The sequence below is a fragment of the Ascidia mentula genome, chromosome 5, assembly GCF_947561715.1.
Source record: "Ascidia mentula chromosome 5, kaAscMent1.1, whole genome shotgun sequence".
Taxonomy (NCBI): domain Eukaryota; kingdom Metazoa; phylum Chordata; class Ascidiacea; order Phlebobranchia; family Ascidiidae; genus Ascidia; species Ascidia mentula.
The window spans coordinates 15,916,518-15,969,093 of NC_138570.1; the positions used below are offsets into that span (position 1 = coordinate 15,916,518).

General features: G+C 39.2%; 6 protein-coding genes, 2 non-coding genes and 2 pseudogenes across 9 annotated transcripts; 3 read left to right on the plus strand and 7 right to left on the minus strand.

Annotated features, from left to right (window-relative positions):
• Positions 1–1,753: 1,753 nt before the first annotated feature.
• Positions 1,754–5,477, minus strand: LOC145902447 (uncharacterized). The gene is made up of 2 exons (XM_082990418.1): positions 5,384–5,477; positions 1,754–5,274 (listed from the first exon to the last, which is right to left on the minus strand). The coding sequence occupies exons 1-2, from the start codon at positions 5,475–5,477 to the stop codon at positions 1,754–1,756; spliced, it is 3,615 nt and encodes a 1,204-aa protein (XP_082846544.1).
• Positions 5,478–7,520: 2,043 nt separating this feature from the next.
• Trnat-ggu (transfer RNA threonine (anticodon GGU)) lies at positions 7,521–7,594 on the minus strand. The gene has a single exon. It is a non-coding gene; the product is annotated as a tRNA-Thr (tRNA).
• A 331-nt stretch (positions 7,595–7,925) lies between these two features.
• Trnaa-ggc (transfer RNA alanine (anticodon GGC)) lies at positions 7,926–7,999 on the plus strand. Its single transcript has one exon. It is a non-coding gene; the product is annotated as a tRNA-Ala (tRNA).
• A 684-nt stretch (positions 8,000–8,683) lies between these two features.
• LOC145903825 (uncharacterized) lies at positions 8,684–12,770 on the minus strand (annotated as a pseudogene).
• A 1,206-nt stretch (positions 12,771–13,976) lies between these two features.
• Positions 13,977–14,324, minus strand: LOC145903040 (hydroxylysine kinase-like). Its single transcript, XM_082991129.1, has one exon. It carries the CDS (start codon positions 14,322–14,324, stop codon positions 13,977–13,979), a length of 348 nt encoding a protein of 115 aa, XP_082847255.1.
• A 901-nt stretch (positions 14,325–15,225) lies between these two features.
• On the minus strand, positions 15,226–24,750 carry LOC145903826 (matrilin-4-like). Of its 2 annotated transcripts, none has more exons than XM_082991989.1 (7): positions 24,545–24,750; positions 23,893–24,155; positions 23,479–23,599; positions 16,627–16,768; positions 16,075–16,212; positions 15,777–15,894; positions 15,226–15,594 (listed from the first exon to the last, which is right to left on the minus strand). In XM_082991989.1, exons 1-7 carry the CDS (start codon positions 24,726–24,728, stop codon positions 15,442–15,444), a joined length of 1,119 nt encoding a protein of 372 aa, XP_082848115.1. In that variant the 5' UTR covers positions 24,729–24,750; the 3' UTR covers positions 15,226–15,441. The 2 variants fall into 2 exon arrangements, with proteins under 2 accessions (XP_082848115.1, XP_082848114.1); XM_082991988.1 differs by lacking the exons at positions 15,226–15,594; positions 15,777–15,894; positions 16,075–16,212; positions 16,627–16,768 and adding exons at positions 21,713–21,996; positions 22,179–22,296; positions 22,497–22,634; positions 23,040–23,181.
• Positions 24,751–31,069: 6,319 nt separating this feature from the next.
• LOC145903041 (uncharacterized) lies at positions 31,070–36,858 on the plus strand. Its single transcript, XM_082991131.1, has 13 exons — positions 31,070–31,208; positions 31,530–31,765; positions 31,910–32,086; positions 34,395–34,575; positions 34,631–34,763; positions 34,928–35,030; positions 35,087–35,126; positions 35,244–35,386; positions 35,585–35,887; positions 35,964–36,146; positions 36,261–36,438; positions 36,493–36,679; positions 36,738–36,858. Exons 1-13 carry the CDS (start codon positions 31,070–31,072, stop codon positions 36,856–36,858), a joined length of 2,124 nt encoding a protein of 707 aa, XP_082847257.1.
• On the plus strand, positions 32,107–34,173 carry LOC145901590 (cathepsin L-like proteinase). Its single transcript, XM_082989324.1, has 9 exons — positions 32,107–32,139; positions 32,498–32,672; positions 32,728–32,860; positions 32,995–33,097; positions 33,172–33,211; positions 33,301–33,443; positions 33,587–33,778; positions 33,865–34,041; positions 34,117–34,173. The coding sequence occupies exons 1-9, from the start codon at positions 32,107–32,109 to the stop codon at positions 34,171–34,173; spliced, it is 1,053 nt and encodes a 350-aa protein (XP_082845450.1).
• Positions 36,859–39,388: 2,530 nt separating the features above from the next.
• LOC145903042 (uncharacterized) lies at positions 39,389–40,253 on the minus strand (annotated as a pseudogene).
• Positions 40,254–40,810: 557 nt separating this feature from the next.
• On the minus strand, positions 40,811–47,464 carry LOC145903043 (uncharacterized). The gene is made up of 15 exons (XM_082991132.1): positions 47,404–47,464; positions 46,671–46,800; positions 45,528–45,869; positions 45,200–45,391; positions 44,789–44,905; positions 44,656–44,724; positions 44,248–44,488; positions 43,792–43,907; positions 43,377–43,518; positions 43,011–43,145; positions 42,708–42,869; positions 42,347–42,649; positions 41,620–41,969; positions 41,173–41,366; positions 40,811–41,118 (listed from the first exon to the last, which is right to left on the minus strand). Exons 1-15 carry the CDS (start codon positions 47,462–47,464, stop codon positions 40,811–40,813), a joined length of 2,862 nt encoding a protein of 953 aa, XP_082847258.1.
• Positions 47,465–52,576: the final 5,112 nt, after the last annotated feature.

Here is a 52,576-nt window from a genome sequence, read left to right on the forward strand (position 1 = left end):
TTAATTAATAATATTGTCGATCTAGAAAATGCTAAAAAAAATTATTGCTCCCACGAATCTGCAATTATGGTGTTTTTGCACCAGTTTTACCGCTAGAGGGTGAAACGTACAAAGTAAACAAGGCGTAATTGAAGCCTCGAATATTCTTCGATACCGATTTCTCGCCAGTAAAAAAAAAATTTTTTTCATTTACTCTTTTCAATTTGACGTTTATCGTTCTTTCTTCAATAAAAACAAGTCTCCAAAATGAAAGATGAGTTGATCGATTTTGTGTAATTAGGAATCCATCCCTACTTCGGAAGCGCGAATTGTGCGCGCTGCTGGAGATGCAACTTCAAACGATGCAGATTAGGAAAGGTGTTAAATCCGGTAATTATCAGTTTATACGTAAATAGTGGTTGTAGTTTATGGCGAATGCAATTTGCGAAAACTGTTAACGAATAAACTTGTGAGGAAAGTTTTTGTAAATTGCCTGAGATCAAAGTCAACTCGATTTTCTTTCGATGAGATAAAAAAGCATCCATAGTGAAAAAAAATCTCACCACTTGTGAGAAATAATTCTAGAACTTAATGAGGGCGTTTTATAAACATGTAAACCTCACCGGGAACTTGATTTTTTAAATCTTGCTCCGACTTGTCAGGAAAAAGTGGCTGATTGAGCTTGGCTGCAATGCGTGGGTTACCAAGCCTGCAAACCTCATGTATGAAAATGGTGTAGGGATTTTGGCTTGTCGTAATTCGAATATTTATTGATATCTTGTTTTAAACTTGGTCTTTCAACTCTTTTACATTTACACCCGTCATTCTGGCGCCATCGCTAGTTATCTTACTTGCGTTACGTCTTTTAACTTACGTTCAACAAATAAACAGATCATAATTTTCGGTCTCTCAGATCTCAGATTTGGACTGAGACCGAACTTCGCTCCAAGAACAGACCATCGGTGTCGGGACCTGCTGCCAACATGGTGTCGGAAGCTTGATGTCGGGTCTTCGCCCATGCGACCCTTCAATGGGTTGAGAATAGTGTTACATGAAATAAATGTTTATTGCATGCTGCAAGGGTTATTTTAACCTGGCTGTACTTCATCTACACTTCAACAACGTGACAGGTGAAAATATGCAGGGTAAACTTTGTGGCGCAAAAAAACCTTTATGATTTAGACAAAAATACTAATGCGCAAAACTGCACATAAGCTTTATATCCATATAAAACCGGTTGTACTTTTTCCCTAAATGTATCAAGCTACCGGTCCGTGACTGGCGATGGTGAGGTTGAAAGTTTGCACTCGTTAATGCGGTATAGAATGTAATTTTACGTGTATTTACAATTTAACGACACACTTTGGTACGGACAAGAAATAGCGAAAACGCTGGAACATGTAATACACGGAGACTATACCAACACCACACAATTTAAATGTCCCAATACCCGGGTTCATGCTTTCTTCCATTAAAATATGTTGGGCTAAAAAAAAAACAATTGAACAAAAATGGATTTGCTGTCAAACATTTAGTGGACGTGTCAGTCTAATAGTGGACGTGTCAGTCTAATAGTGGACGTATCAGTCTAATAGTGGACGTGTCAGTCTAATAGTGGACGTGTCAGTCTAATAGTGGCCGTGTCAGTCTAATAGTGGACGTGTCAGTCTAATAGTCGACGTATCAGTCTAATAGTGGACGTGTCAGTCTAATAGCGGACGTGTCGGTCTATAATAGTGGACGTGCCAGTCTGGTGTTAACCGTGTTCCAATCATCATTCAACAATCTCAATCACTCTGCCACCATCCTGCACAGCACGGGGGTTGTATCTGACGAGTGACGAACGCTTCCTTGATGAAAATGATGATGAAATTTTGAATACCAGTCGTTCCTTCACACTCGACAATCGCTCTTCAAACGCTTTGGAGTAGAGCAAGGGGTTGAGGGCGCTGTTGATTGGAAGCAACAGACAAGCACTCAACACATAAGCGTCTCCTGGCATCTTCACTCCTCCTACACTTAAAAATCCCATCAAACAAATTGGAATCCAGCAACAAAAGTCGGTCAATATCAACCTGCTGATTCTTTTCTGCATCTTGGAGCTGACATCAGTGCTTCTAGATCCTTTCATGCGGTTGCTTCGCTTGTAAATAAGAAAATAAGCAACCACCATGTAGATGAACATGAGGAAGTTGATTGTGATGAGGAATGTCGAATATTCCCAAGCAAACTCATTGATTGTTGCAAACAAACGTGGCATACAGACGCTCGTTTCACCATAATATCCAAACTCTCCCTTGATAGAGTTACGTGGAAAGGCGTTTTTAATTGTACGTTTAACATCGTACCAAGACTCTGGCTCTGATGTTGAAATTCTTTGTGCAAGTAACGACATGTTTTCTCTTGACACGAATTCGGTTTCATAAAAGTTATTTGGGAACCAAACATCAATGGCAAAGTACTCAGAAGTTGCGTTGAGTAAAGGAACGGTTGCCAACACAATAGCCAACATCCAACAAGACAATTCAGCAATCACAGTTTTAGTAACACTAACATTTCGCATGAGGAACGGTTTAAAGGCCGATATCAGGCGAAAAGTGGTCATAGCAGTCATAGTGAAAGCTGATGCTTCTGATGATACAACTGCAAGTGCTCCAAGTCCTGAACACAAGCTACTTGATCTCCATTCTTTATCAAATAAACAATAAGATCCAGAAAATCTAGTCGCTTGTATTATGATTGCCAGTAGATAAACTCCCATGAGAAGGTCAGACACGCAGAGGTTGAGAATGAAAACGCTTGTATTAATAAACAAATTCTGATCTTTATTAACTTTAATCAAGTCACGTGTGGTTGTAACAAATATAAACGAATTCCCTCCCAGTGCTAAGATGCCTGTCACCCAGAAGATACCTCGATAAACTGGGTTTGCGATCATTTCGTTGACGTCTGCAAATGCGTTTCCAGCCAAAGTAACACATTCGTCACTTCCGTCTAAGCAGTCATTAATTCCGTTCTGTACAACTTTCATTTCAACAGACAAAGGTTCTTCATTGGTGCAATAAAACCTGGTATTTTCACAACGACATATGCTTTCATCAGATACGTCATCGCAGTCGATTATTCCGTCACAAACATGATTCCTATCTATGGAAATCTTTCCTTTACTTTTGCAGTAGTAGCGGGTATTGTTACAAAGTTCCAGAAATTCATCTGATTTGTCGTCACAATCAAATATTCCATCACAGGCTCTTTGTTTATCTATGTTAATTTCTCCGTTGCCGAAACAAACAAACCTGTTCGGACAAAATATTTCTCCAGTAACTCCGATATCGTCGTTGGCAAATCCATCACACCACATGGAAGAGAGTCGTATTGCTGTGTCTCGTGCCACCTGGTTAGCAAGTAGAACCATCATTTTAATGCACAAGGTTTCGTTTCCAATATGTTTGGGTGAGAAAATTCCGATATGTGGTAAGCACTCTCCTTGAGCTACTGCTCTCCCAGTTGAACAGTATTTTGTGTTAGTTTGGTTGACACATTGTACACTTGTGCTACACAGCACCTTATCTTGGTTCACACATGTAGAACTCTTCTTACAATGCATTTGGTTCTGGGGACAATCTCCTCGTATGTCGCGACACAATGTTTGATTTTCACACAAACATTCATCTGACATATCAAAGCAATCCACTACACCGTCACAAACTTGCTTGCTTGAAACTATCAGCTTTCTGTCCAAACACTGGAAACATCTAAACTGTCCATTGAGGAAACAAATATCAGAACTGTCAGAACATTGAGCCACTGAATCGTAGACGTTGGTTTGAGGTAAAACACAAACACCTTTTCTTGTTGATCCAGAACATTTAAACCCAAACCCATGTTGAATTTCGTCACTTTCGTCCTTGCAGCCATCAATAGCTTGCCCGTCACAAAAATATTCTCTTGCAATAAGTTGTTGATTTTCACAGAAAAACACTTTTTCGCAGGATTTTGCACATGTTGAAGTTGTACAAACCACTTTATCAACTTCACAATTATTAACATCGGTAGCACACGTTTTACTAACTACTTCATTGCACGTAAATGGATCAGTTGTATGTATGAGATTTCTGGCATTTTCTGGACACATCAGAGCAACCACATGACAAGATTGACATACGATGTTTGAAAATGAACAAACTTCATCAATTCCACCAACACAATCAACGAAGTTATCATTTATCCAGCTAAAAGGTATACATCTACCGTCTGGTGAGCACTGTGTGTTATTTGGATTACATGGACATCTGGAGTAAGTACCAGAACAGTTGCAATATTTCGTCTCATCACTTCCATCAATACAGTCAGGTTTTCCGTCACACAACAAAGATCGATCAATGCAATTTAAATCCTTTCCAATGCATTGTTTCAATCCAACACAATCACATTCAAACTTGTCTACCGGACATGTGCAGTTAACCTCATCACTACCGTATGAGCATTGATTAAGTCCATCACATTGCAGTGATTTACTGATGCAACCAAATAACGGACACTCAAACTTATCCGCACATGATTGGCAGTTAACCTCATCACTCCAATCTCCGCAGTTGTTTAATCCATCACATTTCTTAGATTTACTGATGCAGCCCTGTGTAAACATACATTTTCCACTTTTGTAGCATGAACATTCAAACTTATCCGCTGGACATGTGCAGTTAACCTCATCACTCCAATCTCCACAGTTGTTATATCCATCGCATTGCTGAGAATGACTGACACAACCCTGTGTAAACATACATTTTCTACTTTCGTAACATGAACACTCAAACTGATCCGCTGGACATGTGCAGTTAAACTCATCACTCCAATCTCCACAATGATTCCATCCATCACATAGCCAAGATTTACTGATGCAACCATTTCTCGATGATAGGCAGTTCTGGGTTTTGTAACATGGACATTCAAACTTAGTCGCTGGACATGAAGTGCAATCAACTTCATCACTGCCGTCGAGACAGTTACGTTCTCCGTCGCAGTGAAATTTTTCCGATATACATCCCATATATGCGGGACATGTGGTTTTTGAACAATCGCACTGAAATCTGCCATCGGGACACGAGCCGCTTAACTCATCACTCCAATCTCCACAGTTGTTGATTCCATTATTCACCATCCAAATTTCAATACATCCTGGTTGATTCGATCCACATTTACCGATCTTGTGGCAAGCACATTCGAACATGGACGAGGGGCAAGTGCAGTTGGGATCAAGATACGGAGCTTCACAAACCGGTAGATTTTCTTCTCCTATTGCAAGTTACATGGATTGTGTTTCATGGTACGCAACATATCCAGATATATATTTCATAGGAAATGAACGAACTGTTTATTACCAACTAAGTGTAGTTCCACTTACTTGTAATGGGAAGAGGAGCCAGACTTGTGTCCTCACCCGGACATTCACCTTCCGCCCATCCGATCAACGCAAATATCACAAATAACTTGATCATAATGTACGATTTCTATAATGTCTGTGAATTATTGTGAAAAGACACAATACAAAATAAACAAATTACCATCAAACCTAAAGAAATAATTGTCTTTCAAAGATCGTGCACCGTAATGATTCTATATAGATGACGATACAGCGTCTGATGTAAGATGTCAGTGCACCTATTGGTTTTCACCATGAAACGAGAAAATGTTTATCTCAGTAAGTATTTAAACGCTTCAATTTCTTTATTCACATTTTTTTATGTCTATCCACGGAACCGCCCCAAACAAACTGCGCTGCGTCCTCATCCTTAACAAAACACCTCTCTATGTAAAGCACACGGATGGACGTGTCACACAGGGATGCAAAACCGCTTTTTCGAATCAAGGGATGTTTCAATCAAGTCTATTGAAATTAAAAACTGCATGTATTTTTATATCAAATTATCGGTCTCCACTCATTTGGCTGTCTCGTCAAATAATCTTGATCAGAAACAAGGTTTAAAAAGACCCATCCAGTGACATTTGTGGGACACTGGGCGAATTTTTTTGGAAGGATTTGATTGAAACATCCTACCAAAGCGAAGATTTCGTTTTTACATTTAATGCATATTTGCTGATGGAGAATGTGTCTCAGAAACTTTGTTAAAGTATTCGAAAATGATAAGTTTAAAAAACTGTTTCTATGAATTAAATGTAACCTCACGTCGTTGATTGTTAGGAGTTATTTGAATAATTCTAAATCAAAGCGTTGGTTTAACAGAAAACACAAAAGAGCTAAAGGCGTTGCGGGATTCCAATGGTCTGAACGAAGAAGGTCGAACAAATAGAAAGTAGTGATGTTTTTAGGCAAAGATCCGATGAGAAGCATGTTCAGTGAATCTCTTTCTGAAAATATTCTATGTTTCCTTATCGCAAAGCGGATGCAACGTCTGATCTGTGCTTGTGGCTTACACTTTATAACAAGGTCATTTGGTAAATCACTTTTTCGATGATACGAATCAAACTTAAACACTTCATTTTTTGAAGCAAACATTACACAAGCAGACATCACTGCGGAAATACAAAGATTGGGAAGAATAATGACCGGATTCTGTGCTTTTGAACGCGTCACATGGACGGGATATACGCGGTTCATTGTTTGGCAACTCTGCGTTTCCAATACTGTCATCAACCTTGCGCATTTAAACATCCAACTGTTTACCGGCAGTTCGTCATAAGCATACGTGCATTAGTTCCGTTAAAAATACGGTTTAATTTTCATTTAATTTTCTCAGTCCGAAATGTTTATTGTGGAAAATTAAGTTGTTTGTCTATGGAGCAGCGTTACCAGGTCGAGGATAACGGCCGCAGTCGGTGTGGCTAAGCATACAGAACCTACGCCAGTCTATAGGGAGCCCATGGTTGGAAATGGTGATTTTTATGAATGGGGGGATTTCATCCTTAAACACTATTTTTGCAAAAAATAAGGGGTTTTTATCGTAATTTTGGGGTAATTTTGAGTTTGGATGCAGCTGTCATCAAACGTGACCTCTTAAGGAAAAGGTCAATTCACCGGCAATTTTTCTCGCAAGGACCCTATGCGGCAGGTACTTACAATCAATAATAAACCATGCGAGTCTTAATTATAGACTTTTGAATAGTTGCCGAGGTTTGTTGTTTTAATCCCTATTTTCACTTCCTTGAGATTTCAGCAGTTGACTAATAATTGGAATCAGGCCTAAAACAGATATGTCGTTCCTATGTTGCTGTTACTGCCAGGCATATTGTCTTTTAATTGATCATATCTTCAGGCACAATTAAAAGTATAGTTTTATTCACCCGCGTTCCACCTGCTATTCAACTGGGCTTCCTCAGGACATGTCTTTATCACCAAGGAACTGGTTTTCTTCAAGTGGCAAAGCTTGTTTCACATCAGATATCTTGTTTCACTTCATAGAATAGAATCGAAACAAGCGTGCAATACATCATGAGGTTTTCAGGCTTGGCAGCCCAGGCAATGCAGCCCAGCTGGATCAGCCACTTTTTCCTGACAAGTCGAAGCAAGATTTGAAAAATCAAGCTCCCGGTGAGGTTTGAACTCACGACCCTGGGCTAACCAGGCCCAACGCTCTACCAACTGAGCTACAGGAGCTCAGTGGTTTCACGGGGTATATTGTGGCCAAGGTACACTGGTGCGCAAGCGCACAACTTGCCAGGCAACCTTCACATATACTGATCCAGTTGGGCTGCATTGCCTGGGCTGCCAAGCCTGAAAACCTCATGATCGCGATACGTTAGCTGTGATCGCCAAGCAAGGACCTGCGCAGTGGGGCGATCCTGCCTATCATGCCATTGCATGAAATATTACTGCGTCATCTGATACGGTGATAGAGATCCCCTACGTATATGTGAAGGTTGCCTGGCAAGTTGTGCGCTTGCGCACCAGTGTACCTTGGCCACAATATACCCCGTGAAACCACTGAGCTCCTGTAGCTCAGTTGGTAGAGCGTTGGGCCTGGCTAGCCCAGGGTCGTGAGTTCAAACCTCACCGGGAGCTTGATTTTTCAAATCTTGCTTCGACTTGTCAGGAAAAAGTGGCTGATCCAGCTGGGCTGCATTGCCTGGGCTGCCAAGCCTGAAAACCTCATGATCGCGATACGTTAGCTGTGATCGCCAAGCAAGGACCTGCGCAGTGGGGCGATCCTGCCTATCATGCCATTGCATGAAATATTACTGCGTCAAGCGTGCAATATTAACCAATATAGAACCAATGTATTCGGTAATTTGTTCGCAAGCGGTACAGAAGGCTGTGAAATTTGATATTAAAGTAATGATGGCTTTTGCAGAGGAAAGTAGTTCTTTGTCGAGTGAATATGGGAGATTGTCTCAAACCAAAACGAATATTATATACATAAAAGAATGCAAATCAATGAATAAGTAAAACCGCTGCAATGCCAAAATAAAAAGTATTATTTTTTGAATTGTAGTGAAAATCTGTTTCGTATACACATGATGAAAATCCAGCCGTTTTAAGTGGAGTGCAGAATACGGTAAAGATTACTTATAATAAGAATTTACTTTTATGGAACGTTGCAACAGAAATAATGAAGCACTTGAAACGACCACACGAAACAAAAAAACATATTGTACTCCGCGTATTTTGCGTATACATGTTTTGAAATGACATCACAAATTGATAAAACCAAGCATTTACAACATCTAGTGGACCTTGTTACAATTATCATTTAACAATTTCAATCACTCTGCCACCTTCCTGCCCAGCACGGGGGTTGTATCTAACACTTAAATCACACGAACGACGCCTTGATGTACGTAATGATGGTATTTTGGAAACGAGCCAAGCTTTCATCTTTGACAATCGCTTTTCCAATGCTTTTGAGTAGAGCAAGGGGTTGAGGGCGCTGTTGATTGGAAGCAACAGACAAGCACTCAACACATAAGCGTCTCCTGGCATCTTCACTCCTCCTACACTCAAAAATCCCATCACACAAATTGGAATCCAGCAACAAAAGTCGATCAAAATCAACCTGGTGATTCTCTTCTGCATCTTGGAGCTGACATCAGTGCTTCTGGATCCTTTCATGCGGTTGCTTCGCTTGTAAATAAGAAAATATGCAACCACCATGTAGATGAACATGAGGAAGTTGATTGTGATGAGGAATGTGTAATATTCCCAAGCAAACTCATTGGTTGTAGCAAACAAACGTGGCATACAGACCTCGTTTCACCATAATATCCAAACTCTCCCTTGATAGAGTTACGTGGAAAGGCGTTTTCAATTGTACGTACCAAGACTCTGGCTCTGATGTGGAAATTCTTTGTGCAAGTAACGACATGTTTTCTCTTGACACGAAATCTGTTTCATAAAAGTTATTTGGAAACCAAACATCAGTGGCAAAGTACTCAGAAGTTGCGTTGAGCAAAGGAAAGATTGCCAACAAAATAGCCAACATCCAACAAGACAACTCAACAATCACAGTTTTAGTAACACTGACATTTCGCATGAGGAAAGGTTTAAAGGCCGATATCAGGCGAAATGTGGTCATAGCTGTCATAGTGAAGGCTGATGCTTCTGATGATACAATTGCAAGTGCTCCAAGTCCTGAACACAAGCTACTCGATCTCCATTCTTTATCAAACAAACAATAAGATCTAGAAAATCTAGTCGCTTGTATTATGATTGCCAGTAGATAAACTCCCATGAGAAGGTCAGACACGCAGAGGTTGAGAATAAATACGCTTGTACTGATAAACAAATTTTGATCTTTATTAACTTTAAGTAAGTCACGTGTGGTTGTAACAAATACAAACGAATTCCCTCCCAGTGCTAAGATGCCTGTCACCCAGAAGATACCTCGATAAACTGGGTTTGCGATCATTTCGTTGACGTCTGCAAATGCGTTTCCAGCCAAAGTAACACATTCGTCACTTTCGTCTGAGCAGTCATTAATTCCGTTCTGTACAACTTTCATTTTAACAGACAAAGGTTCTTCATTGGTGCAATAAAACCTGGTATTTTTACAACGACATTTGCTTTCATCAGATACGTCATCGCAGTCGATTATTCCGTCACAAACATGATTCCTATCAATAGAAATCTTTCCTTTACTTCTGCAGTAGTAGCGGGTATTGTTGCAAAGTTCCATAAATTCGTCTGATTCCTCGTCGCAATCAATTATTCCATCACAGACTCTTTGTTTATCTATGTTAATTTCTCCATTACCAAAACAATTAAACCTGTTCGGACAAAAACGTTCTCCAGCAACTTTGATATCGTCATGGATGGATCCATCACACCACAACGATTTGTTGCCCTGCTTTTCCTGTGTGTAAATGTTGTCATCTGCTACACACTCACTTTGCACTGATGCTGTCCCAGTTGAACAGTATTTTGTGTTAGTTTGGTTGACACATTGTACACGTGTGTTACACAACACCTTATCTTGGTCCACACAAGTAGAACTGTCCTTACAATGCATTTGGTTCTGTGGACAATCTCCTTGTATATCGCGACACAATGTTTGATTTTCACACAAACATTCATCTGACAAATCAAAGCAATCCACTACACCGTCACAAACTTGCTTGCTTGAAACTATCAGCTTTCTGTCCAAACACTGGAAACATCTGAACTGTCCATTGAGGAAACAAATATCAGAACTGTCGGAACATTGAGCCACTGAATCGTAAACGTTGATTTGAGGTAAAACACAAACACCTTTTCTTGTTGATCCAGAACATTTAAACCCAAACCCATGTTGAACTTCGTCACTTTTGTCCTTGCAGCCATCAATAGCTTGCCCGTCACGAAAATATTCTATTGCAATAAGTTGTTGATTTTCACAGAAAAATAAGTTTTCGCAGGATTTGCTGCATGTTGAAGTTGTACAAACCAATTTGTCAACTTCACAATTATTAACATCGGTAGCGCACGTTTTACTAACAACTTCATTGCACGTATATGGATCAGTCGTATGTATGAGATTTCTGGCTTCCTTTTCACTTGGACAAGTTACAGTAACCACGTGACAAGATGGGCATGTGATGTTTGAAACTGAACAAACTTCGTCAGTTCCATCAACACAATCTACGAAATTATCATTTATCCAGCTGAAAGGTATACATCTACCGTCTGGTGAGCACTGTGTGTTATTTGGATTACATGGACATCTGGCGTAGGTACCAGAACAGTTGCAAGTATAATGTGTCTCATCACTTCCATCAATACAGTCAAGTTTTCCATCACATAACAAAGATCGATCAATGCAATTTAAATCATTTCCAATGCATTGTTTCAATCCAACACAATCACATTCAAACTTATCCGCTGGACATGTGCAGTTAACCTCATCACTCGAATCTCCGCAGTTATTCCTTCCATCGCATTGCTCAGATTGCTGGAAGCAATCACGATGGAACGTACAGTTTTGAGTTTTGTGACATGAACACTCCATATCTGTTGCTGAACAAGGACAGTTAACCTCATCACTCCCATCACCGCAGTTATCCCATCCATCGCATCGGGCAGATGTGCTGATGCAACCACTATCTGCTGTGCAGTTTTTGGTTTTGTAACATGAACACTCAAATGTATCCGCTGGACATGTGCAGTTGACCTCATCACTCCAATCTCCGCAGTTATCTCTTCCATCGCAGTGAAAAGCTGGAATTACGCACCCTTAGGGTAGTTTTTTGTTTTGTAACATGAACATTGAAACGTATTTTCTGGACATGTGCAGTTAACCTCATCACTCCAATCTCCGCAATTATTCCATCCATTGCACAGATAAGATTTGTTGATGCAACCATCATATCCGCTTATGCAGTTTTTGGATTTGTAACATGCGCATTCGAACTTATCCACTGGGCATGTACAGTTAACCTCATCACTCCCATCTCCACAATTGTTAACTCCATCACATTGCAAAAATTTGCTGACGCAACCATACTCATATGTGCAGTTTCTGTTTTTGTAACATGAGCAATCCATTGTATTCCTAGGACATGTGCAGTTAACCTCATCACCCCAATCTCCACAGTTGTTAAATCCATCGCAATGCCAAGATTTCGGGATGCACCCATCTCCGTACGCACAGTTTTTTGCTTGAAAACATGGACACTGAAACTTATCTGCTGTACATGATGTGCAATTAACCTCATCACACCAGTCTCCGCAATTGTTGATTCCGTCACACACCCATGATTTTCTGATGCAATTTCCATATGCGTTTTTGCATTTCTTCGTTTTTAAACATTGGCACTGAAACTCATCTGGAGAACACCTGCATTTAACCTCATCACTATAATCATCAGGACAAAGCAATTCTTCTTTACATTTAAAATAGTTTTCGAAGCATCCCCGACTTCCTGGACACGTTGTGTTGAAACAATCGCACAGGAATTTGTCATTATGACAAACATCACTTAACTCATCACTCCAATCTCCACAGTTGTTAAATCCGTCATTTACATACCACATCGCAATACATCCTGCTCGATTCTTTCCACATTTACCGATCTTGTGGCAAGCGCATTCGAACGTGGACGAGGGACAAGTGCAGTTGGGATCAAGATATGGAGCTTCACAAACCGGCAGGTCTTGCTTCCCTATTACAAGATATGAGATTTGAGTTCAGACAACTTGTAATGAATGCATATTACCACGAAGCTATACCAACGAATGGATTTAATTATTGTTCATTACCACAGATACTTGTGATGGGAAGAGGAGCCAGACTTGTGTCCTCACCCGGACATTCACTTTCCACCCATCCGATCAACACAAGTATCAAAAATATCTTCATCATAATTTATAATATTTATGACTGGACTGCAAATTAACATGAGCCATCACGAATGAATTCAGTGAGCAGCTATTTTATAAAACTTAAATAATTTTGTTTTTTAGCAATCGTAAATATGTAGCCCTTGTCATTTTAGCTGAGGTTTATCTTACGTTCACACTCTTTCATACCTCTTGCTCAAAAATAACTTGCACACGACGCTGGACACCAAGTATGATATCGCAAAATAGAGATTTTGAAAAAAAAGCTTCTCAACATACACTTTCAGGTTGTTTCTTTCCTCGTATTGTTGTTTGGTTCCTAAACGGAAAATGCCGGTTTCTTACATGCTTACGTTGCTTCTGTGGCAAACTTCCGCCCCAAGAAATTTTGAATTAACTTACTGAAACTTCGATGTTAAGTGACGTTTCCTTATCAATTCAACCCACTGAGACCTGAATGTAGATTCTGCACACAGCTTTCCGCTTAATACTTTGAAGGAGTTTCGTTGCGTCAAGTTTCGAAGCCTTTAATATAGACTGGCGAAAGAAACGTCAATCAAACTTTCTGGGGAGTTTTTTGCTATTGTAAAGAACGCTTTTCGTATAGAAACAGGTTTCAAGGCGGGCTTTTACGCAATGTGTTGCGGTTTCAACAATGAATTCTTGTTTTTGGTGTATGTGGATGTAAACCAGAACGGCAGACCACGGTAACCCGGCGATAGCTGTTGTTTTAGTAAATATGATCCCTGTTGTTTTAGTAAATATGATCTCTGTTGTTTTGGTGAATATGTGTGGGGTTCGCGAGTTCGTGTGACGTAAAAGCCACGTGGAACAATGAAATAGATGTTAAATATCCACAAGCATGAATAAGTCAGAAAAGGAATTGGTAGAAAAATTGTCAATGTATTTTCGAGTTGGGTTTAGTAATGTCTGCAACGTTTGCCTTACTTGACCTGATTTGCATTCATTTTTGATTCCCCAACACAGCGTTGTTGTGATTACTATGTATCTGCTTCATTTTCAGTAACATATACTGATAACTATTAAAATACATCATATATGTGCAAAAATATCGACCAATCATGAAAGGCAAGTGCTTGGTTAAATAAATATGAAGCCAACATCACGTATAGAAAAACTTGAGCAAATCACAACACACCCAAAAACGAGGGGACTGTGGATTGTTTTGTTTGCCACTGTTTCGAGGACTTCTAGTGCGCAGAACTCTCTATTTGCCCTGAAACCATTCCGTGGTTGTGTCCGATTTTCCATCAATCCACATCTTTTTCACCATTCGCGAACATTTGTTGACGTGCAAAGACTGATCCTCTTCCAGGTGATGCGGGTTCGAATCCCGCCTGAACCATTTCTCCACTGCGGAAACCGCCAGTCTGATACAAACACCACAATAAAGCGCGTTCTTTTCCGCATCCGACAGTGGCACGACAGTCTGGAAACATGACGTCATCAAGTAGGCGACAGTTATTGAAATCTCGAAGACGATCCAACCGAAGTGGGAATGTTGAAAATCAATAATTCCGAAGGCTCGTTTCGCTTCTTCACATGAAGTTATCATTTTACCGACGGCCGTTTCGCGGTTCTTGAGGATTATATTCGAGTCGCTGAAATCCCCCTGTATGAAACCTGAACACGGGTTTAAATGTCTATGATTATAACTACAAGGGCGATTGTTTGCGGTTTTTGACCCCATAATGTGTGTGTTGTTTGTTAAAAAGATGCCCAAACATTTCTTCGTTTCTGCAGATGATTTCGCACATACAATGACGTGTGTTTGTTTATCCTATATCTTGTTTTGGGTAGATTTCTGTTATAACTTTATGATAAGGACATTTATAATTACCTAACGTTATAGTGCATTTTCACACCAGTTTGTAATTTTTAAGGAAGCACTGTCGACACTTTTTGCCTGCGTATTTACGTCAACAGTGTACACGTGGCAGTGACGCAAGGACGTGTCGTGGCGCGGCGGCTTTCTTCATACCTAATAAAGGTGTTGGTTAAAGGAATATATACAGAACTAGTTGAAGCCCTGGGGAAAGAGGCATCTTTAAGCATTAAGGGAATGCATTGCAGATTTATCACTAATGTGCTGATTTTCGTTTTTGTTTGCAGTTTGCAATAACTACACAAGAGGTGGTAAATGCTTAGTAGTTCACCAAGAGTGCATTGCTGCATTGTAGCTCTGCTGGCCCTAATGTAAATTGTGACGTGTGACCAGAAAATACACAAACAAGTATATTGCGCTTAAAAAAGAATACGGAGTAATACACTAGAAAACACTGTAATCTTGACCAAGCTAATCTTGAAGTCAAGTTTGCGAAGGAATTACCTTTCTACGCGAATAAGGCTTTGTTCGTTGTTAGAGACTTCTTTGTTTGTAAATTTACGTTGTAAAGTTATTTGGGTGACATAAATTCTTGGGCCTATAAGGCACGTGATTGTTTGCGTTTATAATTGTTGTACACTATAAGAGGAGATAACAGGATTTCCTATCATGATTGTTCGCAGCGACTCTGATACATGAAAAGAAGTCTTTATAATAATATTTGTATTAGGTTTAATCGCTTACCATGCCAAACATATGTCATGTAATTCAAAGGTGAATGTACACACAATGGCATTTCGAAAATTGTACGTTGCTTCTGTTTTTTGCACGATTCTCTTGGGTTCTTCTACGCTTCACAACCTTGCTGTGATTGGTCGAACCAACTTCTCATACATTCGTTACCTGGAGGATTTTCCAGCTCACGAACGAAACTTTCCACGTCATAATCCCACCGATCAAGATAGAAGAAATGAAAACATCTTCCGCCTTGCGCCAGGACCTGCAAATATAATTACCACCAAAACCTGTCATGTCGGTACATGAACTAAGACTGGGTTTTTGAAAGAAAGTCGAAGCATTAGAAAATTTTATAGTGAGCATGAATTTACCAAAAAATAACATTGCCCCAGTGGTAGGAGAGAAAATCTATGCAACACCTTCAACCCAATCTATCGGTGCTACCTTGAGGTTGTTCTTGCAAGCTGCACCCAAACGGATCCCAATCACATAAACGTTGATATACCTGTTTGTCAGGTAGTCGGAGGTTGCCAGAAGGCGGCGAGAAGCACAGTTGGCGCATCTGAAACAAGTGAAATATGACGTTGGTCTGCAAGTATTTGTTCCTGTCGTTTATACAAGGAAGATGTTTATCATTGAGTTACCGCAATTAGGAATTTCAGACCCTGCTTGTAATTTGGCAATTCGTTGAAAATATTTTTAACCATACAGCGCAAAACCCAAGCAACATCTCAGTTTTTACCCGTCTGAAATAAGAACAATATCTTGTTCCACGTCAGAATCATCTATTCGACCTCCCCTGGCAGAAGTGAAAACTTCGTCGGCTGCGAAGTGGAGGGCGTTGTCAAGACAAGTTCTTCCTGATGTGCTTGCATTGTATCTGCGAGACAATGCCTAATTTCCATTTTTCGGGTCCGAAAAATAAACACCTTAAAAACCAACCTTTTCACACAAAAACTCACAATTAATGGGGCGTTGCCTCGCGGGCAACAAATTAAGTGTTTACTAGACTTTATTCCATCCTACAAATTACCTTGAACCGATTTTTTGTGAACACAGATGACAGATTAAACAATTTTTAGTACGTTTCGTGTAAACTTCCTCAGCACACAGCATTACAAGTGCAGGCGAGCCTTTCGTAGATGAAAAACATTGTGACACATTGTGGGCAAACTTAGTTACAATCAGAAAATAATACAAATACGTGATATATTATATCAGTCAAACCTATTTCTTTTAAAATCATCACCTAATTTTGCATTTACAAGTTTACAACTTCACCAAAAATTCAAACCTAATTTTTTTAATATCATTAGCGAGGTCTTCCACATCGCTAAAGAACCGATCCAAAGGTATATGAAAGTGATTCTCTGCGTCGAATGACATCACAGCTACGCGAGTCTTGTCCTGGTGCACCCGGATGTCACCACAAAGCACTTTGGGAAAATATATTGACGTTGTAATTGAGGAAGTGAAAAACGATCGATTGGGGTGCTTTAAATTGAGAAATATAGGTACTGGGTTTATGAACGGGTAGTGCCAGTCATTTCATTGAGCTAATTAAACTACGAATATAAAATAATTATTTCGTTTGTACATGTGCATGCAAGTTACGTCATTTTTGTACCCTATCTTTTGTCTACATTTACTGGCACTTTACATTCATTACGCCAAGCCAATATATTTTTCGTTTTCTGTTTCTATCCAGAATGCATTTCTAAACTTAGACACTCACGTTTATTGATGGCTGCTGCAATTCTTTTCACTTTCTTAAACTTCACCGGTCCCACCCTCCCACTTTCATCCATCATGATGAGAAGGTCTCGACTCATTTGCCGCATGAAGCCATAATGGTCCTGTAAATGTTCTGTTGTCTTTGTATTATGAAACATTTTGTGAGTAGTCCCGAAAAAAATTGTGCAAAAGCGGTCCAGTATTTTTTTACTGGAAAATGACAAACTTATTAGTATTACAGGAGAAACTGATGAAAAACAATTATTAGTCTGTGTGGACCGAGAGATCTGTCTTTCAAGTATTATAACGAGTAACATACGACCAGCGCCACTATGATCTTTCCAGTAATATAAGTGGATACTAAACGGAAAAACATTGTCTTCACCAAAGAACGTTTTTTTCTCCCATATCTCTGTACGTCCGTGTTGCAGTTTCCCATCAACAATTTGTTCGTTCGCGGATCACGAAATTCCACACAGGGGTTGGATAGCTGCGGCATAATGAAAGCATCCGCCTCATATTCGGTAGCATCCGTGTCATATTCGGCCATGCGCCTCGCTGCAATTTCAGGTTGAACAGGTAGTAGAAGGTTGTCAATAAACGTGTTTGCAAGGATTGAACCCGTCGTGCATCGCTTCGTTTCTGAAAAAAAAAGGTTTGATAAATTTGCTTCATTAACGATTGGGAATCTGTGGAAAGTGTATATCTGCGCTGGATATTGTTGTGCATATTGAACACCCACTATTCCATACTTGCAGAAAACATTTATTTCATATCCAATAAGATACATGTATGCAATATATATTGTTAAGAACTATCCAATTTAACATACTTCTGTAGACTAGATAGCTGGAACCCGATTCACTATACCCCGAAAACTATTAAATTCCAATCAGCAAGACCAAATTAGCGTTTCCTTTATTTTGTACCAGGATATGAATAACGACTCAGCATTCGGGCGAAATCCTGTTTATAATGTTTCAAATGCAGAGCTGCTAAACCCGAATATCTACAAATTAAACAGAAGCAACTTACGTGAAATACAGATTCCAATTTTATCGGGAGTTGGCATTCGCCTCCGAACAGCGTTCCAGAAGTGAGTCGTGTTACATTTGCCCCATCTCTCGTATGTACAAGTTCTTCTCCATTTGCCAAACAGAAAACAGTTGCTACCAGAGCACAAAATTAAGAGTACCACGATCCTGATGCTTGCCGCCATCCTTACTCGAAGAAAAACGGCGTAAACCTCAATTCCCAAAGTTTTATATTCTGCCACCAGCAGGATATTGTGACGTGCCGATTGCTGGTTGACGTCACAGAAAACGCGCAAACGACACAAGGCCAAAATATTACAGAGAAATTAAATTGAACTTGCGAAACCCTTCGTGTTGACGTGAAATAATTCTTATTCGTTGAATGTAATTGGTTACAATAAGGGGACGATTGAATAAGAGGAAAATGAAGTGTTTGTGAAAGTGTTTGTTTCAATTCACATGAGTCACTCAGAAACCGATCAAACTCTCCGCAGCTTGAAAGGTAGTTTTGTCCTTGGTTAAATCTGTTGTTAGGCCAAGTAAATTATGTTGTTTCGAAACTAGATCATTGTAGCCTGAAGCTTTATACGTGTTACTCAGAGCAACGTGTATTTACAACTGTGAGTAAGTGTATTTACACTGAATGTAACTTGTCATTACTCTACGTAAACTCAAACCTGTCGCATTCCAACAGTTTGAAACAAGCCTTAATCTACTGAACGGAAGGAGGTTGATCTTTGTGGAATAAAAGGAGACAGAGGATTACCAGGAGAAAGGGTGAGGAAATGCACGATAACTTTTACATACAAAAAATACTCTAGAAATGTCTGATGATCAGAAACTGACGTTGTTACTAACGAATACATATCTAACATATTGGGGTGTCTTACACGTAAGAACAAGCTTTGTAGATTTATTACAAAATAATGTTGAACAAAAAAAGCACATTTTTTCCAATATATGTGGTTTTGAGGAACTGAAACAAACACACGTACTTTTGTTGTAATACTACACAGCTTGGTGAGAATTATCCGCAACACCCTTTGTAGCATTAGGCATACACAAACATTTGGCAACTTGTAGGCATCTGCAACCTTACAAATCCACAAAAAATTAAACTTTTTGTAAATGGCAATAAAATATAAAATGCGTACGACATTCTGAAATATGGGAACAGATTGGTTCGGCTATAGGTTGTGACGTAATACTTAAATGCGTCAAAACTGGATGGGACGAAAGCTACTGTCCTGACAGGTTGAGTTGTTTATTTAATGCCATGTCACAAACATAAATATTCCATTGAACTTAGGTCCCGGCTTTGCGATGAGGAACTGGCGAACGTTTGTGCGCGGATCAAACGCGGTTGTTGAAAATCAACTAACAAAAAATGAGCTCCCAATAACTTTGTTGAAAACGCGTTTCACGTGAAGCTTAGCAGAGGCTGATTGACTGTAAGGAGGTATTTTTTTGACGAAGCAACTAACGAAGCTGATGCTGATCCATCCGTTAAAACGATAAGTGGTTTCAATAGCGCACCAGGTGGACACACTTTGCAAAGTAGCACAGCCGTTTGGTGACGCTGTAGAGTTCTAGATAAAAATTAAAGGATAATAAGGAGGTGCACAAAAGTGTAAAGCTGAGGTTTCAGACCGGCGGGGAGCCGGTAAGAGATTGTTTACATACTTTTATTTTTTTTACTTCAAACATTTTCGGGCAAAAAAACGAATAACTTAAATGTAATTCGGAATCTAAAAAGGAAAACGGGCCGCACAAAAAGCCTTCGAGAGCCGCGTGTTTGAGACCCCTAATCTACAGGATTATGGTAACAACCAATTGAACTATATCACAGGCACCCGGGTTTTGTCACGATGTACCTCGATGTTTTGCAAAGCATTGTGGAAAATGAAATTCCCACTGACTTTTAATGAAATGTTGAACAATTCATCGGCTTCAATTTAACAAAATTTTGCACTGATTGCATAAAGCATGCAGTGCAGTGAACTGAATTGAGCTACGAATAGAAACAATTACTTCCTGTACTCATTTCCACGCACGCCATTTCATGCTGAACGTTTTGTCGCTTCGATGCTTTGGAGGTTGCTTTCCAGAATTGGCGGTAGGACTTTGGTTATAAGTTTATTTATCACATGTTCCAACACTTAGACTCTTCTACGCTATGTTGATATTTTCTTATTCCTCCCTTAACGTCCTGTTTATATTTCTAAACTTTCTCACATTTAACGACGACGACCCTTTTCACTTTCTTAAATGTCTCTGGTCCCATACTCTCACTTTAATCCATCATGATGAGATGGTCTCTACTCCTTTGTGGGTTGGAGAGATTACTCTGCTATGGGACCAGGGAGACGCGAGTTAAAGTATGGATGTGTTGCAAAGGATAAATTCACAAAGCTAACCCATTACTTTAAACATGGGTTAGCTTTGTGAATTTAACCTTTTTGCATGGAATAAATTTTCTCCAATTTAGAGAAAGTTTACTTTCATAGAAATAGATTAAAGGAAAATGGATTTGTTCCTGACATCGTCTTCTTTGCTTGAGCTGACAAATCCCGCTTTTGTATTCAACTCCTTCAGGAAATTGCGACGCATCGATTGCCAGTTGACGTCATAACGATAACGCAAATAGGAAACCCCTCAAACCAATACAGGAAGATGGAACTTAAGCCAGCGGAGCAGTTGGGAGTGCGAGGAACAATTCATTATTGACGTCAGGAAATTCGCAATGTTTTGTTTAACCAAATATGTTGTAAGAGAACTGTGTTTCAAGGTGACATGTTAAATATACGTCCAAAGAAGACACTGACGTCACATGCCCGCTGGAGGAAGTCTCGTGGATTCTCATTTTTAACGTTTGGGCCAGGGTTGGATCAACCAGTAACCAAACCTAACTCTTGATTGGGGGTTAGCCTACATATTTCTGTCTTCGGCTTCTGCCCAAGCATCTAATGCACAAATTTATGTTTTTCATGGCGGCGTTTGGGAGTAGTTAACAGTTTACACGTGGCAGTGGCGCAAGGAAGGACGTGTCGTGGTGCAACGGCTTATTTTTTACCTAATAAAGGTGTTGGTTAAAGGAATATATACAGAACTAGTTGAAGCCCTGGGGTAAGAGACATCATTAAGGGAATGCATCACAGATTCATCAATAATGTGCTGATTTTCGTGTTTGTTTGCAGTTTGCAATACATACACAAGAGGTGGTAAATGCTTAGTTTACCAAGAGTGCATTGCTGCATTACAGCCCTGCTGGCCCTAATGTGAATTGTGACGTGTAGCCAGAAAATACACTATCACGTATATTGCGCTTGAAAAGAATACGGAGTAATACACTGGAAAACACTGAAATCTTTACCAAGCTTATCTTGAAGTCAAGTTTGTGAAGGATTTACCTTTGTACACGAATAAGGCTTTGTTCGTTGTCAGAGACTTCCTAGTTTGCAAATTTACGTTGTAAAGTTATTTGGGTGACATAAATTCTTGGGCCTATAAGGCACGTGATTGTTTGCGTTTATAATTGTTGTACACTATAAGAGGAGATAACAGGATTTCCTATGTTTTTCGCAGCAACTCTAATATATAAAACGAAGTCTTTATAATTTGTATTAGGTTTGATCGCTTACCATAACAAACATATGTCAAATAATTCAAAGGTGAAAATTTACATAATGGCATTTCGAAAATTGTACGTTGCTTCTGTTTTTGCACGATTCTCTCGGGTTCTTCTACGCATCACAACCTTCCTGTGATTGGTCGAACCAACTTCTCATGCAATCGTTACCTGGAGGATTTTCCAGCTCATGAACGAAACTTTCTACGTCATAATCCCACTCATTAATATAGAAGAAATGAAAACATCTTCCGCCTTGCGCCAGGACCTGCAAATACAATTAACAGCAAAACCTGTCATGTCGGTACATGGAATAAGACTGGGTTTTGGAAGAAAGTCGAAGCATTAGAAAATTTTATAGTGAGCATGAATTTACCAAAAAAACACATTGCCCTAGTGGTAAGAGAGAAAATCCCGAACAACTATGCAACACCTTTACTCCAGTGTTACCTTAAGGTTGTCCTTGCAAGCTGCACCCAAATGAAGCCCGATTACATAAACGTTGATATACTTGTTTGTCAGGTAGTCGGAGGTTGGCAGAAGATGGGTGGACGCACAGTTGGCGCATCTAAAACAAGTTAAATATGACGTTGGTATGCAAGCATTTGTTCCTGTCGATTATACAAGGAAGATGTTTATCATTGAGGCACCGTAATTAAGAACTTCAGACCCTGCTTGTAACTTGGCAAATCGTTGAAAATATTTTAAACCACAGAGCGCAAAACCAATTTTGATTTTTTGAGGAAAAAGCAACTTCTCAGTTCTTACCCGTCTGAAATAAGAACAATATCTTGTTCCACGTCATAATCACCTCTTCTACCTCCCCTGGCAGAAGAGAAAACTTCGTCGGCTGCGAAGTGGAGAGCGATGTCAAGGCAAGTTTTTCCTGATGAACTTACATTGTATCTGCAAGACAATAAACACCTTAAAAACCAACCTTTTCACACAAAAACTCACAATTAATGGGGTGTTGCCTCGAACGCGGGAAACAAGTTAAGTGTTTACTAGACTTTATTCCATCGTGCGTGTGTGGCTGGCCCAGAAATTACCTTGAACCGATTTTTTGTGAACACAGATGACAGATTAAACAATTTATAGTACGTTTCGTGTAAGCTTCCTCAGCACACAGCACTACAAGTGCAGGCGAGCCTTTCGTAGATGTAAAACATTTGTGACACATTGTGGGCAAACTTAGTTACAATCAGAAATTAATACAAACACGTGATATGTTTTATCATTCAAACCTATTTCTTTTAAAATCATCACCTAATTTTGCATTTACAATTTAACACTTGACCAAAGAATTCAAACCTAATTTCTGTGATATTATTAGCGAGGTCTTCCACATCGCTAAAGAACCGATCCAAAGGTATATGAAAGTGAGTCTGTAAGTCGAATGACATCACAGCTACGCGAGTCTTGTCCTGATGCACCCGAATGTCACCACAAAGCACTTTGGGAAAATATATTAACGTTGTAATTGAGGAAGTGAAAAAAATCGATTGGCCAGCTTCAAATTGACAAATGTCGGTACTGGGTTTATGAACAGGTAGTGCCAGTCATTTCATTGAGCTAATTAAACTACAAATATAGAACAATTATTTCTCTGCAAATGTGCATGCAAGTTACATCATTTTTGTACCCTATGTTCCGACTACATTTACTGACACTTTACATTCATTACGCCAAGCCAATATATTTCCCGTTTTCTGTTTCTATCCAGTATGCATTTCTAAACTTAGTCACTCACGTTTAACGATGGCGGCTGCAATTCTTTTCACTTTCTTAAACTTCACCGGTCCAACACTCCCACTTTCATCCATCATGATGAGAAGGTCTCGACTCTTTTGCCGAATGTTGCCATAATGGTCCTGCAAATGTTCTGTTGTCTTTGTATTATGAAACATTTTGTGAGATGTTCCAAAAAAAATTGGGCAAAAGCAGTCCAGTATTTTTTTACTGGAAAATGACAAACTTATTAGTATTACAGGAGAAACTCAGAAAAAAATACTCCAATAATTAGTCTGTGTTGACCGAGAGATCTGTCTTTCAAGTATCATAATGAGCAACATAGATCAGCGCCACTGTGATTTTTTAAGTAATATTCAACAATGTGTTTCAAGGATTATTAGGTGGATACTAAACGGAAAAACATTGTCTTCACCAAAGAACGCCTTTTTCTCCCAAGCCTCTGTTCCCGATTGTTGCAGTTTCCCATCAATATCTTGTTCGTTCGCGGATCACGAAATTCCACACAGGACCTGGGTTGCTGCGGCATAATGAAAAGCGTAGCATCCGTCTCATATCTGGCGCCGTTCCTTGCTGTATATCTATCAACAGAAGGTTGATTTCTAGGACCAGCAGGTTGGAGAAGGTTGTCAATAAACATGTTGGCAAGGATTGAACCCGTCGTGCATCGCTTCGTCTCTGAAAAGAAAGTTTGGTAAATTTATTTACAATTGGGAATCTGTAGAAAGTGTATTTCTGCGCTGGATATTGTTGCGCATATTGAACACCCACTATTCCATACTTGCAGAAAACATTTATTTCACATCCAATAAGATACATGTATGCATTATATATTGTTAAGAACTATCCAGTTTAACATATTTCTGAAGACTAGTTAGCAGGGAACCCGATTCACTATATACCCCGAAAACTATTAAATTCCAATCAGCAAGACCAAATTAGCGTTTCCTTTATTTTGTACCAGGATATGAATAACGACTCAGCATTCGGGCGAAATCCTGTTTATAATGTTTCAAATGCAGAGCTGCTAAACCCGAATATCTACAAATTAAACAGAAGCAACTTACGTGGAATACAGATTCCAATTTTATCGGGAGTTGGCATTCGCCTCCGGACAGCGTTCCAGAAGTGAGTCGTGTTACATTTGCCCCATCTCTCGTATGTACAAGTTCTTCTCCATTTGCCAAGCAGAAAACAGTTGCTACCAGAGCACAAAATTAAGAGTACCACGATCCTGATGCTTGCCGCCATCCTTACTCGAAGAAAAACGGCGTAAACCTTAATTCCCAAAGTTTTATATTCTGCCACCAGCAGGATATTGTGACGTGCCGATTGCTGGTTGACGTCACAGAAAACGCGCAAACGACACAAGGCCAAAATATTACAGAGAAATTAAATTGAACTTGCGAAACCCTTCGTGTTGACGTGAAATAATTGTTATTCGTTGAATGTAATTGGTTACAATGAGGGGACGATTAAACAAGAGGAAAATGAAGTGTTTGTGAAAGTGTTTGTTCCAATTTAAATGAGTCACTCAGAAACCGATCAAACTCTCCGCAGCCTGAAAGGTAGTTTTGTCCTTGGTTACATCTGTGGTTAGGCCAAGTAAATTATGTTGTTTCGAAACTAGATCATTGTAGCCCGAAGCTTTATACGTGTTACTCAGAGCAATGTTACTCAGAGCAAAGTGTATTTACAACTGTGAGTAAATGTATTTACACTGTAAGTAACTTGTCATTACTCTACGTAAACTCAAATTTGTCGCATTCCAACAGTTTGAAACAAGCCTTAATCTACTGAACGGAAGGAGGTTGATCTTTGTGGAATAAAAGGAGACTGAGGATTACCAGGAAAATGGGTGAGGAAATACACGATAACTTGTACATACATAAAAATACTCTAAAAATTTCTGATGATCAGAAACAGACGTTGTTACCAACGAACACATATCTAACATATTGGGGTGTTACACGTAAGAACAAGCTTTGTAGATTTATTACAAAATAATGTTGAATAAAAGAAACACAATTTTTCCCAATATGTGTGGTTTTGATGAACTGAAACATACACACGTATTTTTCTTGTAATACAACACAGCTTGGTGAGAATTATCCGCAACACCCTTTGTAGCATTAGGCATACACAAACATTTGGCAACTTGTAGGCATCTGCAACCTTACAAATCAACAAAAAATTTAAGTTCTTGTAAATGGCAATAAACTATAAAATGCGTACGACATTCTGAAATATGGGAACAGATTCGTTCGGCTATAGGTTGTGACGTAATACTTAAATACGTCAAAACTGGATGGGACGAAAGCTACTGTCCTGACAGGTTGAGTTCTTTATTTAATACCAGATCACAAACATAAATATTCCATTGAAGTGAGGTCTCGGCTTTGCGATGAGGAACCGGCGAACGTTTGTGCGCTGATCAAAAGCGGTTTTTGGAGATCCACTAACAAAAAATGTGCTCTCAAAAAGTCGGCGCCGAGTAGTGATCTGGAGACATCTGCCAACACAAAATTTCATTTAAAATTTCCAGTAGGCAAATTTAGTGAGATCAGTCGTTAGCCATTCGACCGTTCGCTGCCACAAGATCAAAACGAGTGAAATGAAAAGTGTTGATTTCTGCCCCTGTGTCCGCAAAACAATTGCGCACAGACATGCGGCCCATCCGTAAAAGCAGGCTGCGGATACTAATGATTTCACTGATTATTGTACAAGTGTTGTGCACCGTTCTGCAATTTCTAACGCCGAGGCATGGCAAGTTATCTGCAGCGGTTACTTTATTATACGCAGTGGTACAATTGGTAAAATACACGACTGATATCAACAAGTTTTCCTTAACTCTAAATGCTATGAAAAAAGACAAAATTAAAACGATCTAAACCATGAAAAAGAAACAATTATATCATGGGCATTTTATAAAGGGTCGAAGTAATAACATTTCTTCATTAATGACTCGAGTGTTTCTTTTCGCATCCGTCACACTTACCCCAATTGGTTTAAACTATTTGACAGATTTATAAGAGGAAAGTTTGAATAATCTGCTTGCAGGAGGCGAGGCTCAGCGTTTCATTGCAATTAACATTTGAGGGGGCCTCACGTTTTGTTGTATTCTCGTTGTAAGTGGAAAATTTCAAACTCTCGCAAAAGCAGAGAAGAAGCAAACATAACCTTCGGTGTTTTCAACAATGAAACAAATATAGAGTTCATGCTATTGCGTTATAAAGGTGTAGCAATCTAAGACAAACTTTCCACAAAGGACATCACTGACGAAATGACTGTTTTTGATGATGGTGAAATAACATGATGATGCGAGGAACTACAAAACGACACACTGAATATATTTACAAAACTCACATCTAATATGAGACAAAAAGTTCAAGTGTGTTTTTGGGCTTTCTGTCGGACTTCCTGAAATGTACTTGAATACTACAATAACAAGGTTGCTGAAGATTTGCATCAGAGCTGGCTTGTATTGCGACCCTTGGGAGTCGTCTCATGGGTAGAGTGAATAACCTGACCGCTTTTTGTGGATGAGGTTCGGAACTCTTCCACTTTCTTGCGACATTTTTCTGTAATCTTATCAACAAAGTTGGAGTAGAGTATTGGGTTGAGGGCGCTGTTGATTGGGAGAAGAACGATGGCAGCAACTGCGTATGAAACGCTGTCAATCTTAACTCCGCTAAAGTTGACGAACACCATGATCGAAAGAGGAATCCAGCAACAGAAATCGGTGACAATTAGACGAACTACTTTACGTTGAAGAGCTGTAAAATAATTCGGATAAAATATTTCCGATTCAATCCAAGGCAAGAATCTACCTGTAGTTTTTCCTCCGGATTTCTGTAATTTATTTGATGATTTTGTGGCCCTTATAATGATTGCAGTGTAAGTTGCAGCAACAAACATAAACACCATAAAATTGATGATGGATATTGAGAGAGAATATTTCCACGCCCAATCTTTAGTAGTGACGAAGAGATTTGGGATGCATACACTGTTGGCACTGTAATATCTGTGAATGATAAGATGAATTTGATTATTTTGCTATAATATGCAGTTCTAGCCTTCGTTTCAAACATCCTCGATCCACTGCATGATGGTTACGTTGTCCTCGTTTTATAAACACATACATGTTGCAGTGAAAAAACGAAAAAACACTTACGCCTATGCCATGCATTAAACACCGTCAATAGACAATATAAAATACTGTGTCTCTTAGCATTTTTCATGTGTGGCTGCTTTATCTTATCTTGCGCCACACTCACCCGAATTGGTTTGAAATATTCAACAGATTTCTTTTTGGGAAGTTGGTGTAAAGAAACTGATCGAGTTCGTTCCATGACGTCATTGCTGATACTTGCTGTAGAACGGCATCAGGCTGAGATGATAATTGCTGGGAGTAAGTGAGCAATTTCGCGGTGAAGTTCTTTGCTGCATCGAAGTGGACAACCACGTTACTGAAGTAAGGATTGTTTTCTATCAAAACTTTTTCGACGAAACTGCTTTGAGTGAAGCTTGATAGTGGTATGAGTGCCAAGGTGAGTGATATTGCCCAACTGAAGGTCTCCTAGACTTAACCGGTAAGTCTCAATGAGGCCTACATTCAAATCAGTTAATTCAAGTAACCTCCCTTGGTTTAGAGAGAGATTTGCCCCAGTGAATTTTCCATAACATATTTTTTTATCTCAACCATAAAATTAAATGTATAATCCAGTTGTATCACTCTTCCAATTCAGACTGTACATTTTCTTTAATTTTCAGAGCCAAAAACCTTGTTCATAGCAGGTTTTGTGGCAAAAGTGTTAACCTCGTTTCCTCAATAATCCGAAGCTCCGAAGCCAATTAACGTATTCTACCCCCATCTCCATACGACACAAACATTGAGGCATTACTGAACGAGGCGAAATAGAAACAAAAAAAAAAGTTACAAAAACGTACAAAAATATGCAAAAATATTTTGAAGTGCGCAGCCGACCCCCATTTCATCAACGGTTACCTTACATCAAGGGAAATACTAAATCTTAAATCCGATTACAACTAGAGGTGTCGTGAGGTAAGATACAAATCGTCCACAGACTAAACAACGTCGTAAAACGTATGAGAGGGGGACTGACAATTTTCAATCAATACATGTCTTTTGTGGTATTTATCTCCATAGATAAGGCTTCAAACAACAAACAAGTATTCTCTATTTTGCGTAGAGGAAACACCTGACCATTATGCTTCATTTTGCTTGACGGATGTTTCTACTTGCCGGTAAGAGGTAGAAATCTGTGACGCAGTTAAGCGGAACCCACTCCAATACTTAAGATTTATAATAACAAACAAGCGAAGTCAGTTGTTGGTGGTGGTGGATATTTTAACATTTACTTCACAGCGTTTGTCATATTCGGTTCCGCCTGCGAGTAACATCTACGCATACTGCTAGTTTACTTGTTACAAATGATTGAGATAATTATTGTAAATAAATTGGGCAGTTTTCTACAAGTACTGTTAGTGATTTTGATTATCGGCAAAGAATCGTTTCAACATTTTTCTAAAAGTGTTTTTGGAATGATGTTGACCATTGTCCTTGTTGGGACCATTTGCCAGTCTGCGGTATGCCCCTCCAGTAATTAGAATCTACACAGCGATTTTACTGCAGGTAATATAATAAAACCTATGACGTTTATAAGCAGAACAAATCAACTCGTTGCGGAAATAGCTTTACGTAGCCAGGTCTGCTGTTGTTGGTTTAGACAGTTCAACTAGTTGATTTATTTTTCGAAAAGGTAGTTGTAAGATAACGCACACATTAAACTAAGTTAAAAATACCAACCCTAAAAAAGGTGTTTTAAACATTGTTGGTCAAAGGGAAGCAGTATTTCTTTAGCTTTGCTTGTGCTGATGCGTAAGAATAATGCTGGTTAAATTTTGTGTCAGGTGACTGTTGTTGGTGGTAGAAGTTGTTGTTGCTTCAAAAAGTGTTTGCTAAGTCCGACAACCGCATTGTACTGTCTCTGTAACAAAAGACTGGACTTTTGGTGTAAGAACAAAATGCATATCTCGTGTTTTCATTACTATTGCTAACGTAAGTAAGAATATCGTGGCAAACTTAGATGGATTGACAGCGCGAAGTTCCAAACACACGTTTTCCATTTCGGCCAGCCTTGGCTGTCAATACGCACCACACGTCACCAAACTCTAAAAATATGAGCGTAGGAAAGCAATTCACGAATACGAACCCCCGTTACAATGGGCTTGACGTCACGATACTCCAGGTAAATATTGGCCTGAAATGCGTTGGTTTAGATGGTTCTTAAAATAATGAATATAGCACTGAGGTTACTTTATGTATTAAAAAAATGGCGTTTAGAAAAAGCAGAATTTAACGAAGAAATATGATGCTGTGGGCATATGTTTTTTCCTGACGATCTTGGTCTTGAATTCCAGACATTTTTCTTTGCTTATCCGTAAATTTTCGTTTTTAGTGCATAGAACTTACATTCCTCGTCAATATTAAAATCAATGCATTTCGGCCAATCTTTACCTGCAGCATTGTGACGTCAGATCCAATGTTAATGCCAAGGCGGATCCATTAATTATACTGTTATTTTGGGTTCAGTGTTTTTTTGTGTTCAGATCTAAATAAAAGACGAAAACAAAATCATAACATGTTTTCCGCAGTACTATGGAGAAACCCTGATCAGAATTCAGGATGTGGGTTCAAATAAATAAATAAAAATATTCAAACAAGACATTCGCTCTTGAGGCAAGGCGGAGGCATTCCAAATTTGGTTGTAATTCATGATTATCAAGTAAACTAAGAAGTAAACTTTGCACCAGTCAGAAGCACATTAGTATGGTGAACAAAAATCAATGGCTAGGCTTTGTCTGCAATTATTTGTTATCGGTCATCGCTCCTTGCTTTACGCTTAGATTAAACTCAGGTACACCATTGCAACGATGGACGTAGCTTGGCAAATATGGTCGTTGCACCGTCATCACAATTGAATGTTGTGTTTTCATTTTGAACTAAAAACTCTGGTTACGATCCCACAACAACTGAATAGTTTAGTTTGTTGGGTGATCTTTGGCAGAGCTGCTTGAACCAAAACCCTGTCTTCCGCTTTTAAACCAACAACAAATACTTAATTACAGGTGTTTATATCTATAGATAATATAGAAATGTTTATATATTAGGTAGATATATCTCACTGACAACTAACTTATAGTTTTTGTGTATTGGCGTGTAAGTGGGACAAAGTTCGTTTTGTTACGCAAATAAAAAACATTTAGGAATCAATAAAAATATACAGTTTACGCACATGACGAAGCAAATTCACATTATTGCGCTACCTAACCAATGTAGCCAAAAATAATGTTTTAAATAAACGAAATTCTTAGTGCAGTTGATCAAAGGAAAAAAAGCGGAGGTATGTTTTGGCTCAAACCTTATACAATTTGAATACTGTACAGGGGGTTTTAAAGTAATGTCCTAATGAGATACACTCATACATCAATAGATTAATACCGTTTTATTTTTTTGCACCTTCCAGAAAATTGGCCTTTGGCGTTTGTTCGTAATTATTGTTATTGCAATGGAGGAGAAAAATGAATCAGGTTCATCTCCATGTGGCAAGTCGGATTCAGCTGAAAGATATTTTCATAGGAAAAACAAAATATTGCCGACAAAGAATATATGGAGAACACAAGCATTCTCGGTCGATATTCTTGAAGGTAAAATGTTTTATATGCAACATGGAACTTAAACAACGGAGCTAAATTCACGTGTCATGACATTATTATTGTCTCATAATTTGCGCAATTTTTATATTTTTAGTAATATACATATCCTTATCTTAAAATTTGGGTAAATTTTATGTGACCAAGTAACAACGTGCAGCGGAACAATAGAAGATACTAATCTGCATGTAATGTTGATCAATATTTTCATATAAACTTCGTAAATTTCCATTCGCTATGTCAGGTTTTTAAACATGCTATTTTTATCAAAAGAAAATGTTTGCATTTGAATTTTAAATCAATGTTTTTGCGCAGAGTGGGATGACGAAAGTGTATTTATACTTCGGGATAAACTTCTCCAATTTTTGTGGAAAAAGAGATTAAATTGGACAACTTGGTACAAAACGAAAATGTTCGGAACTAAATTTCACAAAGAAATGGTTGTTTCTCGAAGTAAAAATCATCCAGAAAAGAAAGATTGGCGTGACGAAGATTGTGTGACGTCAGTGGCTACTTTACAGGAGATTCACCGTTCCTGGATTTTCAGCGCAGTCAGTTAATTTATTTATTTATTTCTTGCTTTTCGGTGTTATGTCAAATGACAACATATTTTTATCAAATTCAAAGATTGAAATCACATCCGCTCGTTAATTTATGTTAGGAAAGGATAAAGGGTTTGATTGAATGTCGCACAGGTGGAAGCCGTTGAATCTCACAACAAGATCATAAATAATAACTTGATTCAACTTTCAAAACAACAATTGGTTGACGACCTACCAGGAGGTGATGGACGAGGTGACATAGGATTGGCTTTTCAATATATTCAAGATAATGGATTGTGCGCAGAGGAAGAATATTCGTACGTTGGAAAGGTGAAGATTATTATTTTGACATGAAAGTCCTGAAAACACAAATCAGTCTCATGGTATTATTTGTTATCGACCGGTCATCGGGCCATTCCCCCTACCCCCCTAATGTAGCTAATAATATGTTATTTCATGTTGTGAAAAGAATGCGACTTTCTTCCGCCGATAAATTTAGCGATGAAAAACTTTAACCCGAACTCGTTATTTGTCATCATTCACTTCATCAATTCATCAACGGTCATCAGTCAATATAACTAACTTTGCGGACTTGTGCTGTTCTCAAAGAGGTTGACGTTACCAACCAAAGAGTGTATGCTTTGCTTCGTATGATCAAACAAAGTTGAGAAACATTTACTTTATCGCTTTGTGTTAATGCTATTGATTTTAAAGTATTTGTATATTTATCTTTACACACAGAAACTTAGAACTCCTAAACATGTTCCCAAACCCAAAGTTGACATTCAAGGATGGGAATTGATTCCTTATGGAAACGAGGAAGAATTGGAAACAGTTGTTTCACAGATTGGTCCGGTTGCTGCAAGTTTGTTGGTTTCTGACAAGTTTAAATATCTAAACCATTCAAACTACGAAGGTAAGGCTTTACTAATTGTGCTTAATACTCCACTGTAACATCGCTTGCAACTCAGATATTTTCTATGACTCTGGTGAATATGACGAGTCAAATGATAACTCTCTGGCGCACGCAGTGTTGGTAGTAGGATATGGAAGAGATTCTTCCAAACAAGAAGGAGAAGACAAGTACTGGACCGTGAAAGATAGGTACTGGAGTAGATGGTTCGCTATGTCCAACTTCTTTATCTTAATCTTGTATGATTAAACGTAACAAACCAGAATTAGCATATTCTACCATGCTATGATAGTTAATACTGTTGGTTGTTTCGTGTTTTTTGCAGTTGGGGGAACGACGACGAAAAAAATCAACAGTCTGGATACAAAAAGATTGCAAGACATCGTGGAAACAACTGCAACATTGCTGGGAATGCGATGTACCCTGTGGTAATGAACCGCTATTTACATCTAAGATTTTGTGTAACTTTGTTTCTTCAGCTTTTTCTTCGTTTGCTTTTCAGGGCTGCGGACCAACTTGGGAGGCATGGAAAGAAATGTGCGGTAGGTTAACTGTTGGTGTTAAAGCGCCTCCATGTGGAGTCAAGAAATAGTGCGAATGACCGCAACATGTCAGAAATTATTAATTGCAGCAAAATGCTACCTGGATGAAAATGAGGAGGAAAGGCGGAAGAAGATTTGGGAGAAAAATAAGATGAAAGTTGCTGAACACAATAAGAAATATGTGAACGGAGAGATTACCTACAGTGTTTGTTTGACTCAGTTCAGCGACCAGGTGAGAATTACTTTTTTTAGTTCATATTTTACTGGCTTAAACACAATGACTATCCAGTTTCTTTAAAGTAAGTTGTGAAACATGGCTTACTTTTATACACCACTGGAGTTCTTTTTAATTTAAGCTACGTTTATTTTCACAAGGAATTGTCTTGGATGAATGGATTAAATTCGATAACTTGGACACAAATGAAAATGTTCGGAGACAAATTTCAAACAAAACGTATTGTTTCTCGAAGTAAATATCATCCTAAAAGCAAAGATTGGCGTGACGAAGACTGTGTGACGTCAGTAGACAATCAAGGGGAATTCCTGTCTTGTTGGATATTTGCAGCTGTAAGTCTGAATCGATCGATTACGTACAGCCGTCACAACATGTTACACAGGTAGCAGAATAAGAACATATAGAAATAATAACGCAGGTGGCAGCCGTGGAATCTCACAACATTATCACGAATGAAACCTTGATTAAACTTTCGAGACAACAATTGATTGACGACTTACCAGGAGGTGATGGACGAGGTGACATAGGATTGGCTTTTCAATATATTCAAGACAATGGGTTAAGCACAGAGAAAGAATATCCTTATATTGGAAAGGTACCGCTTCAACTTGTTTTAGTGTAAAAAAAGCTGTTTTCTGCATTGCTTGAAAATCTTACCGTTCCCTCGTAGCATGACTTCAATTTACACCAGCTTCAAAACAATATTCAGCAGAACACTAAAGGATGAATAGTTTTGTCGTGAAAGCAAAAATTGAACAACGGCAATAAAATGTTTGCATTACCAAAAGTAAGCCTCATCGCTGGCAAACAACAACGAAAAATATAAGTTCAAAAACAATCCAAATTATCCAATTATCCCATTTCACTTTGAATTTTGAGTAATGATAATCCTGTCCAACATCTCTGTTCCGTAATTTTTTGTGTCTGGCTTAACTCATTTCCAAACAGAAATCAGAATCAATGGGAGAAGCGGCCAAACATAAAGTTGAAATAGAAATTCAAGGATGGGAATCAATTCCTTATGGAAACGAGGAAGAATTGGAAACAGTTGTTTCACAAGTTGGTCCGGTTGCTGCAAGTTTGTTGGTGTCCGACAAGTTTAAATATGTGAACCACACAAACTACAAAGGTAACGCCCGACTAATTGTGTTAAATACTCCACTGTAACATAACTTGGAACTCAGATATTTTCTATGACTCTGGTAAATATGACGAATCAAATGAAAACTCTCTGGCGCACGCAGTGTTGGTTGTCGGTTATGGAAGAGATTCTTCCAAACCAAAAGGAAAAGACAAGTACTGGATTGTCAAAGATAGGTATAAAAAACGGGTATATTCTACATCACCGTCCCAATGTGCCTGGGGCTTTAACTTATTGCTACCAAACACAACAACTTTGTCGTCCAGGGTGTCAATAATTGTAATCTTAACGTAGTATATTCACAGAGATGGGCATATTGACATTTCATGTTTATTTGCAGTTTGGGAATCCGCGACGAAAAATATTCATATTCTGGTTACAAGAAAATAGCAAGACATTGTGGAAACAACTGCAACATTGCTGGGAATGCCATGTACCCTGTGGTATGAAACCATCTGTTTAATGTCTAAATTACCCACTTACGGTATTTTTTTGTTAGGATTGTGGACCGACTTGGGAAGCATGGAAACTAATTTACGGTAAATTAACGCTTTGAAAAATATTGGGGATTTTGCTATGTTGAATGAGCAAATGGTGTAAAGATACGGAATGACGAAATATTGCGATTGACTGCAATGTAACAGTGTTGAATTTAGAAAAAATGTATTGTGATGAAAAGGAGGAAGTCCTGCGAAGGAAAATATGGGAGGAAAATAAGAAAAAGATTTCTGAACACAATAAGAAATATGTGAACGGAGAAATTTCTTACAGTATTTGCTTGACTGAGTTCAGTGACCAGGCAAGATATTTTATGCTTAATATAAGATAGGAAATTAACTTAAAACTGTCACAAAGAAACTTAAATTTACTTTGATTTTTTTGTTTTCGTTGCCATTATCATATTCAAGTTAACATGTGAAGGTAAAAAATGTTACCTGTAATTAAATTAAGATATTTTAAAGTAAAAAAAAGTTTTTTATGTCGTTCTTTTCAGCAGACACTTAAAGAACTCGACTCGATGAGCGGTGTTGCTTTCACGTTGGACCGCAAAAATATTGAAACCACAAAGTCAGAAACCGTGGTTGAAAGCGATGGAGGAAAAGATGATGAGGGAGAGGATGGAGAAGGTGGTAGTGGGGACGGTGCTGGAACTGGAAGAAAGGGTGGAGGATTTGGAGAAGGGACTAGGGGTAAAAACATGGATGCAGACGAAGATGAGGGTGTGGATTGGCATAACAAGGGTTGCGTGACGCCTGTTAAACATCAACGTGAGTTACCTGTTTGCTGGATATTCAGTGCGGTGAGTATCGAAATTGTCGAGCAGCAAGAAAAACTGAGGTAATTAATTTTCCTTACATACTCATTTTTGTTTGAAGGTTGGAGCCATTGAATCACATCTGTGCATTCGTACTGACAGGCTGATCAAATTATCTGAGCAGAATGTAGTTGATTGCCTTATCGATGGCGATGAAGCACGAACGGGGCACCCAAGTGAAGCATTTCAATACATCATAAAAAACGGCATCACCAGCGACGACCAATATCCCTACGTTGGAAGCGTATGTTTTATAAAAATATTTCCACAAACACATGTTTATTAACCTGACTCTTTAGTTTCGTCACTCACGTCAAATTATGCTGCCAAAATCTGACAATCTGCACAAACATTTCAGAAACAAAAGTGCCAAATGGATGATGGAAACAAAACAATAGTCGCCAGAGTTACGGAGGTAGGGTTTGTGCCGTATGGAAATGAACGTGAATTAGAAAAAATCGTTCGAACCAGAGGACCTGTTTCTGTCTGTTTGATGATTACCAAAAGAGATGAATTCAGAAACAAGAAATTCAGAAGTATACTTTTAATGTATTTTAACTCCTTGTTTTGGTTAAAAATTATATTTTTAGCCATATTTTATGACGATGAATGGGAAAAAGCCCCTGAAGCTCTGGCAGGAATCTCTGATACCGATGCACGAAAATCCCATGAGGAGAAAATGACCAAATATTTGTTCCATTCCGTGTTGGTCGTTGGTTATGGAATAGATCACAACAAGGCACCTGGTGAAGGCAATTACTGGATTATCAAAGACAGGTGAAACCAAAATCGCCAAATTGTCTCAGCAAACAATTCACATTAATTTTGTTCGCAGTCATGGCGCCATTGAAAGCGAAGGCAAGAAATCTGGTTTCAAGAAAATAGCTAAAGACCGAGGAAACAACTGCAACATTGCTGGGAACGCCATCTATCCTGCAGGTGTCGAATTTACATAACGCCCTTAAAACTATGTTATCTTTTCATTGTATGTTATTTTCGCAGTTTGGAAAATGCTCGTTTTGTAACCTTTGCAATAACTTAATTTCCAAATTCAAATTTGTAATGAGATGTTGTATGCGTTTTACAGTTTGTAAAAAGCAGTAAAGTTCTTGTTTTGAAGTGAACCATTTCACGCGTATTTAAGAATTGCATCACGTCGTTGTTTTTTTATTATTTCTTAGAACCACTTCTATAACTTGTATTTCTGATTTGCTTTAAACTAAATTTCAAAACTTAATTGCCCGAATGTCCGTAATCTTTCTCAATCACGAAAACTTACTTGTGATTTTATTTTTTTATTTTGTTGTAATCTTCTTTCGATGCGCTATCAAAGCGTGGCACGTTTCATTGGACAATTTACTTCACAGTCCCGACTAGGAATTATTTGTCGGCAGTCGTCCGGACGCACATTCAAAACGATCGGGTGCAGGGATTGTGGTGTTTTAAAATTGCGCATTTTTAGTTTTATTACAAAGATTGTAACCAGAAACAATCAGATTCTTTTTTCGGTAAAATTATCTCGAAATTTGTTTCGATGATTAAAAAATTTCTGTTTATGCAAAGCCATTGTTATATGCCAGCCTTAGCTAAAAGCAACGAGCAGATTGGTAAACACTTGCCTGTATAAGAAACACCATAAAAAGTTATTCAAACATCGTGGCCCTGAAAATTTGACGAAATAACCTTCGTGTAACTTTCGTGTTTGTTAAAATGCCACATTGTGAACTATAGTGCATGTTTATGCAGGTTCGAAATTATTATTTATTATAACATATAGGCTACTTTGGAATGCATGGATGTACTACATCATCGCTTGCAACTCACTGACATATCAGCAATGTAGTATTAATTACGTTAACTTGTTCTTCACGCCTTTTCGCAACCCATCACCTCTGACATTGCGCTTCTTTTTCTATTTGTGAGTACCTTTTTTGATGCTCGTTGAGCCTCTTAGACGCATGAGCAATCGGATGCTCGATACCGTTCTGTTCCTGCATCAGCACGGCACCTATTCCATACTGCGATGCGTCGGTTGCCAGGATGAGATGCTTCGATGCGTCATAGTGACCCAGAGTCGTTGCATTGACAACATCGTCTTTGAGACGTCGGAAAGCGTCGTTGCACGCTTTGCTCCAGTAAAATGATTGCGATTTGCGCAAGAGAGCGTATAGGGAGTGCTGCTTTCTCGGAGAGGCTTGCAATAAAACGGCCATAATAGTTGACTTTCCCGAGGAAGGCCTTCAGTTGGTGAAGGTCCTTGGGACATGGTAGCTCACGTACGGCTTCGATTGATGAATCTGAAGGACGTTTTCCGTCTTTGTCGATGATATGTCCAAGATATTCCACTGAATCTTTGAAGAATTCACATTTGTCCAAACGAACCCGGAATCCAAATTCTTGCAGGCGTTTAAGCAGATTTTCGAGGTTCTGAGCGTGTTCATTTTCAGTCGCACCTGTAACAATGAGATCGTCCAAGTATGCTGCAACACCTGATAGTCCAGCAATAACAGTGTCCATGCAACGCTGGAACTGTGCGGGGCTAGAGGCCACCCCCGAAACACATGCGATTGTACTTGAACAACCCAAAAGGTGTGTTGATCACACAAAGTTTCTTGGCATCTTTTTCGAGCTCGAGCTGCATATATGCGTAAGCTAAATCCAGTTTTGAGAATTTGGTGCCTCCCCGCAATTTTTCAAACAACTCGTCGAGGTTGGGCAGAGGATGCTGATCCACTTCAATTTGTTTATTCAGTGCTTTAAAGTCCCCACAAATGCGCACAGAACCGTTGGGTTTGCTAACTGCAACGATTGGTGCAGCCCACTCACTGTAATCCACGTGATCCAAAACGCCAAGCTTCACTTTTCGTTCAATTTCTTCTTTCACAGCTTCTCTTCAAGTAAACGGAATTGGTCTATGCTTTGAAAAAGCTGGCCGCGCGCCAGGCTTTAAACGTATCGGCACTTTCATCTTCGTGCAGAGACCTAGATGTTTGGAAGCAAAAACCTTGGGATAACGGCGAATTATTTGAAGAACCTTATCTTTTGCCGTCGGGCTTTGCGTTACGGAAGCACACATATTAACCTCGTCTGTAGAGACGGAAAATCCAATGGCTTCTTGTGAAAGCTGCATTGGCGCCGTTGGGTTGTTGTGAAACCACCCAAAGGCATCACTCCAGGTAAAACCAAACAAATTGGTGGCTTTTTCGTCGTCGACCACCAGCAGACGCATGCTTTCCTTTCTACGTACTCCAACAGTTACGGAAACGAAGCATTGGCCTTTTAGCTGTAACTGTTTGCCCGAATATACCTTCAAAGAAATTTCCGTTGGAGAACATGGCGGTGATCCAAGTTCGCGATATCCTACTAGTCCAACCATTGAGCAGGTAGCTCCAGTATCCCACTGGAAATCCATGCGTTTACCGTTGACTGTGGCACGGATCCACTGATTACCTCTTCGGTAGAACACGGCAGGTTTAGTTGTGCGGCTCATATTCGGTTCCTTACGAGATGACACGTATGCAGTGTACTCCGTATCGAGTTTCGCCTTGGACAGTCTTTTCTTTGGTGCTTCGCGAAGCACTGGGGACAAGATTTGTATTTTCCTTTATTTTGTGTCTTTGAGGGCTTGTTATCCTCCTTTCTTCGCTGCCGCGGCTTATAACCTGAACTCATTTTGTGGACAACTACGGGGTCTTTCATATTTTCCCCTTTTAAGTCTGTCTCCAGGGTCCTGACGTAAGTTGAAGCCTTCTTCAATACGTCCTCTAATGATGGGTCAGGATCCAACAAACATTGACGGCGCACATCTGCGTGTGGTGTCGAATTGATAATGACATCTCTGATTTGTTTGTCGGCATAGCTCTGACTACATTCGTTTCTTTCGCAAATGAATCGGCAATTGCTTTCCAGTCCACGAAGCTTCGCAGCCCAATCGCTGTAAGATTGTCCAGGCTCCATTTTGCAGTTGTAGAACTCTCGGCGTGCAGCTTGGATATGCAGTGTCTTTGAAATGCCGTGACAGTCGTTCTGTCAGGTCATCAAATGATTTGGACGTGATGTCTTCTCCCCCATTAAGGTTTTGCAGAAGTGAGTAGGTGTCTGATCCTACCCATGACAAAAAGTTGACACGCTTCTTTTCTGCACTTGATATGTCATATACAGTGAAATACTGGTTAAAACGTTGCAAATACTGCTCTCACTTCTCTTTTGTTTTATCAAATTGTTCAAATTTGGGTGCAGTTTTCTCTTGCACGGGTGGCACGTTATGAGTTGCCTCCAGAAGCTTCAGCATCAATTCCAGTTGCTTTGCCATCTGGTGCATAATAGCTTTGACTTCGGCGTCGATTGGCATGTTGTTTCTGAATCCCCTGTCACCACTGTTACGACTTTTTAATTGCCTGTCTGATAGGTTTTCTATTGTCGCGGGTAAATTGCGAAGTCAACTTTTAATGCCAACATAACACGTCCACACACAAGCCACTGAAACATAGAATGGAATCATAAACAATGAACCTTGAATGCTTTACAAGTGACCTCTGTTACGTCACAGATTGATGCGTCAACAACACATGTATGTATATGTACAAGATATATATAGGCGATGTATATCAGTATAGGCCTGTATGTTAAATTGGAACACACTTTGTATAGAGCTCATGCTATTGCGTTATAAAGGTTTAGCAATCTAAGACAAACTTTCCACAAAGAACACTGACGAAATGACGGGACTGTTTTTGATGATGGTGAAATAACATGATGATGCGAGGAACTGCAAAACGACACACTGAATATATTTACAAAACTCACATCTAATATGAGACAAAAAGTTCAAGTGTGTTTTTGGGCTTTCTGTCGGACTTCCTGAAATGTACTTGAATGTCACAGTAACAAGGTTGCTGAAGATTTGCATCAGAGCTGGCTTGTATTCCGACCCTTGGATGTCGTCTCATGGGTAGAGTGAGCAACCTGACCGCTTTTTGTGGATGAGGTTCGGAACTCTTCCACTTTCTTGCGGCATTTTTCTGTAATCTTATCAACAAAGTTGGAGTAGAGTATTGGGTTGAGGGCGCTGTTGATTGGGAGAAGAACGATGGCAGCAACTGCGTATGAAACGCTGTCAATCTTAACTCCGCTAAAGTTGACGAACACCATGATCGAAAGAGGAATCCAGCAACAGAAATCGGTGACAATTAGACGAACTACTTTACGTTGAAGAGCTGTAAAATAATTCGGATAAAATATTTCCGATTCAATCCAAGGCAAGAATCTACCTGTAGTTTTTCCTCCGGATTTCTGTAATTTATTTGATGATTTTGTGGCCTTTATAATGATTGCAGTGTAAGTTGCAGAAACAAACATAAACACCATAAAATTGATGATGGATATTGAGAGAGAATATTTCCACACCCAATCTTTAGTAGTGACGAAGAGATTTGGGATGCATACACTGTTGGCACTGTAATATCTGTGAATGATAAGATGAATTTGATTATTTTGCCATAATATGCAGTTCTAGCCTTCGTTTCAAACATCCTCATTCCACTGCATGATGGTTACGTTGTCCTCGTTTTATAAACACATACATGTTGCAGTGAAAAAACGAAAAAACACTAACGCCTATGCCATGCATTAAACACCGTCAAAAGACAATATAAAATACTGTGTCTCTTAGCATTTTTCATGTGTGGCTGCTTTATCTTATCTTGCGCCACACTCACCCGAATTGGTTTGAAATATTCAACAGATTTCTTTGTGGGTAGTTGGTGGAAAGAAATTGATCGAGTTCGTTCCATGACGTCATTGCTGATACTTGCTGTAGAACGGCATCAGGCTGAGATGATAATTGCTGGGAGTAAGTGAGCAATTTCGTGGTGAAGTTCTTTGCTGCATCGAAGTGGACAACCACGTTGCTGAAGTAAGGATTGTTTTCTATCAAAACTTTTTCGACGAAACTGCTTTGAGTGAAGCTCGAGAGTGGTATGAGGGCCAAGGTGAGTGATATTGCCCAAGTGAATGTGACCATCAGAAGAACAGATCGAAAACTTGGCTTGTGTAATGCTGACATCGGCTGAAACATCAAAAATGAGTTTTTCTTCAACATTAAAACACATTCAAAAGTCGTGTACATTAGGTAATTACAACGGAAGAGTTGCATATTGCGCACTGTGCATAGTTAACTACAAACACAATCAGGAGCTGAACCAGAATTTTTTTCCAGGGGTGAGCAGTTGCTATCCAAAACTCATTGTGACGTAATTATGGCAAATTTGGTCGCTAGACGGGTAAATGGACAAATTCACTGTACAAAGCATTAAGTGATAAACGAAACATAATCTCAAAAAAGTATTTAAAAAAAACCTACTCACTCACATTATAAACTGCATACAAAAAAAATTGGCCATTGCAAAACGTGCTGAAGCACAAGCACTGTGCTAACGTACTTACATTATAAACTGCAAACAAGCGTGTTGCAGTTAGTAGAAACATAGTCATCACAGACGTCTCGCTCGAAAGCACGACCAACACTCCCATGACGATACAAGATCTGCTTGTTAACCACGACAGTGATTGAGCGCAATAACTTCCGCTGTACACACCACCCGCTATACCCAACATCAACAGGTAGATTGCCATGAAGAAATCTGCTACAGCTAAGTTTAAAACCAGCATGTGATTGGTTCTCATGGCCGCTCCTCTGTCTTCTGATAATATTGTTTTCAGAGTTCTTGATTCGCCAATTATGACAACCTGAAAGTTTCTTATGTTGAGTCAACAGAAGCAAAGTCTTTGGTGCATTGGTACATACCAAGTTTCCAAAGAAGGCAAGCAAAGCCATGATCCACACGATTGCTCGTAATATCGGGTTGGCGATAAGATCGTACCGTGACGACAAGATATTGGCACCCGTGTTAAATTGCTTTGAACATTCGTCACTCCAGTCACTGCAGTCGCGGTGGCCATCCATAATCTTTCATATGCAAAGTATGGAAACTGTACTAAAAGCTATAACACAGCGATACATGCAGGGTTCCAACTTTCTTGGAAGAAAGATGTATATCGACATGCGTGCATCGCTGTGTTCTCATTTGATTAAATTAAGTGTACGTACTTGGTTCTTGTGGACGTACAACGGTTTCTTGTTCTTGCAGTAAAACCTTCCATCTATTCCTGTGCAATTCAGTTCATCTTCAGCCTTATCACAATTCACCACAAAATCGCACACAACTTGGGAGGAAACTGAAACCTAAATAAACAAATTTAATGTTGCTCAAAAAATGTAACGTACTTTATTTGGTTGTTAACTTGGAATTAACAAACTCGATTTTATACATTTTAGTTCGTAGGACGAAAGAAGTGTTGAAGTCAAATTCAAGCGGAATATCAGTTGTAATTTACTTTTTCATGTTCATGCGTGTCATCTCAGTTTGTTAACCCCAAAACGTAAAGCAAACCAGTGGTTCAAAGGTGGTTTTACCATTTGTCCATGTAAGGAGGAACAATAGAATCTTTTCGGACAAATGCTTCTGTGCTCATCCGTTCCATTGTCGCAATCTTTTCGTCCGTCGCAAACTTTTGTCTTCAAAATGCTCATGTATTTTCCGCTTTTGCACCTGAATCTGTGCATGAAAATGAGTAAATCAGTTACAGTTTGAAAAAACTAACGCATTCACCGCAAGCAGGAAGTCGATGTATTGGACAAAAAACATGTGAAGTTAATCAAAATATTTGCTCATCCACTGCAATTTAAGCACCTTGAAATAATGTCGTAACCACATGTTACATAGAACTGAAATTAATTTTCACAATAAAAGAGGAATTATCGTTTCGATTTGCATTCAAAACCCCAAGCACACCTCCTTCAAGTAAGTCGCTTTTATAAACAACTCAACCTGTCCGGACAATTGCTTTCATCCCATCCATCTCCTGTACAATCAATTATTCCGTCACAAATCTTCGTATAGGTAATGGGAATCAATACCGCTATTGTACGATTTCCGTGCGGTATCTGCAAATAAAAAATTTTTAAAAAACACTTCAAGAATATATATGTGCAAAAAAAAGCCATAATATTGCAAAGCTGCAGACAGGGTGTGTACATGCACTGTTTCGACCTGTACCTTAAGAATGTTTGTTAAAATTTCGGTGAAAAATACCAAAAGCTATGTCATTTTGTTAGTCTTTTTTCATTTATTTTTTATTGAACATGTTCCCAAAGACGTGTAACCACGTTAAGCGTTAAAGGAAACACCCCAGAGAATCCTCACAATTTTTTGTCACTGCTCACAATCAAAATGTTTGATAACAAATTGTGCGACTAAATCCAAGGTAGCGACATGAGTTCTTACGTTTATTAAACACGAATTCATTCCTACAGCTGGTCCTCCTGACGACCCAGATGCGTTCTTGGTACAGTTGAATAACCCGGTTGGACACTGAGCCTCACACTCGTCCTCTGGAAACCCAGGAGGAAAGTGCCATTTGACGTACTTAGGAAGTTTGCAATCCTCCACACCGTTACAGAGAATCCCGTTGTAAACTGGTTTTGGGTAAATATATGGTGGTCTGGGACATGGATCTAGATGGCATCTACGTTTTAAAATTGATACGGCATTTTCATTTAAATAAACAAATGGATTTTGTTGATCATTGTATTCGAGATATTACTGAAAAAATTCTCATATTCGTTTATGCTCAAACAAACCCTAATCATTCGCTTGATTGGTCGATTTTTGCCTACAAATAACATGCTATACCTGCAAGTATGTCCAGCTTCACTCAGCAATCCTTTGGAACATGGCAACGTTCCTTTGCAGAAACCGTACCTGTTCCATCATGTCAGTTTAGAATATTTGAACATTTGAAAACATACCAACCCGGTTAACTTACTTTTCGTCCAGATTGTCCGAACAGTCAGCAATTCCATCGCATATTGAAGTTTGGTTGATAAACTTGGTGGTGTTGCCAGTTCCACAACTCACTTGACCGGGTGAACATGAGTGGGAACTTTACATTAAAAACAGTAGGTTAAAATTCACCGAATGGCGATGCTTACATTAATAGCTTGTTAAAAATGTTGTTTTGCAAAACTAATCTCTAAAGAGTAATGGCTATAACAGCATGCAGTTTGGTTTTATGGGACAAAATCAGGATTAAGTAAGGAAAAATTTGCGACAAGAGCAATTTTGATATCTATCATGTGAAAATCCGTTGCTTTGCACCAGTTAAAAAGGCTTGTATTATTTGCTACAACATGTTGTTGTTAATTTATTCACCGAATTCTTCCAGAAAAACAGTCACCTGATTGCAGTCCTGGAAGTCACGTGATTGCAAATGTTGGAAACTTGATTCTCGCACAAGCACTCATCCGACAAATCCGGACAATCTACTATTCCGTCACAAACCCTGCGACGCGGAATAATTATGTTGTTGTCAAAACAACGGGTGCAGGTTTTGTCGTTGAACGTCACTCCAGAATTGTTACGTATGTCCCTGTGCATATGTTTTTTATTGATTAAAATATTAGTATAGCTTTTCTTGTTACCCATATAATATTAAAAACGGTTAAATTACGTATTCAACCATACAAAATGTGTTAAAATTCACGCAAGTAACGACCGAGTTTCACCTTCCATCTTGCCTCCCATCGTTTGCAATGTAGCAAAGATCCGACCCATCGTCACAATCTTGCACACTGTCCCATAACAACTGTTGAGGTAGGCGGCAAATTCGGCCTTTTCTTGCACATTTGAATCCGATTCCGTTTTTCCAATCATCGTCTTCGGGGCATCCATCGCAAGCAAACCCGTTACAAACGGTTGAACGTAAAAAGCATCTGTTGCTGTTCTGACATTTGTAATGACTCGGACAACCTACGTCACAAGGCGTCAAACCTTGACACGTGACCGTTCCGTTGCAAATATAATCTCGGTGCAGCAGACAAGTTTTGTTGTGTGATGAAGTAGTACAGCTGAAAAAAATATATAGATGTTTAAAACTTCAATTAATCCGGTCGAGTCAAAAAAGTCTGGCCCAATATTTTTTGCAAAAAAGGCAGAAAAAAGTAATATCGCATATTTTTGCTGCTGCTGTATAATTTAATTTGCACAATCACTTGGATGCAGCAACTTTTTTAAAGGCTAATTTTAAAATAATGTATTTTTTGTATTTCTGTGTTGAGTCCAAAATAACATCATCGGTTTCTACAACTTCCACTGGTAAAAACAGAAACAAAAAAAGGAAGCGCGATGTCGGCGCGAAAAACGTTGAAGAAATAAAAAGTATGCAAAAGCCGGTTTTGAATATAACGAAGAAAATATTAGTAAAAATGTTGTGAAACTAAAAATTAAACTTATATTTTATTAATGACAATCCTTAGCATGACCCACAATTTAAATGAGAAGATTGCATAAATTACCAGAACATTTTTCGAACACAACTATTTAAATAATGTTTACTAATTATTATGTCAACGAATTGTTTAACAAAGAACCGGTACATGGTGTTTTGCAAGGTTTTGTATTTAACCATCGACGTGTCTGTTTACATTGAAAGGCGCGAACAGCTTATTCCGGATACAGTCAACATTAATCACATGAGTTCATGCAAAAGGTGACCTCTAAGTACTTCGAACTTCAAGACAAACAATATATCTGCTCCGAAATTCATTAGCAAACGTTTTGATGGTATCTGCAAACATTGTCAATGCAAAATGCATGTACTTACATCTGTTTCTTTTACCACGTCCTGGATCGACGTTTTAATAGTATACCTTGTAATGTAAAGATCACAAGTTGAACATGATGACGTGTTTGATGTGATTTCGTCACTTCCGTCACAGTCTTGAACGTTGTTGCAAAATTGTGAAGCATTTATGGATAAACCATTCGAGCAAAAGAACGCTGCAGAAAATAAAGTGTCAAAATCAAATCCAGTCATTTAAACTTTGCGCAAAAGGCTACTACTCAAATGCTGAACAATACACAAAAGAAAAAAATGGCATGCGTGGCATCGATAAAACCTTTACCAGGACAAGCGCCTATGAAGTCGAAAGTTTCAGAAAGTTCCAGGCAAAAAGGTTTATTCATCGCCTGTCGGTGTTTTACACATTGTAACATTTACTTGATCTAATTGAGTCATCTGAATTCCAAATTTTCTTTATTTGCAAAATGGATTTAAGTTAGCGTTATCTTATATTTCTAATCATGGCTAATTTATGTCAGTCTAACTTATTTTTCCCGGACGCATTTATTACTATGTGAATTCCAAAGTGTCAATCAAGGACATTTCAGCATTTTAACGCAGATTTGAACTCCGTGAGCTGCATACAGATGGCCACTGTTTCAACCTGTAAGGTCGCATCAGTTCTGCTAGGTGTAACTATAGATGATTACTGGCTCCATGCTCATTTGCAGATATAAGATTTTAATATAAGGTAAATATTTAAAGCGATAAAAAAATAAGGAGGGGTGTGACGTCATGAACATATTTAGGAACCAACTTACCTTTGGCGTTTGCAGAGGTTGCGAAATAAATGATCGAAGCGCAAAACCACAAAATCCACATTGCACTTTATCCGATGTTTAAAAACCTGCTATGAATTGAAGAACCCTCGCTTTTCGATGCTGCGAAAACAATCTTGCTCTCCGTTATATAATCTGGGCTCGCTTATTTGACAAGGTACAGTAATAAATTCAGGCCTACCTTGTTAGTTCGTGCTCCACGCGGTTCGTGCTCACGTTCGTGGTAAAAAACGACAGGAACATCCTGTAAGTTGGGTTGAACTTCGTTCGCTTTTGTGTAATTTGACACAACATCCTCGTCGGAGTCGCGGGGATGTCGAAAATATTTCAATCAAGCAACATATCCAAAAATTTTAAACCAATTTTATTTGGTTTTATTGGCAACACAACACAATTTTCTTAGGTTATCAATTTTTGTCAGGCAAAATAGAAACCAAATTCCTTAGCTGCCACTATACCACACTCTCAACAAAATGTTAGGAAAATATTTGCATGTTATTACTCTGGCGGCTCATCTGGCCATTCGCCATTTCCGCTACTTTCTAGAGGGCCGTTTATTTACTCTTCACACCGACCACAAACTGTGAAACTTTTGCGTTACAAGAGGCATCGGATCCATGGTCAGCAATACAACAGCCCACTTTCCGCCATATCCAAGTACACAATGGACCTTCGATGTCTATGGTAAATACAGTTGTGTTTCTGACACATTACATACAGCATTAATTGGCTCATACAATATCCTGCAAAGGGAGTATACAAGTACGTCACTTCTCGTACCTCCAAAACACTGACCAAATCCGGAAAACGTAGGACACGATGGGCTTTCCTAGTGTCTGAAAACAAATTGTGGGCGCCCTTGGCAATTTACTAAATTGTGAGGAACATTGATAGAATATAATGTGCCGGTGCGAGGAAGATCACATTAAACTCTGGTGTGAAGCCCAGTCTTTGCAATACAAAGTCCTTAGTTTCCAAGAAAATTCAGAGATATTATAATTACTAGCTATATTTTTGAGCAAATCCTGTACGTCACAATTTACGTGGTTATTGTCAAGGTACTTTATTTTGTGACGTCATTGTTGGATTGTTATGTGTATATTGATGGACAGTCATAATGGAATGTTGATCATTAAAAAAAAGGAGGCAGACTGTTAACAGCTATTTTGCAGCAGTAAAGCAAGTTTAAAGAGAAACAAAACGACCTCGGTACACAGTTTGTATCTGAGTGCATGAAAGAGGTGGAACGACTCCTTATGGTCAAACACTTGGCTACGACCCTATACCACCCAATGAGTAATGGTCTGGTTAAAGAATTCAATGGTACCTTGAAACGGATGTTGAAAAGGCTTTGTTGTGATCAGCCCCGACACGCCGTCCGATATTATGTCGAGCTATCGAGTACGTGGTCGACTTAAGGAATCGGATCGCAAACACCTTGCAGTTAGCCAAAGAAGAACTGTCAAAGTCACACAGTAGGCACAAACAGTACTTTGACAGGAAAACCAAACCGCGGAGATTTAAAGAAGGCGATATAGTTCTTCTATTGCTCCCAACCGACCACAACAAACTGTTAATGCACTGGAAAGGTCCATTTACCGTTCTCGAAAGATTTGGTACCAACGACTACGTGCCTGACATTAATGGAAAGACAAAGACGTTTCACATAAATTTGTTAAAACAGTACATACAGAGACATGTCTCGGGTAAGGAAGGTCCAGCTGAGGAAGAAAGGTACGGACAGGATTCCCATTCATGTGCGACCGCTCTCGTTGCAAGTGGTTCGGATCAGGTGACCTACGGAGAACAACTTGACGAGGCGCAATGCAAGCAAGCGGAACAACTCGTCCGACAGAACGAATCTGTGTTCAGCGACGATCCAGGAAGTGTGGAGTTCATTGAGCATGGAATTGAGTTGACTGACGACCAACTTGTGCGCTCTAAGGCTTATCCCGTGCCTTACCACATGCGACAGGAGCTCGAAAACGACATTGAGGAAATGATGCGACTGGGCATAATACAGCGTTCGCGTTCCGCTTATGCTTCGCCGGTGGTCATCGTAAAGAAAAGGGATGGTGCGTTAAAAACCTTAAAGTGCATGCTGACAAGTCAGCCGATGTTGCGCTTGCCTGATGTTTACAGAGAGTTTGTTCTGCGAACCGATGCGTCCCAAACCGGAATAGGATGTGTTCTACTGCAACAACATGACGGAAGACTCTACCCCGTGAGCTACGCAAGTAGGAAGTTGTCTCCCGCGGAGGCGGCATATTCGACTATTGAGAAGGGGTGCCTTGCAATCATATGGGCAGTTAAAAGGTACAGGATTTACCTTTACGGATGCGAGTTCGTGTTGCATACGAATCACCATTCCCTGAAGTATCTATCCTCAGCAAAACATGACAATGACCGTGTGATGCGCTGGGCGATGTATTTGCAGAGTTATCGCATTCGCTTTGAGTATATTAAGGGTTCGGAGAATGTTGGTGCCGATTTTCTAAGTAGGTCGTAACAACAACGTTGGTAAAAGTTGTACGGCGTTTGTACATAAATCACTGTGTGGCCTTTCTTTGCGTTTGGTAATTTGTTTTGTGTTGGTTGTCGAAAATAAAACGATGTTTTCCCTTAGATAGGGGGTGATGTCACAAATTACGTGGTTATTGTCAAGGTACTTTATATTGTGACGTCATTGTTGGATTGTTATGTGTATATTGATGGACAGTCATAATGGAATGTTGATCATTATAAAAAGGAGGCAGACTGTTAACAGCTATTTTGCAGCAGTAAAGCAAGTTTAAAGAGAAACAAAACGACAATTAAACTAACCCGACACCGTCGCCCGAGAAAACAGTCTAAGGTCAGACGCGACACTGTATCTCATGTGAACTCCTAAATGCGTTAATCAGAATTGTTCTTCTGGCACTCAAGTTTCTAGTGCTTATTTGAAACCGACGTTTCGTCTGCCATCCGGCGAGACTTCCTCAGGGTTATGTTAGCAATATTGCATCAAGCGCATCAACACAAAAATCGCAAGAAAAACGCAAGAAAATGCGTGTCCAGGATATAGTGTAAATTGTTTCCTCTGCTCTGGGCTGTCTGTGGTGCAGTTGTGTTTGGTCAATCATTCTATTCTATTTCTATTGGTTGCCACGTAAACTGCTTATGCAAAAAGAATTCAGAAGTTAAACGTTGCCTGCCTCGGTCCACATTAAGGACCGGGGTGGCATAATTTAAAAAAAGAGAAGTGTTTAATCACACGCTACACAAACAATGTCGTTCGAGAGCCATGTTTGCTATTCATGGGTCCCCAAACTGGTATGGGCCCTCGGCGTCGCAATGGGGTGTCTTTATTATATAGAATGGGAGCCATTGTTTAAATAAGATTTCAAACTTCTTCATAACCTTGTATTAGAATCACAAATGAATGGTAGTTCGTAGAAACACGAAACAGCAAGATGTGTGTGGAATAATGTCAATACTTGCGATCTTTTCCATATTGTTGCACGAGTCAGATAAGCACACATCAGATATTTTGTGCAAGGCACTTTTGAACAGCAACCAATCGGAAATAATACGAATGAACAGAATACGATAAGAGTAAAATTGAATATTTTAGCACAAAATACAATTGTACATGCATAAAGAAGCGCTTCGGAAAAGGATATATATAGACAGAGTTAATTGCCTCCTAACAATATGGAATATTTGACAGGTGATTTGATATTATTTAAGCCAGGGTTTCTCAACGGCCTTGAGGGAGCGGGGTTTGCATGAGTCTTTTGCTTGTCGTCTGCGTTTTTTTATATGAGTGGGAGCCACAGGTCCAGGGGCATTGTTGTAGGGGGCCACAAAGCAATAAAAGGTTAAGAACCACTGACTTAAGTACACTTGTCTATTAATTCTTTACAACGCCGCATTTTATAATCCGAAACCTGCCTCCTTTTATACAGATCATAGGCAAGTTCAAGCTTTGTCAATGCCTCTGGTCGCCTCCCTAACAGCAGTAAACAACGGCCAATCGTGCAATAGCTCTCTGAACGATAGACCAAATCGGTTACGCAAAGTACATCCAAACTATTTAGAGAATAGTGAAGCGCCTCCGCGAAGTAGCCAAGTTCAAGGCAGGTTGAGGCAAGCCATAAATTGCACTGACCTATATCGTTTTGCGAATTATTTCGGTCGAAGTAAGTATATTGGCTCAGTGCATGTTTGAGGAAATGCAACGCGCTGTAGAGTCTATTTAGTTTGTAGTGGCAAAAACCAAGGGCAAAGTAACAATCGGTTTTATGTTTGTTGCTAAAGCCTTCAGGAGTTTTCCGTTCCACGCTTTTTACTAAAATTTCAAGAAACTTTTGAGCACTATCAAGAATTTTGCTCTCTATCAGTTCGTTGACTATGGTTGTTAACTTTGCGATGAGTTCATCGTACCTCGAGGTACTCGCTTCGATCCAAATATCAGCAGCTGTGACAAAACTTTCACAACTCAAGTCATGCTGGTGATTTTTGTAGTAGGAATATCCAAGACCGAAATGGCAAGATGCGATATCTTTCATGTAGGTTTCGTTGGTAGAACAACGGTTCTTTTTCAACACTTGTAATCGTGCCAAGGCCGAAGCAAAACGTGATATTGCCTGTTCGTTTCTGCAGAGTTCTTGAAAACACTTGGCTTTGGCTATGTCGCAATTGGCAAGGTTGATTGCATTGAACTGAACAGTTCCCAATCGAATCCCACTCTCAAATTGTTTAAAATGATTTAGAGCTTGTTTGTATCTTCCGTTTTGAGATAAACGTTTGGCCAACTGAAATTTAAGTTGGCTTTCTGTCTCCAAAGAAGTCGTTCGTTGCAATATTTCTTCAATTATTTCGATTTCTATTGCTCTGTAATGTCTGTGCTCTGGGTGGCTGGTCTTGGAGGCCTTCCGGAAGACAGCATGGGCAACTGCAAATATTAAAATAAAACTTTTAAGAAAACAAAATTTTACATGCCTGTAAAAATATCTCTGGATAAAATCCACTGAATGTTTTTCTCTCATTTTCGAGTTCCAACATTTAATGACGTTATTGTAGCGCTTGCATTACTGCATTGTAGCGAAGCGGATTTATTGCCTTTTTCGTCGAGTTTCTTTGATTTTCGGTTATTGTTTACACGTGGAGTCTT

Bases quoted from the DNA above. Each gene is read 5' to 3' on its own strand.
- LOC145902447 (XM_082990418.1), bottom strand. From the start codon at position 5,477: ATGATCAAGTTATTTGTGATATTTGCGTTGATCGGATGGGCGGAAGGT. The intron at 5,275-5,383 runs GTAAGTGGAACT...AACTTGCAATAG, and splicing joins GGCTCCTCTTCCCATTACAA to GAGAAGAAAATCTACCGGTT.
- LOC145901590 (XM_082989324.1), top strand. From the start codon at position 32,107: ATGAAAGTCCTGAAAACACAAATCAGTCTCATG. The intron at 32,861-32,994 runs GTACTGGAGTAG...TGTTTTTTGCAG, and splicing joins TACTGGACCGTGAAAGATAG to TTGGGGGAACGACGACGAAA. The intron at 33,444-33,586 runs GTGAGAATTACT...TATTTTCACAAG, and splicing joins TGACTCAGTTCAGCGACCAG to GAATTGTCTTGGATGAATGG.
- LOC145903040 (XM_082991129.1), bottom strand. From the start codon at position 14,324: ATGATAACTTCATGTGAAGAAGCGAAACGAGCCTTCGGAATTATTGAT.
- LOC145903826 (XM_082991989.1), bottom strand. From the start codon at position 24,728: ATGGCGGCAAGCATCAGGATCGTGGTACTCTTAATTTTGTGCTCTGGT. The intron at 24,156-24,544 runs GTAAGTTGCTTC...CTTTCTTTTCAG, and splicing joins AATTGGAATCTGTATTCCAC to AGACGAAGCGATGCACGACG. The intron at 16,769-23,478 runs GTGAGTGACTAA...ATTTTCCCAAAG, and splicing joins TGCAGCCGCCATCGTTAAAC to TGCTTTGTGGTGACATCCGG.
- LOC145903041 (XM_082991131.1), top strand. From the start codon at position 31,070: ATGGAGGAGAAAAATGAATCAGGTTCATCTCCATGTGGCAAGTCGGAT. The intron at 32,087-34,394 runs GTGAAGATTATT...ATTTCCAAACAG, and splicing joins AATATTCGTACGTTGGAAAG to AAATCAGAATCAATGGGAGA. The intron at 36,680-36,737 runs GTGAAACCAAAA...TTTTGTTCGCAG, and splicing joins TACTGGATTATCAAAGACAG to TCATGGCGCCATTGAAAGCG.
- LOC145903043 (XM_082991132.1), bottom strand. From the start codon at position 47,464: ATGTGGATTTTGTGGTTTTGCGCTTCGATCATTTATTTCGCAACCTCT. The intron at 44,725-44,788 runs GTAAGTTAACCG...ATGATGGAACAG, and splicing joins TCGGACAATCTGGACGAAAA to GTACGGTTTCTGCAAAGGAA. The intron at 44,489-44,655 runs GTATAGCATGTT...TTTAAAACGTAG, and splicing joins GAAGCTGGACATACTTGCAG to ATGCCATCTAGATCCATGTC.